Source organism: Hevea brasiliensis, chromosome 1 (genome assembly GCF_030052815.1).
Source record: "Hevea brasiliensis isolate MT/VB/25A 57/8 chromosome 1, ASM3005281v1, whole genome shotgun sequence".
Taxonomy (NCBI): Eukaryota; Viridiplantae; Streptophyta; class Magnoliopsida; order Malpighiales; family Euphorbiaceae; genus Hevea; species Hevea brasiliensis.
This window is the reverse complement of record NC_079493.1, coordinates 120221109-120293197: the sequence shown is the minus strand read 5'-3', so window position 1 is coordinate 120293197 and position 72089 is coordinate 120221109. Positions and strand designations below refer to the sequence as shown.

General features: G+C 36.9%; 1 protein-coding gene, 2 long non-coding RNA genes and 2 other non-coding genes across 11 annotated transcripts; 3 read left to right on the top strand and 2 right to left on the bottom strand.

The window, feature by feature from the left end:
• Positions 1-22230: 22230 nt before the first annotated feature.
• Positions 22231-22338, top strand: LOC131169640 (small nucleolar RNA R71). The gene has a single exon (XR_009140527.1). It is a non-coding gene; the product is annotated as a small nucleolar RNA R71 (small nucleolar RNA).
• A 5469-nt stretch (positions 22339-27807) lies between these two features.
• LOC131181451 (uncharacterized) lies at positions 27808-44981 on the bottom strand. The gene is made up of 3 exons (XR_009149951.1): positions 44835-44981; positions 28680-28743; positions 27808-28059 (listed from the first exon to the last, which is right to left on the bottom strand). It is a non-coding gene; the product is annotated as an uncharacterized LOC131181451 (long non-coding RNA).
• On the top strand, positions 42120-42226 carry LOC131169816 (small nucleolar RNA R71). Its single transcript, XR_009140729.1, has one exon. It is a non-coding gene; the product is annotated as a small nucleolar RNA R71 (small nucleolar RNA).
• A 12481-nt stretch (positions 44982-57462) lies between the features above and the next one.
• LOC110658355 (proline-rich receptor-like protein kinase PERK3) lies at positions 57463-62595 on the bottom strand. 7 transcript variants are annotated; one of them, XM_058149558.1, is made up of 10 exons: positions 62390-62595; positions 62182-62235; positions 61046-61369; positions 60855-60941; positions 60700-60770; positions 60425-60501; positions 60153-60300; positions 59557-59600; positions 57839-57940; positions 57463-57748 (listed from the first exon to the last, which is right to left on the bottom strand). In XM_058149558.1, the coding sequence occupies exons 1-8, from the start codon at positions 62457-62459 to the stop codon at positions 59562-59564; spliced, it is 870 nt and encodes a 289-aa protein (XP_058005541.1). In that variant the 5' UTR covers positions 62460-62595; the 3' UTR covers positions 57463-57748; positions 57839-57940; positions 59557-59561. The 7 variants fall into 7 exon arrangements, with proteins under 7 accessions (XP_058005541.1, XP_058005538.1, XP_058005530.1 ...); XM_058149555.1 differs by having other exon boundaries at positions 57463-57745; XM_058149547.1 differs by having other exon boundaries at positions 59557-59739; positions 62390-62584.
• Positions 62596-67283: 4688 nt separating this feature from the next.
• On the top strand, positions 67284-69620 carry LOC131181445 (uncharacterized). Its single transcript, XR_009149946.1, has 3 exons — positions 67284-67836; positions 68522-68578; positions 69145-69620. It is a non-coding gene; the product is annotated as an uncharacterized LOC131181445 (long non-coding RNA).
• Positions 69621-72089: the final 2469 nt, after the last annotated feature.

The window sequence follows — 72089 nt, the reverse complement described above, 5'->3', positions numbered from 1 at the left end:
GGGCCTCCGTTCCAGCTCGGGGGCGGATCATACCATCAAGGCGTGTTCGTCCCTCAGGGAGGGAGACTCTCCCTATAGACGAGCTACCGTCGATTCTTCGAGAATCCGATCTGCAATCGTTTAGCCAAGAATACAATATTTGTCCTGATTCATATGAGCTAATCAAGTGCCACGGCGATCTTCGTGTCGATCACTCCTTTGAAGAGAATGACATGGTTATGGTGTACGAGGAACAGTTAAAGGCCGGTCTTCGGTTCCCTCTAGATGATTTCTATAAGGAGGTCCTAAAACTCCCAGGCGTGCATTGTTCAAATTCATCCTAACTCTTGGCGGATCTTGGTAGCCTTAGAGGCCTATGCCGAGCTAAGGGAATCGGACCTACGGCTAAGGTGTTCACCGAATCGCCTGCAGCTAACTTCGCGAAAGGACGACGAGCACTGGTTCTTTCAGGTGAAGCCTCATTGCGGGCTCTTCACCGATCTGCCCTCCTCCCTTAAGAATTGGAAGAACCGTTTCTTCATTCTGAGGAGCAAAGATCCGAGCTGCTTTGAGGACTTCCCCCGTAGCTGGTGGTACCAGGGGCCTTTACTTCCGAGGCGCATTACCCTGAACCAGGAGGAAAGTTTAATAGTGATGGATCTGAAGAGTCAGGCCGCCACTCTAAAGTATTCCTGTCCAAATGCGGTGACTGCCGAGCTGCACCATTGGACCATGCAGCTGATCACCGGCCAAGATCGCGAACTCCCCTTTCTTCCGAATCTCATAATCCTCTTCCAAGGAGAAACTTTGAGGAAAACTTTCTCACCCACTGCATACTCAATATCCCTTCTTTTCAAATCAATATAGGACTTCTGACGGTCTGATGCAGCTTTAAATCGGTCTTTGATCACCCTAATTTTCTCTTCAGTCTGTTGAACAATTTCGGGTCCAATCATTTTTCTTTCACCCATGTCATCCCAACACAACGGGGTTCTACATTTCCTGCCATACAAAGCTTCATATGGAGGCATCCCAATGCTTGATTGGTAGCTGTTGTTGTAGGCAAACTCAATCAAAGGCAAGTGTGTATCCCAACTACCCTCAAACTCAATCACACAAGCCCGTAGCATGTCCTCCAAAATCTGAATTACCCTCTCGGTGGCCATGCATGCGTGGGTGGAATGCGATCTTGAAGTTCAATCTAGTTCCTAGGGCTCTCTGAAGACTACCCCAGAATCTAGAAGTGAACCTAGGATCTCTGTCTGATACGATGGATACTGGCACTCCATGCAGTTTCACAATCTCATCGATGTACAATCTGGCCAATCTGTCCAAACTGTAGTCCATTCGGACTGGCAGAAAATGAGCAGACTTAGTCAGTCTGTCGACAATGACCCACACTGCATCATGACTCTTCTGTTTCCTCGGAAGTCCCATTACAAAATTCATAGTTATTCTTTCCCATTTCCATTCCGGCACTGGTAGTGGATGTAACAACCCAGTGGGTACTTGATGCTCTGCCTTTACTTGCTGACAAGTTAGGCATTTGGACACAAACTCTGCCAAATCTCTCTTCATACCCATCCACCAGTAATGCTCCTTTAGCCCCCTATACATTTTTGTACCACCAGGGTGCATGGAAAAAGGAGACTCATGTGCTTCCTTCAAAATGATCTGCCTCAAATCGACATCATTAGGAACACACATTCTACCCTGGTGTAGCAGTAAACCATCATCTCTGATTTAGAACTCTGGTTTCTTGCCCTGTCCTGCCAGACTTCTTCCAACAGCTTCTGATACCTTTCATCATTCTGAGCAGCCATTCTGATATGATCAATCAACACTGGCTGTACATGCCATGCAACTGCTGCCTGCCCATCATCATTAATCTCTAAACTGGCATGTAATAACCTCAACTCATGTACCAAAGACAAAGGAGTAACCCGTAGACTTGCCATAGTCTTGCGACTTAGGGCGTCAGCCACAACATTAGCTTTCCCTGGCTGATAGTCTATCAGACAATCATAGTCTTTTATCAACTCTAACCATCTCCTCTGTCTCAAATTCAACTCTTTCTGGGTGCCCAAATACTTCAAACGCTTATGATCTGTGTAGATGTAGCACTTCTCCCCATACAAATAATGTCTCCAGATCTTAAGAGCAAACACAATGGCTGCAAGCTCCAAATCATGTGTTGGATAATTCCTCTCATGCGGTTTTAGCTGGCGTGATGCATAGGCAATGACATTTCGATCTTGCATCAACACACAACCTAACCCATTATGAGAAGCATCGCTGTAAACTGTATATTCTTTACCCGGTGTAGGTAAAGTCAGGACTGGAGCCTCTGTCAAACATCTTTTCAATTCATCAAAACTTTGCTGGCATTTGTCCGTCCACTGAAATTTCACATCCTTTCTAAGTAGCTTGGTCAATGGAGATGCCAACATGGAGAATCCCTTCACAAATCTACGGTAGTATCCAGCTAACCCCAGAAAACTGCGAATCTCCGTGACATTTCTGGGTGGCTTCCAATTAAGGATAGCTTCAATCTTGCTAGGATCTACCTTAATACCCTCTGCTGATAATTCCTCTCATGCAGTTTTAGCTGGCGTGATGCATAGGCAATGACATTTCGATCTTGCATCAACACACAACCTAACCCATTATGAGAAGCATCGCTGTAAACTGTATATTCTTTACCCGGTGTAGGTAAAGTCGGATCGAGCCTCTGTCAAACATCTTTTCAATTCATCAAAACTTTCTTTGGCATTTGTCCGTCACCGAAATTTCACATCCTTTCTAAGTAGCTTGGTCAATGGAGATGCCAACATGGAGAATCCCTTCACAAATCTACGGTAGTATCCATTAACTTGAAACTGCGAATCTCCGTGACATTTCTGGGTGGCTTCCAATTAAGGATAGCTTCAATCTTGCTAGGATCTACCTTAATACCCTCTGCTGATACTATGTGCCCTAAAAAGGATATCTCCTTCAGCCAAAATTCACATTTCGACAATTTGGCATATAGCTGTTTCTCCCTCAAAGTCTGCAGTACAATCCGCAGATGTCTATCATGCTCTTCTGCATTCCTCGAATAGACCAATATATCATCTATGAATACCACAACAAACTGGTCGAGGTATGGTCTGAAGATAGTGTTCATCAGATCCATAAAAGCGTAGGAGCATTAGTTAACCCGAATGGCATAACCAAAAACTCATAATGGCCATAGCGGGTTCTGAAGGCAGTTTTAGAAATACTCTGCTCTTGTACTTTCAGCTGATAATAACCTGATCTCAGGTCAATTTTGGAGAACACAGCTGCACCTCTCAACTGATCAAACAAATCATCAATACGGGGCAATGGATATATGTTCTTTATTGTCACCTTATTCAACTGCCGATAGTCAATGCATAACCGGAGAGTGCCATCCTTCTTCTTAACAAACAATACTGGCGCTCCCCAAGGTGACACACTAGGGCGAATAAAGCCCTTATCAAGCAGCTCTTGCAACTGCACTTTTAATTCTTTTAGCTCTGCAAGTGCCATTCTGTATGGTGTTATGGAAATTGGGTCCACACTGCATAACATCAATTTCAAAGCGCACTTCTCTTTACGGAGGTAATCACGGCAATTCTTCAGAAATACATCAGGAAAGTCACATCTGATAGGAATGTCCTCCAATCTTTGGACTCCCCACTTGGGTGTCTATCACATGTGCCAAATCGCCTCACACCCTTTCCTAATCATTTTTACGGCGGTCTGGTGAAATGATGTTTGAAGGTAATATGTCTCTCCCCATGTATTACTACATCACCATGCGAGGAGACCAAAAGTGGATCTTGATCTCTGATCCAATCATGGCATGATGCCTGGCTAACCAATCCATGCCCAAGATAATGTCATAATCTCTGAAGAGCATTTCAATTAAATCAGACAGAAAAAGTGTGTCCTTGGATCACCAAAGGACAATCTCTATATAGCCTATTAACCCTGACCTCCTGGCTTAATGGACTAGTTACTAACACATCATAGTCCATTGGTACACACTGAATAGCAGTAGAACACATCACACTAGCACTAACATACGAATGTGTGGAGCCAGGATCAAATAACACATACACATCTTGGTCAAGGATGGAGAAAATACCAGCTACAACATCTGATGTTTCAGCCTCTTCCCTCTGACGCATGGTATACACTCTGACTGGTGCGCCACTAGGTACTGGCTGGTTAACAGTGCTCTGACTTCCAGCAGTGTTACCAGGACCCCTACCTCTGCCTCTACCTCTAGCAGCTGACTGTGACCCTCTAGGTGCAGAGACTTGGGTTGATCCTTCAGATGTGGCAAAAGATCCAGACCGGCGCGGACTAGTGCAATCCTTAGCGAAATGTCCGCTTCCTCCATAGTTAAAGCATGCACCAGTAGCCTTGAAACAAACCCCACCATGAGTTTTATCGCACGTTTCACACTGCCGGACCGATAGAGCTTCTCGGGGTGCCTGCTGGGTCTGCTGACCAGACCGGGGTGGTCTTTGGCCAGAAAATCTGCCTCTGCCTCTACGGGAGCTAGATCCCCCAAACTGTTTCCTCTTCCCAGAACCACTTCCAGATGCTTGTTCAGTAGTCTTTTCAGTTTTCTCTTTCTCTTGTGAACCCTTCTTCACTGCCCCTTCGGATTCTATCCTTTCTAATTCCAAGGCTTGTGAGATCAATTCAGCAAAATTCTGATGTCTGAAACCCACAATTTGCATTCTCAGACTCTGCCTTAGCCCGAACTCAAACCTCTAGCATCTGTCTCTGGGGGTGGAGACTAAGCTTCCAGCATAGTGGCTTAGCCTTGAGAAGTCTCTCTCATACTCTGCTATGGTTCGGTTCCCTTGTTTCAAACTAAAAAATTCTTGCAACTTCATATCCACATATGCTTCGGGAACCCATTTCTGTCGGAACTCCCTCAAAAAGTCTGTCCATGTCAGCACAGGTGGCTCAACCAGGCTGTGGGGGATGGTCTTCCACCATTCAAACGCATCCCCTTGCAACAATGAAACAGAATACTCAAACTTGACTCTTCCAGTACCTGCAGCTTTCTAAAAACTCGTTCCATTCTTTCCAACCACTGTTCTGCCTCCAGTGGATCCACAGTGCCTTTAAACTCGGTGGCCCCAAATTTCATCAACTTTTCATACTGCCGAGCTGAGGGCTGTGGTTATGCTACAAGTACTGGTATCTGGGCTTGGGGTGGCACATTACCCGCCATTTGCTGGAAGAATGCAGCCATCTGCTGTACAAATTGAGTAGGGAACTGCGGTGCTGGAGCAGGAGCTGGAGTGGCTGACCCACTCACGTTGCAGGTCTTTGGGGCTTCCCCTTGAACCTCAGCCTCAACAGATTGTTCTTCGGAATGATCTCCTCCTTCCATTCCGTTTTTCACAATTTTCTACTTCCTAAGATCAAACACAAGGAGGTTGACCTCCATTAGTGCATATTCATGATGTAAATATGTCATATGTATCAATTAAAGACACTTGAGCAGTTGTACTTATCAAAGAAATATTCACATACATAGTCAAAATTTATTGCAAAACCATGCTCTGATACCACTAAAACATGTCACACCTTACCCCTCTGTAAGGCATAACATGTTCCCGTAGAATATTTAATGAACTACCGAACTTCACCTACCGATAACTCATTAAGTACCCTACAAGGGATTTTAAAACGATTTTCTTACATTTTGGAAGTGGTGAGCATTTTAGTGAGAATTAAAAACCATTTATTCAAAGCTTAAAGACTAGTAAAAATTTTTGTCCATTTAAATTTTGCCGCAAATTTTATAAAAATTTTGACAGAGTTCCCTCTGTATTTTGAGAAACCAGTTCTTCAAATACCTGTAAAAGGCACTCCCAAAAATGTTTCACATCTCCCAACCTCCAATAATTCACAATTCAACTCAAACCAATTCATTCCAAAACAGTTCCACAATCCAAATCAAATTTGTCAACTCAAAATATTTAATAATTTCATTCACAAAACATAAAGCAGGAAATTCATATATACAAATATTAAATTTATAGAAGAAAATCTAAAATAATATTATTACAATTTATTTACAACTGCTCGACTTTATATTGATACATACAACATTTCCATATTTACATCAAAATTTATCAACAAGGGCATAAAATAATACCCGTACAAAAGATCAATGTAATCCTCGATTTAATCGCAGCTCACTCTGCTGCTTTTTCTTTGCTCTTATCTGCGACAGCAAAATAAGCCATCGCTGAGTATAAAAATACTCAGTGGTGTACAATAAAAATTTAAAATGCAATAAATAAATCATTCATTGCCAAATACAATTCAAATGTTTCTCAATCACATTTCAATAATGATCAAAGTTCATAATAACACCATTTTGTCAAATAATCTATTAAACACAGTTTAGTCAAATAATTCCATAAACACAGTGTTGCCAAGTCATACACAACTTAAGCCATGACACAAAATTTCCGATCAATGCCGCGTTGTACACCACGACAAAGCAATCTACAACCCCATTAATCGAAATCAATGAGGGAGGTGGCTAGCTAGCTAATGAGTACTCATCCGATCTACAACCTCAACTGGCAAGCCAGAGAGGAAGGAAAATAAACGATCTCAACCCCATAAATGGAGGAGGAAATGTGATACTGTCATGCTAAGTGTGAACATAAAATCCATTTCAAACATTTCATTCAAATATTGCATACAAAAATAAAATCAATTTCCAAAGTTACAATTTGATCACAAGGTGGCAACACAAAAGTTCATAAATTCATACTGCATGCTAAATCAATTTTTCAAGGGTAAAATGCTTAAATAGGATTTATTGTGCATAAACCTGACTGGAGTCGCCTCTAGGCCTTGACTCAGTCTCTCCGAGCTTCCAAGTCTTTTTCAGCTAAAACACACAATTTCATAGTGTTTCAGTACCATAACATAACATAAGTCCACAAATAAATTTAACTTCATTTTAACTAGCTCTATTGCGTTAAATTCGACGTTCTCGAAGTTTTTGTGTTTTGGGTTACTATTCACTACACTATTCAAGTCAAATTGTTGACTTTTTAAGGCTTAATAGGTATGGGAACTCCAACTTCACCCACATACCACATTTTGGTCACCAAACTTATTGGTTTTGGTCATTTTTTCGAAGCGTAGGTCATTTTGGCAAAATTGCCAATTTTCGGTTTTAGTGCTCCGAAGTTGCACTGTTCTATTGGTCGATCTACTGTTGGAATTTGACAAAACTTCCTTCATAGAAAATGTTCCTTATTGTCTTAAGTGTATTCTCATTTTTGGATCACCTCAATCGGAGTTTTTTAGCTCAAGTTATGGCCAAAATAAGTTTACTGTTCACGTGCAATCGCTCATCTTGGTATCTTGGGTTACAGCGATTTTGATCCAACTTTGGTCAGTAATTTGATCAAGTTAAGTTCATAATTTGGTCTAACTTTCTTCATATGAAATGTTCTACTATACCTTAGGTTTCCATCGGTTCAAGAATCACCTAAATCTGAGTTTTCTAGAGAGAGTTATAGCCATCCAAACATTACTGCTCAAATGAAAATCTGCAGAGTTGCAGGTTTGATAACTCAACTTTGCTCAATAATTTGAATGGGTTAATGGCATAATTTGGGGTGATGTTCTTCATGAAAGTTTTAGATCTATATCTCCTCTAACCCCTGGCCAAATTTCAGGTCAATTTGACCTGTCTAACTCGAGTTATGACCAAATGAACAAATACTGTTCATTTGGTCAATTTGTGCAGTGGCAGCCTGCTCTTAACCAACTTTGGTTAATTGGTTCACTATGTTTTGGTCAGCTTTTGGGCATGGTTCCTTAATGAAATTTGTGTCATTTTATGTCTATTTTCATCCCCAATTGGTGCCATATCAATTGGACTTGTAAAATTTTCGTTTTGGTCCTTCAAAGTTGGCTGAAATTTACATCTTTGTTCTCATACATAATTTTCTCAATTTTTCATGTTATTCTATCCATTTCTACTCTAATTCAAACATTTTTACTAAAAAAAAGGTTGGATCAACTTACTTCAATTGAAGTTTTTCCAAAAGCTCCAATTCTTCTGATTTCTTCTTTCTTTTTGTTCTCAATAAGCTTGTCAAGATCCAACAATAAGATTTACATAAGAAATTTGTGGGATTTATGGGGTTGATTCAAGCTTTAAAAGCTTGATTTTTCATGGCTATGGAGGAACAAAGGAGAAAAGAGAGAGAGAGGGAATGTGGACGGGAAAGTGGGAAGATGCCCATTTTTTTTTTCTTTTCTTTTATTTTATAAACTTGGCTTATGGAAGACCACAAATCAATTTAATTAATTTAATCAATTTATTTATGGCATCATGCATGAGGTCATGCATGATGTTATCACCTTTTTACCTTTTTCATTTTTCTCTTTTTTTTTTATTTTTCTATTAGTTCTTTAATTTAATTTTCGATTCCAAATTTTCTTTTCTCGATTTTATTTGTGATTAGGTCGAGTCACTCTCGGTCAATTGACCAAATTGCCCCTTGGGTTCATCGATTTGCAAATAATCCAATATTTCTTTCGGCTCACGACCTAATTATTTGGTAGCTTAACAGTTCTTTTCGTAATTTTCTCTTTTCCACTGTGTTCATGAGAGTCCTAAGGACGCAAGGCGTCACATTTACGGTTGAAATTTGAGTTTAAAAGCGACTTCGCGATCGTTTACGAGAGGTCACCCATCATTTGTGACTCTCGGCTCGTTTAACTTCTTATGTTCTATTTTTCTTATTTATACTTAACTAATTGAACATTACTAATTATTTGTGTTTATGGCTTATCAAGTTGTCTTAGGTGTGGCCCTAATCCCAATAATTGTCCGGACCGACACCGGTCACCGGAACAGTGAAATATACCAGGCTATGCAAACGGGGTGTTACAATTCTCCCCCCCCCCCCCCCCTTGAATAAATTTCCTCTCGAAATTTTTACCTTGTATCAATCTCTGAACAACTGTGGGTGTTGTCTCCTCATGTCCTCCTCTTGTTCCCAAGTAGCTTCTTGGCCCGAATGATGGTTCCACAGCACTTTTACCAACGGTATCTGCTTATTCCATAGCTGCTTCACCTCATAAGCCAGAATCTTTATGGGTTCTTCTTCATATGTGAGGTCTGGATTCACTTCAATTTCTTCTACTGGTAGTACATGAGATGGGTCTGATCGATACCTCCTCAACATAGACACATGGAAGACATTATGTATCTTTTCCAACTCTGGAGGTAGTGCCAACCGATATGCCAAAGGACCCACTCTTTCCAATACCTCATATGGCCTGATAAAACGAGGACTTAGTTTCCCCTTTCTTCCGAATCTCATAATCCTCTTCCAAGGAGAAACTTTGAGGAAAACTTTCTCACCCACTGCATACTCAATATCCCTTCTTTTCAAATCAATATAGGACTTCTGACGGTCTGATGCAGCTTTAAATCGGTCTTTGATCACCCTAATTTTCTCTTCAGTCTGTTGAACAATTTCGGGTCCAATCATTTTTCTTTCACCCATGTCATCCCAACACAACGGGGTTCTACATTTCCTGCCATACAAAGCTTCATATGGAGGCATCCCAATGCTTGATTGGTAGCTGTTGTTGTAGGCAAACTCAATCAAAGGCAAGTGTGTATCCCAACTACCCTCAAACTCAATCACACAAGCCCGTAGCATGTCCTCCAAAATCTGAATTACCCTCTCAGACTGGCCATGCATGCGTGGGTGGAATGCGATCGAAGTTCAATCTAGTTCCTAGGGCTCTCAAGACTACCCAGAATCTAGAAGTGAACCTAGGATCTGCATCGATACGATGGATACGGCACTCCATGCGGTTTCACAATCTCATCGATGTACAATCGCCAATCTGTCCAAAGCGTAGTCCATTCGATTTGTGAGAAAATGAGCGAACTTAGTCGATGCCGACAATGACCCACACTGCATCATGACTCTTCTGTTTCCTCGGAAGTCCCATTACAAAATTCATAGTTATTCTTTCCCATTTCCATTCCAAACCTTGGTAGTGGATGTAACAACCAGTGGGTACTTGATGCTCGCCTTTACTTGCGACAAGTTAGGCATTTGGACACAAACTCGCCAAATCTCTCTTCATACCCATCCACCAAGAATGCTCCTTTAGCCCCTATACATTTTTGTACCACCAGGGTGCATGGAAAAAGGAGACTCATGTGCTTCCTTCAAAATGATCTGCCTCAAATCGACATCATTAGGAACACACATTCTACCCTGGTGTAGCAGTAAACCATCATCTCTGATTTAGAACTCGTTTCTTGCCCCTGTCTGCGGACTTCTTCCAACAAACGATACCTTTCATCATTCGAGACCATTACGATATGATCAATCAACACCGCTGTACATGCCATGCAACCGCTGCCCATCATCATTATTCTCTAAACTGGCATGTAATAACCTCAACTCATGTACCAAAGACAAAGGAGTAACCTGTAGACTTGCCATAGTCTTGCGACTTAGGGCGTCAGCCACAACATTAGCTTTCACTGGCTGATAGTCTATCAGATAATCATAGTCTTTATCAACTCTAACCATCTCCTCTGTCTCAAATTCAACTCTTTACGGGTGCCCAAATACTTCAAACGCTTATGATGCAGTGTAGATGTAGCACTTCTCCCCATACAAATAATGTCTCCAGATCTTAAGAGCAAACACAATGGCTCAAGCTCCAAATCATGTGTTGGATAATTCCTCTCATGCGATTTTAGTGGCGTGATGCATAGGCAATGACATTTCGATCTTGCATCAACACACAACCTAACCCATTATGAGAAGCATCATTGAATCGTATATTCTTTACCGGTGTAGGTAAAGTCGGATGGAGCCTCTGTCAAACATCTTTTCAATTCATCAAAACTTTCTTTGGCATTTGTCCGCCCACCTGAAATTTCACATCCTTTCTAAGTAGCTTGGTCAATGGAGATGCCAACATGGAGAATCCTTCACAAATCTACGGTAGTATCCATTAACCCTTGACTGCGAATCTCGTGACATTTCTGGTGGCTTCCAATTAAGGATAGCTTCAATCTTGCTAGGATCTACCTTAATACCCTCTCTGATACTATGTGCCCCAAAAGGATATCTCCTTCAGCCAAAATTCACATTTCGACAATTTGGCATATAGTCGTTTCTCCTCAAAGTCTGAGTACAATCATGGATGTCTATCATGCTCTTCGCATTCCTCGAATAGACCAATATATCATCTATGAATACCACAACAAAGCGGTCGAGGTATGGTCTCAAGATAGTGTTCATCGATCCATAAAAGCGTAATGGAGCATTAGTTAACCGAATGGCATAACCAAAAACTCATAATGGCCATAGCGGGTTACGAAGGCGATTTAGAAATACTCTGCTCTTGTACTTTCAGCTGATAATAACCTGATCTCAGGTCAATTTTGGAGAACACAGCTGCACCTCTCAACTGATCAAACAAATCATCAATACGGGGCAATGGATATATGTTCTTTATTGTCACCTTATTCAACTGCCGATAGTCAATGCATAACCGGAGAGTGCCATCCTTCTTCTTAACAAACAATACTGGCGCTCCCCAAGGTGACACACTAGGGCGAATAAAGCCCTTATCAAGCAGCTCTTGCAACTGCACTTTTAATTCTTTTAGCTCTGCAAGTGCCATTCTGTATGGTGTTATGGAAATTGGTTCCACACCAGGCATAACATCAATTTCAAACTGCACTTCTCTTTCTGGAGGTAATCCTGGCAATTCTTCAGGAAATACATCCGGAAAGTCACATACAGTAGGAATGTCCTCCAATGCTGGACTCCCCACTTGGGTGTCTATCACATGTGCCAAGTACGCCTCACACCCTTTCCTAATCATTTTTACGGCGGTCTGGTGAAATGATGTTTGAAGGTAATAATTGTCTCTCCCCATGTATTACTACATCACCATACTGAGGGAGACCAAAAGTGACTGTCTTGATCTCTGATCAATCATGGCATGATGCCTGGCTAACCAATCCATGCCCAAGATAATGTCATAATCTCTGAAGGGCATTTCAATTAAATCAGACAGAAAAAGTGTGTCCTTGGATCACCAAAGGACAATCTCTATATAGCCTATTAACCCTGACCTCCTGGCTTAATGGACTAGTTACTAACACATCATAGTCCATTGGTACACACTGAATAGCAGTAGAACACATCACACTAGCACTAACATACGAATGTGTGGAGCCAGGATCAAATAACACATACACATCTTGGTCAAGGATGGAGAAAATACCAGCTACAACATCTGATGTTTCAGCCTCTTCCCTCTGACGCATGGTATACACTCTGACTGGTGCGCCACTAGGTACTGGCTGGTTAACAGTGCTCTGACTTCCAGGGGTGTTACCAGGACCCCTACCTCTACCTCTAGCAACTGACGGTGACCCTCTAGGTGCAGAGACTTGGGTTGATCCTTCAGATGTGGCAAAAGATCCAGACCGGCACGGACTAGTGCAATCCTTAGTGAAATGTCCGCTTCCTCCACAGTTAAAGCATGCACCAGTAGCCTTGAAACAAACCCCACCATGAGTTCTACCGCACGTTTCACACTGCCGGACCGATAGAGCTCCTCGGGTGCTCATTGGTCTCACGACTGCATCGGGTGGTCTTTGGCCAGAAAATCTGCCTCTGCCTCTACAGGAGCTAGATCCCCCAAACTGTTTCCTCTTCCTAGAACCACTTCCAGATGCTTGTTCAGTAGTTTTTCAGTTTTCTCTTTCTCTTGTGAACCCTTCTTCACTGCCCCTTCGGATTCTATCCTTTCTAATTCCAAGGCTTGTGAGATCAATTCAGCAAAATTCTGATGTCTGAAACCCACAACTTGCATTCTCAAACTCTGCCTTAGCCCGGACTCAAACCTCTTGCATCTGTCTCTTGGGGTGGAGACTAAGCTTCCAGCATAGTGGCTTAGCCTTGAGAAGTCTCTCTCATACTCTGCTATGGTTCGGTTCCCTTGTTTCAAACTCAAAAATTCTTGCAACTTCATATCCACATATGCATCGGGAACCCATTTCTGTCGGAACTCCCTCAAAAAGTCTATCCATGTCAGCACAGGTGGCTCAACCAGGCTGTGGGGGATGGTCTTCCACCATTCAAACGCATCCCCTTGCAACAATGAAACAAAATACTCAAACTTCAGCTCTTCCGTACACTGTAGCTTTCTAAAAACTCGTTCCATTCTTTCCAACCACTGTTCTGCCTCCAGTGGATCCATAGTGCCTTTAAACTCAGTGGCCCCAAATTTCATCAACTTTTCATATTGCCGAGCTGAGGGCTGTGGTTATGCTACAGGTACTGGCATCTGGGCTTGGGGTGGCACATTACCCGCCATTTGCTGGAAGAATGCAGCCATCTGCTGTACAAATTGAGCAGGGAACTGCGGTGCTGGAGCAGGAGCTGGAGTGGCTGACCCACTCACGTTCTGGAGTGCTGGGGCTTCCCCTTGAACCTCAGCCTCAACAGATTGTTCTTCGGAATGATCTCCTCCTTCCATTCCGTTTTTCACAATTTTCTACTTCCTGAGATCAAACACAAGGAGGTTGACCTCCATTAGTGCATATTCATGATGTAAATATGTCATATGTATCAATTAAAGACACTTGAGCAGTTGTACTTATCAAAGAAATATTCACATACATAGTCAAAATTTATTGCAAAACCATGCTCTGATACCACTAAAACATGTCACACCTTACCCCTCTGTAAGGCATAACATGTTCCCGTAGAATATTTAATGAACTACCGAACTTCACCTACCGATAACTCATTAAGTACCCTACAAGGGATTTTAAAACGATTTTCTTACATTTTGGAAGTGGTGAGCATTTTAGTGAGAATTAAAAACCATTTATTCAAAGCTTAAAGACTAGCAAAAATTTTTATCCATTTAAATTTTGCCGCAAATTTTATAAAAATTTTGACAGAGTTCCCTCTGTATTTTGAGAAACCGGTTCTTCAAATACCTGTAAATAGCACTGCCAAAAATGTTTCACATCTCCCAACCTCCAATAATTCACAATTCAACTCAAACCAATTCATTCCAAAACAGTTTCACAATCCAAATCAAATTTGTCAACTCAGAATATTTAATAATTTCATTCACAAAACATAAAGTAGGAAATTCATATATACAAATATTAAATTTACAGAAGAAAATCTAAAATAATATTATTACAATTTATTTACAACTGCTCGACTTTATATTGATACATACAACATTTCCATATTTACATCAAAATTTATCAACAAGGGCATAAGATAATACCCGTACAAAAGATCAATGTAATCCTCGATTTAATCGCAGCTCACTCTGCTGCTTTTTCCTTGCTCTTATCTGCGACAGCAAACTAAGCCATCGCTGAGTATAAAAATACTCAGTGGTGCACAATAAAAATTTAAAATGCAATAAATAAATCATTCATTGCCAAATACAATTCAAATGTTTCTCAATCACATTTCAATAATGATCAAAGTTCATAATAACACCATTTTGTCAAATAATCTAATAAACACAGTTTAGTTCAATAATTCCATAAACACAGTGTTGCCAAGTCATACACAACTTAAGCCATGACACAAAATTTCCGATCAATGCCGCGTTGTACACCACGACAAAGCAATCTACAACCCCATTAATCGAAATCAATGAGGGAGGTGGCTAGCTAGCTAATGAGTACTCAACCGATCTACAACCTCAACTGGCAAGCCAGAGAGGGAGGAAAATAAACAATCTCAACCCCATAAATGGAGGAGGAAATGTGATACTTTCATGCTAAGTGTGAACATAAAATCCATTTCAAACATTTCATTCAAACATTGCATACAAAAATCAAATCAATTTCCAAAGTTACAATTTGATCACAAGGTGGCAACACAAAAGTTCATAAATTCATACTGCATGCTAAATCAATTTTTCAAGGGTAAAATGCTTAAATAGGATTTATTGTGCACAAACCTGACTGGAGTCGCCTCTAGGCCTTGACTCAGTCTCTCCGAGCTTCCAAGTCTTTTTCAGCTGAAACACACAATTTTATAGTGTTTCAGTATCATAACTTAACATAAGTCCACAAATAAATTTAACTTCATTTTAACTAGCTCTATTGCGTTAAATTTGACGTTCTCGAAGTTTTTATGTTTCGGATTACTATTCACTATACTATTCAAGTCAAATTGTTGACTTTTTAAGGCTTAATAGGTATGGAAACTCCAACTTCATCCACATACCACATTTTGGTCACTAAACTTGTTGGTTTTGGTCATTTTTTCGAAGCGTAGGTCATTTTGGCAAAATTGCCAATTTTCGGTTTTAGTGCTCCGAAGTTGCACTGTTCCATTGGTCATTTTGGAATTTGACAAAACTTCCTTCATAGAAAATGTTCCTTATTGTCTTAAGTGTATTCTCATTTTTGGATCACCTCAATCGGAGTTTTGTAGCTCAAGTTATGGCCAAAATAAGTTTACTGTTTACGTGCACTGTTCATACTGGTATCTTGGGTTCTGGCAGATTTTGATCCAACTTTGGTCAGTAATTTGATCAAGTTAAGTTCATAATTTGGTCTAACTTTCTTCATATGAAATGTTCTACTATGCCTTAGGTTTCCAACAGTTCAAGAATCGCCTAAATCCGAGTTTTCTAGAGAGAGTTATAGCCATCCAAACATTACTGCTCAAATGAAAATCTGCAGAGTTGCAGGTTTGATAACTCAACTTTGCTCAATAATTTGAATGGGTTAATGGCATAATTTGGGGTGATGTTCTTCATGAAAGTTTTAGATCTATATCTCCTCTAACCCCTGGCCAAATTTCAGGTCAATTTGACCTGTCTAACTCGAGTTATGACCAAATGAACAAACACTATTCATTTGGTCAATTTGTGCAGTGGCAGCCTGCTCTTAACTAACTTTGGTTAATTGGTTCACTATGTTTTGGTCAGCTTTTGGGCATGGTTCCTTAATGAAATTTGTGTCATTTTATGTCTATTTTCATCCCCAATTGGTGCCATATCAATTGGACTTGTAAAATTTCCGTTTTGGTCCTTCAAAGTTGGCTGAAATTTACATCTTTGTTCTCATACATAATTTTCTCAATTTTTCATGTTATTCTATCCATTTCTACTCTAATTCAAACATTTTTACTAAAAAAAAGGTTGGATCAACTTACTTCAATTGAAGTTTTTCCAAAAGCTCCAATTCTTCTGATTTCTTCTTTCTTTTTGTTCTCAATAAGCTTGTCAAGATCCAACAATAAGATTTACATAAGAAATTTGTGGGATTTATGGGGTTGATTCAAGCTTTAAAAGCTTGATTTTTCATGGCTATGGAGGAACAAAGGAGAAAAGAGAGAGAGAGGGAATGTGGACGGGAAAGTGGGAAGATGCCCATTTTTTTTTTCTTTTCTTTTATTTTATAAACTTGGCTTATGGAAGACCACAAATCAATTTAATTAATTTAATCAATTTATTTATGGCATCATGCATGAGGTCATGCATGATGTTATCACCTTTTTACCTTTTTCATTTTTCTCTTTTTTTTTTATTTTTCTATTAGTTCTTTAATTTAATTTTCGATTCCGAAATTTTCTTTTCTCCGATTTTATTTGTGATTAGGTCGAGTCGACTCTGGTCAATTGACCAAATTGCCCCTTGCCGGTTCATCCCGATTTGCAAATAATCTAATATTTCTTCCGGCTCCCTGACCTAATTATTTGACTGGCTTAACAGTTCTTTTTCGTAATTTTCTCTTTTCCACTGTGTTCATGAGAGTCCTAAGGACCGCGGCGTCACATTTTACGGTTCGAAATTTGAGTTTAAAACGACTTCGCAGTCGTTTCTGAGGAGGTCACCCATCGCTGTGACTCTCGGCTCGTTTAACTTCTTATGTTCTATTTTTCTTATTTATACTTAACTAATTGAACATTACTAATTATTTGTGTTTATGGCTTCTCAAGTTGTCTTAGGTATGGCCCTAATCCCAATAATTGTCCGGACTGACACCGGTCATCGGAACGGTGAAATATACCAGGCTATGCAAACGGGGTGTTACATCCTACACAGAAAGCAATGAAAATAAATCAATCTTGGAAGAGTTAATAGATAAAATATCAGATTAAGAGTAACTCCCCAACAGTGCAATAACCTACATCCCTTTGAAATACATCTATAAAAGACAAAATTCAAAAATGTCAAAAATTGAATTTGGGGAGATTTAAGACAAAAATAGAAGTAATGCAAATAAAAGTAAATCAACAAAAGCAAAATAAAGAAACTTAGGGTGCCTCCCAAGAGCGCTAATTTATAGTCCTTAGCTTGACTCTTTATGCATTTCGCTAAAAAGAAGGTGTGAGATTAGAGAGCTTGTAACAGTTTGCTCTCTCTATTGGTTCTCTAGTTATGTAATGCTTCAATCTATGCCCATTGACCTTAAAATTCCCAGATTTTTCACTCCAAATTTCAATTGCTCCATAAGGGAAAGCTTTAGAAACTCTACATGGGCCAGTCCATCTTGATTTAATTTTCCCTGGAAACAATTTCAATCTTGAGTTGAACAATAAAACTAAATCACCTTCTTTAAATTCCTTTTTCCTAAGATGCTTATCATGCCAAGCTTTAGTTTTTTCTTTATAAATGCGGGCATTTTCTTAGGTATCCATCCTCAATTCTTCAAGTTCATTGAGTTGCAATAGCCTCTTCTCACCAGCTTGTTTGAGATTAAAATTCAAGGTCTGAATGGCCCAATATGCTCTATGCTCTATCTCCACAGGTAAATGACAAGACTTGCCATACACCAATCTAAAAGGAGTAGTTCCTATAGGGGTTTTGTAAGCAGTCCTATATGCCCATATAGCATCATCTAGTTTGATAGACCAATCTTTCCTAGAATTATTCACTATTTTCTCCAAGATATGTTTGAGTTCCCTGTTAGAGATTTTAACTTGTCCAGAAGTTTGAGGCTGGTACGGGGTAGCTATCTTGTGTACTACACCATACTTCCTCATTAAGCTCTCAAATTGCTTATTACAAAAATTATAGCCCTTGGAGTTCCAAATCTGAGCAAGACAAATTTCTTCAAGAATTTCACTACCACCTTAGCATTATTAGTTGGAGTTGCAACAGCTTCTATCCACCTTGACACATAGTCAACCCCAACTAGAATGTACTTATTGTCATAAGAGGGAGGAAATGGGCCCATAAAATCTATTCCCCATACATCAAATAATTTCACCTCATGAATACCATTTTGGGGCATTTCATCTCTTTTTGACAAATTTCCACTCCTTTGACATTTGTCACATCCTAACACAAATTTCCTCACATCCTTGAAAAGGTTTGGCCAAAAGAAACCAGCTTGTAGAATTTTACTAGCTATTTTAGAGATTCCAAAGTGTCCTCCATAATCAAAAGCATGACAATGATGCATAACACTCTCTATCTCCTCATCAGGAATACATCTCCTCATCAAACCATCACAACATCTCTTAAAGAGTAAAGGATTATCCCATCTATAAAATTTTGCCTCGTGTAAAAAACTTTTTTTTTTGTTGCCATGTCATTCCTAGAGGTAAAACTCCACAATATAGATAATTCATCAAGTCTGCATACCAAGGCAATTTAGCAACAAGAGAGAAAAGTTGTTCATCCAAGAAGAATTCATCAATAAGGATTGCATCCATTTCTTTATCATCCAATTTCAACCTACTAAGATTATCTGTAACTACATTTTCAGCTCCCTTCTTATCTCTAATTTCTAAATCAAACTTTTGTAGCATCAAATCCACCTAATGAGCCTAGGTTTAGCCTCCTTTTTACAGAGTAAATACCTAATGGCAGCATAATCTGAAAATACAACCACCTTTGAATCAATAATGTAAGGTTTGAACTTTTCCAATGCAAAGACAATTGCTAAGAATTCATTTTCAGTTATTGCATAATTGGTCTAAGCCTCATCAAGTGTTCTACTAGCATAATAAATAGCATAAGCCCTTTTATCTTTCCTTTGACCAAGAACAGCTCCAATTGCATAGTTGCTAGCATCACACATAATTTCAAAAAGAAGACTCCAATCAGGCAGTTGCATGATTGGTGCAGTGATAAGAGCTTGCTTCAACCTAAAAAAGGCATCCAAATACTCTTGGTCAAATACAAATGGTGTGTCATGACTTAATAAATTAGACAAAGGTTTAGCTATTTTAGAAAAATCCTTAATAAAGCATCTATAGAGCCCAGCATGCCATAAAGAACTTCGAATTCCTTTGACATTGGCGGGAGGGGCCATCTTTTCTATCACTTCAACCTTGGCTTTATCAACCTCTATTCCCCTGTTAGACACCAAATGTCTAAGCACTATCCCTTCCTGAACCATGAAATGACACTTTTCCCAGTTTAACACAAGGTCAGTGTCTGCACATCGCTGCAAAACTTTAGAAAGATTAGCTAAACATATGTCAAATGAAGATCCATAAATAGAAAAGTCATCTATAAAAACCTCCATTATATCTTCAATAAAATCTAAGAAGATTGCCATCATGCACCTTTGAAAAGTGGCTGGTGCATTATACAACCCAAATGGCATCCTCTTATAGGCAAATGTTCCATATGGACAAGTAAAAGTGATTTTTTCTTTATCATTTGGATGGATAAGGATTTGGAAAAATCCCAAATAGCCATCTAAATAGCAAAAATAAAAGTACTTAGCCAGTCTTTCTAACATTTGATCAATGAAGGGAAGTGGAAAGTGATGTTTTCTAGTGGCATTATTTAATTTTCTGTAATATATGCACATTCGCCAACTAGTCAATATTTTAGTGGGAATTAATTCATTATTTTCATTTTTAACCACTGTCATTCTACCTTTTTTAAAGACAATATGTACTGGACTCACCCAAGTATTGTCTGAGATAGGATATATTATTCCTGCATCAAGCAAATTTAAAATTTCCTTTTTAACAACTTCTTTCATATTTGGGTTCAACCTCCTCTGATGCTCAATAAATGGTTTGCAATTTTCTTCCAAAATAATTCTATGTATGCAAAAGTGAGGACTTATTCCTTGATGTCATCTATGGTGTATCCTAAAACCTTCCTATATTGCCTCAACACTCTTAACAACTTATCAACCTCTAAAGTGCTCAAATTCGCATTTACAATTATTGGATAAGTGTCATTGGGGCCAAGAAATTCATACTTGTGCTGAGAAGGAAGTTGCTTAAGTTCTACCTTAGGTGCATCTTCTTCCTTGAATGATGATTGCTTAGATTTAACTTTTTCCTTCTGTGTGAGTTGAAAAACTAGAGTAGAAATGAATGGTGGACTACCCTCCAAATGTCGACCATATACAGCCACATGAGGATTGTCATTGTCTATGCTTCCTCCATGAACTAAACAAATTTCAAGTGGATCATTCGGATATCTCTTTCTGAAATGTTCTTCAATAAGCTCATCAATGATATCAATTCTCAAACAAGTATCAGCTTCAGAATGATGCTTCTTCATGGTGTTATTAATATTAAAAACCAGCTGATCTTCACCAACTCTAAGAGTCAATTTTTCTCCCTTAACATCAATTAATGCTCCTACTGTAGCTAGAAAGGGCCTTCCTAAAATAATTGGAATATTAGAATCCTCTTCCATGTCCAAGATACAAAGTCAATAGGTATATAGAACTTCCCAAACTTCAGAGGCACATTCTCTAAAATCACTTCCGGATATTTAATTGATTTGTCAGCTAGCTGAAGAGAAATGTGGGTTGGCTTAAGATCTCCCATATTGAGCTTCTCATAAATGGAGAGGGGCATAAGGCTAACACTAGCTCCTAAATCACATAAAGCTTTTGTAGAGCTTAATTCTCCAATATGGCATGGAATTGAAAAACTTTCGGGGTCTTTGAGCTTAGGAGGAAGTTTCCTTTGGAGTATGTCACTACACTCTTCTGTCAAAACAACAGTTTCAAGATCGTTAAGTCTCCTCTTGTTTGAGAGAATTTCTTTTAAGAATTTTGCATAAGAGGGCATTTGTGAAAGGGCATCAATGAAAGGCACATTTATGTATAGCTTCTTCAAAACCTCTAAGAACTTCCCAAATTGCTTGTCAAGTTTAGCTTTTTGAAATCTTTGTGGACAAGAAAGTTGTGGCTTATAGGGCTCTAAAGATATATACTTCTCTTCTTTCTCTTCAACTTTCTCTTTACCTTTTTCTGCACTTTCTTTCTCACTTTCTTGTTTTTCCCTCTCATCAATTTTTTTCTCATTTTCTCTCTTTTCACTTTTTTCACTCGTCTCATTGTTTACAACCTTCCCACTTCTTAAAGTGATAGCTTGACACTGCTCTTTTGGGTTTTTTGACTGACTTGGAAGTTTTCCAAAAGACTTGAGACCTGAGGAAGATGCTTATTGTGCAATCTGGTTTTCCAGCATTCTGTTATCTGTTTGCATATGTTCTAGCCTTGCTTTCATTTCTTTCATCTCTTCATCATGCTTAGCTTGGTTGGCAAGAATCTGTTGTAACAAAGTTTCTATGGTAGAACCTTGCTCTTGCTGTTTTGGTGGAGGATTCATGTTTCTCTGCTGAAAATTAGGCAATGGTTGCCTATTTTGCTGATATGGAATTCCTTGTTGCTACTGTGGTTGAAAATTCTGATTTGGGACTTGGTTTTGCTGATTTCCCCATGAAAAGTTGGGGTGATTCCTCCATGCTAGATTATACGTTTGAGAGTAAGGATTCTCCATCTGTTTGTTTCTATAATTACCAACATAAGGAGCCTGTTCTCCATATTTTACTCCACAACTCATTGTTCCTTTTGCACAGGCAATCTATTGTGAACTTCTAGATGATGATGATGAACTGACCAACATACTTAAATCTTTTATCTTCTTTGCCAAAACATTTGTAAGTGCATCAAACTTTGCATTAATCATGTTGAATGGATCAAGGTCATACATTCTAGCAACTTGCCTCTTTTGAGATGGACCTGGTCCTCTTGGACTACTCCAAAGATGAGTATTCTTTGCAATTTTCTCCAACAGCTCATAAGCTTCATCTTCTTGCTTTATAATAAATTCTCCTCCTATTTGAGCATCAATAATCCCTCTAATTGCAGGAGTAACATTGGTGTAAAAATTCTAGTTTATCATCCATTTTGGAATGGCATGATGTGGGCATTGTCTCTTTAACTCCTTCCATCTCATTCATGATTCATAAAGAGTTTCATCTTCTCTTGGTCTGAAAGCTGTCATTTGATTCCTTAATTCTTGAGTTTTTCCAGGTGAAAAATATTGTGCAAGGAATGCATCAATGAGTTGCTCCCAATTTATAATAGAATTGTGAGGTAAAGAATCAAGTCAATCTAATGTTTTATCCTTCAAAGAGAATGGGAATAGCTTCAATCTTGCTACATCATCAGATACTCTAGGTTGTTTTTGCATATCACAAATCATAGCAAACTTCTTAAGATGTGTGTGTAGATTTTCTTAAGGATGTCCCCCCAAATTAGAAATTTTGAATCATTTGAAGTATCCCAAAATCCATCTTATAGCTATTTGCATCAATTCTTGGTCTTGCTATACTCTCTCTCAAATCATCAAAATGAGGGAATGCATGATCCATCATACTTCCCCTAGGCACATTAGCATTTACAACTTCTTCACAATGAGCTGCATTTTCATTGTTTCGATCATTTCCAGCATTACCACCACCAATTCTAACTCTCTCCTCAGCCATTTCTGCTTCAATTTTAGTTGCTGTCAAGGCTTCCTTCTTTTTTCTGGTTTCTTTCTTGTTGGCTCTACAAAATTTCTCAATTTTCGGATTAAACAATGAGGATATATCACTTGTGCTTCTAGCTCATCTCATAAAAGATCAAGAGTACCTAAAAAGAACAAACAAACACAAAATGAAAAGATAACAAAGATAAAAACTATAAACAACTAAAATAATCAAGAATTCAATATTAAACAAACAACTCCCCGGCAACGACGTCAAAAACTTGATGTGACCCAACCGCAAGTGCACGGGTCGTACAAGTAATATAAAAAAGATATTGTTCCCTCGAAGAGTTGAGTTAATGATTGAATTTTTTATATTAAAATTAACTAATTCAAGCTAATTTTGAAATTCAAGTGATAGATTGATAGAAATTGAGGTATTAAATCTATATATGCAAAATTAATAATCTAATTATCAATATGAAGATTCAACTAAATTTGTGGTAAATTAAAATGAGCTAATTGAAATATGGCAAGAATTAAAATGATAAGCAATTAAACTCGATTAAAATTAAAAATGGTAAAAGGGCGATTCCGGAGTTTGGAAATTCATATTCAAGCTATTTTGGAATTTTTAAAATTGGTTATCCAATCTTATAGAAATTATGGGTTTTAAGGAGATTAATTCTTAAATCCTTTGAATACCATTTCAAGTGAGACAAATAGTGCCTTAATTAACTTAATTATATTTTTGTAGAGTTAAAATTAATCAAGACCCATTAATTTTCTTAATTAATCTATAAATCCTTTTAATCCTTAATCTATTTCTAGGTCTACGTTAATCAAGTCCAATTTTTTTATTATCTATCACAGGGTTTTCTCCTTTCGGTGCTTCAACTATGGATTAAGAACAATACTTAATGGGATCCTACACTAAGCATGTCATTAAGCACACAAAAAATGGATAAAATCTCATAAAAACCACAAAATATGAATTACCCAATCAAAATCCATAAAACATCTTAAATATTACATCCCAACTCCAGAATCTATGAAAAACTACTCACTATCCATAATTACTACAAGAGATTCTGAGAAAATATGGAAATAGAACTTGAAAATATACTAAGAACTAAGAAACCCAATACGAGAAAGGTAGAAAATGGTTAAGAAAAGAAGAAAACTCCAAATCTGGTTTAGAAATAGAGAGTGACGCCTTTGCTCTATTTTCTTATGTTTCCTCTGCTTCTGCTCTTTCTTCCTTCCTTTCTTCTTATGGCCAAAATGAGATAAGGACACTATTTATATTCTTCTAGCAAGTAACCCTAAAATGGTGTGTTTGAGGTGAAGTTCACGTGTGAAAATCTGTGACACCCCTTACCCGTGTACAGTATACCCGAGTAAGTATGCCACACGGTGTACCGGCACACTCTAATATTCCTCAATTAATTTATACAATGCTTTTGCATATAATTTACGAAATACAATTTATTTAAACCCTTTATCAAAAGTATCATTTATTTAAGGTTCCGAAAATTTTTAAAGAAAATCCGGCGGAGTACCGGCTAAAAATGGAGAAAACCGTTCTTCGAAACCTGTTAAAAACACTTCCAATATTTTTATTTCATCATCTCAAACTCCAATATCCAAAATCTCAACAATATTTCTCAAACATCCATTATCAACACCAAACTCAATATCAAGATTTCCACATTTCAATTTCCATTTTCATTCATCATTCACATGTGATGTTCGCATATAAATCACAAGTAAACATTTACTATTCCATTAACAAATACAATTTTCATAATTTACATATACATCAATATACATTACACAAGTTTAATTACATATGAAGAAAAATCTGCTACAAAATATCAAAATGACAAAATGACACCTAGTGCCCTACCAATGCACTGCAGGTAATGAGGTGACACGGACACGGTGCGTAATCGCCGGATGGACTCACCCGATCGAGGTCTCACGGGCTCACGATCAGGATCTCCAGTACCTACGCGTGGCAAAAGCAACGCGCTAAGCAATAATGCTTAGTGGTGCAATAATAAAATAAAAGAAAATAGCAGATATAAATATGTATTGCATGTGCATGTTTTGTTTGTCATGTATTTGTATATTCATTCCTTTATTTCTTCTACATTGCTCATTTTCATTCATTTGGTTGCCCAAGTAACCTACACTAGACGATGGATCGATAACAGGTAACCGCCTTTGGGTACCTAGTACCTCGGCCGTCACACCATCGGTCACATATGCATCTCCGGTGTGCAGCATGAGCGGCTAACAAGCTGAAAATAATATCAGGCACAAGGCCAAGTCTCAATGCAAAGTCAGAATGGCTAAAAGCCATGAAATCACAGAATGGCATTTTTGCCATGTGCAGTACTGCTAACTGAACCCTATTGGCATGCCAAACTATCCAAACCAATCTTGTTAGGTATACTAGGGCATTTGAAACTCTTAAATTTGTCAATTTGTGAATTTCAACTTTTTTGGTGTCACTATTCATCATTGGTCAACAAAAATGTTGACTTTTAGAATAAAAAGGTGTACATTGACTTTGGCACTCCCAACATACCACATTTGGTGTTTAAAACTTGTTGGCATTAAGTGTTTTTACCATTTCTAAGCATTAAACCAAAGGAGCAGATTTTTCAGATTTTGTACCATAACTTCACTGTTCCATTGGACACTGTTACTGTTGGAATTTGAAGAAATGTAAAACATGAAAGTTGTTCCTTATTTTGTCTAGTTGAATTTCCTTTTTTGAATCACTCCATTTGGAGTTTTGTAGCTCCAGATATGGCTCAAAAACCCAAGCTGTCCGGATATGCAGTCTGCAGAAATTTACCATATCTACAGTGCATGAACAGTGACTTGAGTCACTTGGTTGAATGGGTTCTGGCCATAATTTGGGGTAGGTTCCTTCATGAAAGTTGTTTGTCTATGTCTTAACTTGTTGCTGTAAAAATTTCAGACCAATTGACCAAATCTACAGTGACTTATGGCCAAATGAACAGTTACTGTTCATTTGGTCAAATTCTTGAGAGGCAGTTTCAGGGTTCCGGATTGTGGCTGAGTTTTGACCCTTTTGCTTTGGTCTTTTGGGCATGGTTTCTTCAGCAAAAATGTGCCATTATAAGCCTAGTTTCATGTCCAATTGGCCAAACATCAATTGGACAAGCACAGCCCAAGTTATGGCAGTGCAAAGGGACTGAAATTTCAGTCCCTATGCTGCTGTCCATAGGGCAGCCTGCAACCTCACCTTGCCATAGTGTTTTTCAGTCCCATTTATGGTCAACACATCTAAAATGGTCACTAATTGACCATTACAATGTGCCCTAACAATTTCCTAAGCCAATTCACACTTTCACCTTTCCAAACCCTAATTTCCATATGAATTTTTCACAACATGCTTTAATTAACTATCTCACTCAATAATCACATGCATACATGGTTTAATCTTGATATCTAGTCCACTTTAAGTCCATCAAAACACTCATACCTTTTCATTCAATAGGGCTGCCGAAACTTAGGGCATGGATAGACATAGATTTCATTCATTTTAGTGACAAATTCCTACTTATTCCAAGTCTCTAACATAGAATTTAAAAAGCTTTAGATGTATATATGCACTAACCTTGTTTGGGCAGAATTTCCAAAGCCCTAAACCTCACTTTTCTTCCTTTCCTTGGCTGCCAAAAGACTATGCAAGGTACTAGAACAAATTTTAGTGAAAGGAAACTAGGGTTTTAGGGTGAAATGAAGGAGAAATTGAAGTTTTGGAGTGAACATCAATGGAGGGTGTTGAAGAGGGATTTCGGCTGCACTAAGGGGAGGAGGATAGCTGCTGGTTTCTTTGTTGAATTTGGTCTTCATTTGTCTTTTTAATTGTTAGTCAAAGGATGGCTTAAGTGTGATTGGTCCAAATTTTTAAATGATGTCATTTTTGCCTTATTTTTGCATTTTCTTTTCTTTTCTTTCACTACTCATTTCAATTTTCATTTCTAGTAATATTTCTTCATATTTGATGTCATATTAATTATTTACTCAACTGGGCAAGTCGGCCAAAAATCACCTCAGAAGGCGAAATGACCAAAATGCCCTCCGTTTGGCTTAACGGGTCAAAATTGGCTGTACCGATTGAGATATTTTTCTAGGTATTTTCTTGGCATTCTAATGCCATAGGAACCTCAATAACCCTTCTCTGGAGTCCCAAAAATTATTTTATAATTTTTCCCCCGGGTCTAGGGCTCCTCGTTGCGAGAACCGCAACTTCCCTCCGGTGACCCATCGCTTGGGCACCTACTGCTTGACTTCAGTTGTATTTTATTTCTAAAATTTTTACTAAATTTTTCTTATTAATATTTGAGTTAATTAGGGTTCCTGACTTTAGTTTAAATATTTTTCCGGACGTTCTAGCTGTCCGGACCAACACCGGTCACCGGAACAGTAGAATGTACGGAGTGGTTACCGAGAGGGTGTTACAACTCTTCCCCTCTAATTTAAATTTCGTCCTCGAAATTTACCTGATGCAAACAGTTGAGGGAACTGTTGCCTCATCGTCTCTTCACTTTCCCAAGTTGCCTCCTCGGTGTTGTTGTCACACCTTACCCCTCCGTAAGGCATAGCATGCTCCCATAGAATACTTAATGAACTACCGAACTTCACCTACCGATAACTCATTAAGTACCCTACAAGGGATTTTAAAACAATTTTCTTACATTTTGGAAGTGGTGAGCATTTTGGTAAGAATTAAAAACCATTTATTCAAAGTTTAAATACTAGTAAAAATTTTTGTCCATTCAAATTTTGTCGCAAATTTTATAAAAATTTTGACAGAGTTCCCTCTGTATTTTGAGAAACCAGTTCTTCAAATACCTGTAAAAAGCACTTCCAAAACTATTTTACAACTCCCAACCTCCAATAATTCACAATTCAACTCAAGTCAATCCATTTCAAAACAGTTTCACAATCCAAGTCAAATTTGTCAACTCAGTAGGTTCAATAATTCCATTCACAAAACATAAGGCAGAAAATCCATATGTACAAATATTAAATTTACAGAAGAAAATCTAAAATAATATTATTATAGTTTATTTACAACTGCTCAATTTACATTGATACTTATGACATTACAGTATTTACATCAAAATAACCATAAGGGTATAAAATAATACCCGTACAAAAAGGGATCAAAAAGATCTTGTCAATTCCGCAGCTCACTCTGCTGCTTTCTCCTTGCTTTTATCTCGCGATAAGAATTAAACTATCACGAGTATAAACATACTCAAGTGGTGCACAATAAAGATTTAAAATGTGATACATAAATCATTTATTGATGAAACATAATTTGAATACTTCACAATCACATTTCACAAATATCAAGCTCATAACAACTCATTTGTCAAATAATATATTAAACAACAGTTTAGTCAAACAATTGCATAAACACAGTGTTGCCAAAGTCGTACACAACTTAAGCCATGACACAAAATTTCCGATCAATGCCGTGTTGTACACCACGACAAAGCAATCTCAACCCCATTAATCGAAACCAATGAGGGAGGTGGCTAGCTAGCTAATGAGTACTCATCCGATCTACAACCTCAACTGGCAAGCCAGAGAGGGAGGAAAATAAACGATCTCAACCCCATAAATGGAGGAGGAATAATAAGTAACTGTCATGCTAAGTGTGAATCAAAAATTCATTTCAAACATTTCATTCAAATATTGCATACAAAAATCAATCCATTTCCAAAGTTACAATTTGATCGCAAGGTGGCAACACAAAAGTTCATAAATTCATAATGCGTAATAAATCAATTTTTCAAGGATAAAATGCTTAAATAGGGTTTATTGTGCACAAACCTCAAGCGAGTCGTCCCTTAGCCTCGACTCGTTTCCTCGGGTTCCTTCCCGATATTCTTTTCAACTGAAACACAAAATTTGACAATGTTTCAGTACTAGAACTTAGCATAAATCTCAAAATGAATTTTAACTTCGCATTTACCTATTTCTAACGTGTTAAATTCGACGTTCTCGAAATTTTGTGTTTCGCGTTACTATTCACTGCACTATTTAAGTCAAATAATTGACTTTCTAAGGATTAATAGGTATGGGAACTCCAACTTCACCCACATACCACATTTTGGTCACCAAACTTGTTGGTTTTGGTCATTTGTTTAAAGCTTAGGTCATTTTGGCAAAATTGCCAATTTTCGGTTTTGGTTCTCCGAAGTTGCACTGTTCCATTGGTCGATCTACTGTTGGAATTTGACAAAACTTCCTTCATAGAAAATGTTTCTTATTGTCTTAAGTGTATTCTCATTTTTGGATCATCTCAATCGGAGTTTTGTAGCTCAAGTTATGGCCAAAATAAGTTTACTGTTCACGTGTACAGTTCATACTGAGATTTTGGTGCTGGCAGATTTTTGGTCCAACTTTGGTTAATAATTTGATCAAGTTAAGTTCATAATTTGGTCTCACTTTCTTCATATGAAATGTTGTACTATGTCTTACGTTTCCATCGGTTCAAGAATCGCCTAAATCCAAGTTTTCTAGAGGGAGTTATAGCTATCCAAACATTGCTGCTCAACTGAAAATCTGCAGAGTTGCAGTACAGTAATTTAATTTTGCTCAATGATTTTGAAAGGGTTAATGGCCTAATTTGGGTTGGTGTTCTTCATGAAAGTTTTAGGTCTATATCATATCTAATTGATGGTAAAATTTCAGGTCAATTTGACCTACCTAGCTCGAGTTATGACCAAATGAACAGTTACTGTTCATTTGGTCAGTTTGGTGCAGGGCAGCCTGCTATCAACTCACTTTGGTCAATTGTTTCACCAACTTTTGGTCAGTTTTTGGTCATGGTTCCTTAATGAAAGTTGTGCTCTTTTATGTCTATTTTCATCTCCAATTGGTGGCATATCCATTAGGCTTGTAAAATTTGAGTTTTGGTCCTTCAAAGTAGGTTTGGTCATGCTGCCAGCAGCATGACCATTGACCTACGAATTTAGCTAAATTTTCCACCATTCCCACACAACTTATTTGGTCATAATTGACCACTAATTCATGTCACAATAGGTTAAACATGCCATTTATGCATTTCTTCAAATTTTAGTTCACTAACTGATGCGTCCCAACCGCAAGTGCACGGGTCGTACAAGTAGTATAGAAAAATATCGATCCCACGAGGAGTTATGTTAATGATTGAATTTTCGATATAAAAGTTGACTAAATTGAAGTATTTATGAGATTAAAATGATGAATTAATGGGTAATGGAGTATGAAATCTAAATGTGCAAAATTAATATTCTATTCAACAATGTAGTAATTAAACTAAAATTGCATCAAATAGAAATAAGCAAGTTCAAATATGGCAATATTTAAATTGGCAAATGATTAAATTCGATTAGAAATTAACAATGGTAAAAAGCTGATTCCGGAGTTCGGGATTTCATATTCGAGCTATTTTGGGATTTTAAATTGGTTGTCCAATCTTATGAAACTTATGAGTTTTAAGGAGATTAATTCTTAAATCCTTTGAATTCCCTTTCGGGTGAGACAAAGAGTGCCTTAATCAAACTAATCCTACTTTCGTGGAGTTAGAATTAATTAAGACCCATTAAGTTCCTTAATTAATCTGTGAATCCTCTTAATCCTTAGCCTATTTCTAGGTCTAAGTTAATTAAGTCCAATTTCCTGATTATCTATCACAAGGCCTTCTCCTTTCGGTGCTTCAACCATGGATTAAGAACATTACTCAATGGGATCCTACATTAAGCATGTCATTAAGCTTACAAGAAATGAATAAAACTCATTAAGGCCACAAAATATGGATTATCCAATCAAAATCCACAAATATCTCAAATATTACAACCCTTACTCCAGAATCAAAAGTAAACTACTCACTATCAATAATGCTTACAAGATATGATGAGTTTAAATGGAAATAAAGCTTTAATCTAAGCTAAGAAGTAAGGAATTAAACACTAGAAATGTAGAAAAGTGTAAAGAAAGAAAGAAATCTGCAAATCTTAGTTGAAAATGGTGTGGAAGGTGGAAATGACTCTTCAAATTCTGCTTAGCCTCCTCCTTTCTTTTTTTGCTCCTTGCCTCCTCCTTCCTTTCTTGAGAAAATGGGACTATATATAGCATTTTTCTGACATGGAGCCCTAAAATAGTATGTTCTAGGAGGAATACATTAAGGGAATCTTCTGCCAGCTCATTAATGATCTCTTTATGGGACTGCATAAGTTATGCAGTCCCTTATGCAGTTTTCGGCTGGTTCTGGGTCACTTATGCGAAGCTGCATGACTTGGTGCATAGGTTATGCACAATTTCGTGAATCTGCATAAGGGAGGTGAGAATGTGCATAAGCTATGCAGTCTCCTTATGCACATTTCGGCTGGTTCTGGAACAGTGTTCTTCCTCCTTATGCGTAATCGCATAGCTTATGCGCAAGTTATGCACGATTTGGTCTATGCATATTTCAGCTTGAAAACTTGTTTTTGGCATCTTTTTTGCTGTAGAAGACACTCCTCAATGGCAAAATTCTCTTTAGTCCTTCAAAAACACCATTTTTCCTACAAAACAAAGTAAAAATTACAAATTAATCCAAAATCGACAATTATGAAAAACTAACTAATTAACTAATAAAATTAGCTAAAAATGACTAATAATCAAATAAAAATGGTTATGAAATTAAACCTAAATGATTATGCAAAATGTATGCATCAAATACCTCCAAACTCAAGCTTTTGCTTGTCCTCAAGCAAACTTTAAAATGTGGTGCAAAGTTTTTAAGGGTGCCTTATCCAAAGAGTTATGAAAATCACTCATTAAGGTAACTTAACACACCTTTAGCCATACCAACAATCCATATACCCATCCTTCAAAATGCAAAGAATTTAATGCTTATCCAAGCTTTCACCGCTTAGCCATCAAGTCAATTATCATTCAAATCCCCAAACCAACTAATCAAAAGAGAGAGTCATGCTCAAAAGGAATTCTAGGACAATTGATAACCAAAGTATCTCAACATGGAATGATAGAATTGAATGAATAGATGAATAGTTTTCCAATCCCATAGGCAAATTCCCTACTCCTATCTCCACTAATGTAGCAAGTACTATCAAGAGATCAAAGGTCTTTTTAGGGATGTAATGAGGCCATGGGGTTTAAAATGAGGCTAAGAAGAAAGATGGGTAAAAAGTATTCAAAGCATGAGAATATTTTCAATTTTTAAACATAAGGTACACTTTATTATATATATATATGTATTTTTTTATATATATGGGAGAGAAGAATACACAATGAGAATTGTCAAGTGCTAGCATAGTTTACAAAACACATAAAAATGGAGGGACATTTTGATACTTTAACTTGTATTTTGTATTTTCTTTTGATGATTGTCCCTAAAATTGCCACCCCCAAACTCATTTCTTTTGATACTTTGGGTGGATTTCTTTCATTTTGAATGGCAATAGTGAAAAGCACATATACTAGCACTTTTACAAGGTGACAAGTATTTCTTCTCCCTTTTATTGTATTTTTTTTTTTATGTACCTAATATTATGAATAATTATTCTCATGAAAAGGGTTGGAGTGTTTGGTTCATTGGCTAGGTAGTAATAAGGGTTTCAAGAAAAATTAGGGACAAAAAGGCTCAAAGGGGTTTGCAAGGATAAATTTTAGTTGGGAAAAAGGGCCAAAGGTTTAAAATGAGAAGGTTTAAATCAAAGAATGCCTAATCATCTCTCTTTTCAAGTACAAGCTGGTATTTCGCCTTGAAAGGTTTAGAAAATTTGTTCTAGGATTGGTGAGACATCATTTGACTACCTTATATCCAATAATTCCCTCTAAACACTTCCATCTCCAAATGACTAGTTGGGTGGCTTTTTGGCTAAGAAGATATAGGCAAGGGATAGACACTTCAAAACCTTGCACCTTTTAGGAAACTTTCAATCCACAAACCCAACTAAAAGGTGAGTCAAATCACTTTCATAGGCACATTTTCAATACTCAAGGGATTTGGCAAAAGATTTTAATGCATGGTGTATGATTCCTAAAATGAGTAATACATGAACTAAATGGAGGAAGCCTATTTGTATGCAATTTGTACAATTTCTAAGTGATGTATAATGTGTGTGTAAATGTGTAATGAATATGTATGTATGGATGTATATGTAAAATATTTACAATATATGTAAATGAAATGGGATGAGATGCTCTTATACTCTTAATGTGAAAAATAAAGCTAAAAATCAAAATGTGCACCCCCAAACTCAAAATTAGACATTGTCCTCAATGTCTCAAACAGTAGATATCCAAAACTCAAAGCAAATAATATTGACCAGGAATTGTAAAAATAAGAACAAAAAGATAGAGTTACCTGGTATGAGAATTCAAGTTAAAGGGATGCATAAGAGGCTGCACAGGTTATGCAGAGTTAAGTGCTGTCCAGAACATGTGCATAGGTAAGGTGCATAAGCCATGCGGTGCTGCATAAGAGGCAATAGATGTTGCATAGGCTATGCAGGACAGTTGCATAAGGGAAATACAACTGTGATTCTGCAAGTAGCGTAAAGAGTTGCACAAAGCTATGCAAAGGTTATGCATGAGGAAATTCATAGTCATGCAGTGTATACAAAACTGCAGGGAATTGGCAAGGGGAAATGTACAACCAGCAAGAAAAGTATGGAAATATAGGCAGTATGGGCAAATATGTACAAAAAGGCAATAAGTGCAATAAAAATCAAAGAGGACTAATGTAATAGCTATTCAATAAAACTTCAAAAGAAACAGAATTTAAAAGAAACTAATTCAGAACAAAGCAACAAAATCCAAAACAAAGTATAAATGTTTGAACATATTTACAAAGAAAAGGTCCTACAAGATTGAACAAAAGTAAACTAAACACTAATCTATGTCTATTGTTTTTCCTTTGTCCAAGGATGTTGCTAAGTAAGTGGTCACTGTTGTCGTCGAAATGATGGTGCAGGAGGAGGTGATGGAGGTGGGGGTGGCATGCCCAGAAACATCATGAGTTGCTTCACCATCTCCTTCAGTTCTTTCTGTTTGTCCCTGGTTTCCATGACAAGGTCAAATAGTTGATCATGACGATCCTTTAGTGTATCAAGACCACTGTCAAGCTTCCTATCCACAAAGTAGATATCATCACTAAGCCTGTCGAGGTAGGTGAATAAGGCTTTAGTGTTGAATGGAGGAGGTGCTGTGGATGAGGTAGGTTCAGCTGTAGGAGGAATGGGCTGAGCAGAGGTAGCTGGAGTGTCCTGAGTAGGCTGAGGGGGTGGGGTAGGGTAGTAGGGTCTTGTGGGACCGGTGTGAAAGGTTGGGTTTCGGTTGTGCAATAGGCTCTGGCCACTGCAGGTGGCGATATCATCAAAATATGATAAATGAAACCCTGTTTTGGTTAAGTGTGCAGTATCAAAATAGGAAGTGTCCTCAAGTGCTGGGATTGAGTGCTCTGCAGGATTAAAGCCAAAATGCTTGGCTATGACAGTAATGAGCCCACCCAAAACAATGTCACCAATGGATTTGGTGGCAATATGCAGCACATGTTCGCAAAAGAAGTAACCTGGAGACACCTTAACTTTGTGAAATGCACACCATAACATAAATAGTTCAGATTTGCCCACAGCACCAGAACTAGTCCCTCTGCCCAATATGGTGCTAGCCATCAGCCTATGAATAAACCTAAGTGCAGGGTCAAGGATTTGGGATGTTTTGGACCTACCAGCAGAGAAGGTTTGAGGTTGGTTTGTTATGATTCTCCAAAATTGGGCAGGATTCCAGATGCCCTTATTGGCTACCTCTACTCCAGTATGTGGCACTCTAAAGAACCCATCAATTGCAAAACCAAAATGCTATGAAATTGATCCAATGACAGCTCTCTATTTTGCCCCAAGCATCTAAATGTCATAATTGGCTTATGGTCTACATCATGCAAGTTGAGGGTAGCAGAGAATGAAGAAATAAACTCCAAAACTAGAATTGGATAAACTACCTCTTGCTTATGCACAAATTACATCCAACCCATACCGTCAAGAAATGCAACTACATTATCAAATAAACCCATAGATTGTAGAGCATCAACAGATATATACCTAGTAGGTTGTACCCTTCTATCTTTGAGTCTTTTGAAAGCGGCTTTTGAATTGTATCGTGAGAGGCTGGTAGCTTTGAGACAAATGGGGTTCTGAAATTGTCTTTTCTTTGGAAGAAGGTGTAGAGGCTGGAGCTTTTGGCTTTTTAGGAGGTGGCTCCGAAAATGGGGTGGGTGGGTCTTTGCGTTTGGACAGAGGAGGAGCAGAGGACATGGGTCGCACGGATTTGGATCGGATTTTGCGTTTGTATGTTGTTGATGGAGGTGGTGGTGGTGTCGTTTGTGGTGGAGGATTGGAAGGGGGATGTATCGAAGACAATGGAGAGACTTCAAGAGGAGAGGCGGGGCGGGAATGTGGAGGGGAATCCATGGTCGATTGGAGAAGAGATAGGGGAAATGAAAATGTAGGGGGATTTAGGGTTTCGTGATGAGAGCGCTGATGGAGAAGATGGGAGAGAGACGGCGAGAATGCCGGAAAGAATGAAGGTTGAAGGGCGGTCGTGGGGTTCAAGAGTCGGGAAGTGGAGGTGGTGGGAATGGTCTTTGCTGAAAATGAATTTGAATCGGGTTGTAGGAGACTGCATAAGGGGAAAATGATTTATGCATAACCTGTGCGTGTTTCAAAAGGATTTATATTTCAGAAAAGTGCTTATGCACAAGTGCATAGGTTATGCACTGTCCTTATGCATGTTTCGGTGACCCTGAAATGGTGAGGAGCGAAGTCATGCGGGAGTGCATAAGTTATGCACTCCCCTTATGCATCTCTCGGCAAGAATGGTTTTTCAGAAACTTGGGTCATGCAGATGTGCATAAGCTATGCACTCTGCTTATGCACTCTGCGGCAATTTTTTTGAATTTTGGTTGGTGGTCATGCAGAAGTGCATAAGCTATGCACTCTGCTTATGCACTCTGCGGTAGGTTTTGAAATTCAGAATTTTGGTTATGCAGAAGTGCATAGGCTATGCACATTGCTTATGCAGGTCTCGGCAACTTTTGGGATTTTCTGATTTCTGGTTATGCAGTAGTGCATAGGCTATGCACTCTGCTTATGCACTCTTCGGCTAAATTGATTTTTTGGAGATCTTGGTTATGCAGAGGTGCATAACTTATGCACCTTCCTTATGCATCCTCGAAGAATGATTTTTTCTGGTTTACGGTCATGCGTAGTTCATATGTTATGCACTCTGCTTATGCAACCTTCGGCAGAATTGGAGCTTTGGATTTTTGGTTATGCAGAAGTGCATAGCTTATGCACCTTCCTTATGCAAACTTCGGCAGAGAGAGAAAATGAAGGATTTGAAGTTATGCAAATGTGCATAAGTCATGCACTCACCTTATGCAAGTTTTGACAGATATGAAATTTGACAAAATGAGGTTATGCAGAGTTGCATAAGCTATGCACTCTGCTTATGCACTTGCAATAAAGGTGAAAAATGGCAAGAATTTTGGTCATGCAGGATTGCATAAGCTATGCAGTTGCTTATGCACAAATTCAACAAGATCAAGAATGCAATAGAACATGGATTGCAAGTGTGAAAGATACCGAATGATGAAATATAATTCTATGAAGCACAAACCATGAGAAATTTTCATCAAAAACACATCAATATATTCAAAGTTCATAAAAAGTGCATCACACAAGCATGTAAAAATGGATCCTACATAAAAGACCTTTGAGAGCTATGCCATTTTGACTCAAATTCTGCAAATCAACATTTAGCACATAAAACTCCATAAAATTTGCATGAAGTTGCATCTAACCACAAATGAGAAATGAAATCTCCAAGATTTGTCAAGAAAATGCAACATTTCTACCTTGTATCCTATAACCCCAAAGAAGTTCAAAACTGCAAAAATGACCAACTTACCACCATAATATCATTATAAGCACAAATATTAGAAAATTACCCACCCAACCTCACCAAAAACACAAGTGATCTGCTGCAGATTCTATTTTTCTATTCTACAGAAGATACTTTTCCTCTGCAATAACCAGATTGCAGCTTTCAGCAGTTCACTAACCTTCCTCCATTTAAATACATCCAACCTCATCAAAAACATGAGCCATTTGCTGCAGACACCCTTTTTTTACTGCAGATTTTATTTTTCCTCTGCATGAACTAGATTGCAGCTCCTGCACAGATTATGCAGCAAAAGCTTATCAGTTCTTTTGAAGGACAAAATTTTCCAAGTTAAGAATTACTTCCCCAACAGTTCACCAGCCTTTCTTCATTGAATTACATCTACAAGGGACAAGATTTAACAATGTCAAAATTTTAATTTGGGGAGATTTAAGATAAAAACAAAATTAATGAAAATGAAAGTAAATCAACAAAAGCAAAATAAAAGGACTTGGGATGCCTCCCAAGAGGGCTAATTTATAGTCCTTAGCTGGACTTTTCATGAATTTCGCTGAAAAGAGGTGAGGGATTGGAGAGCTTGTAACAGCTTGCTCCTAGTATTGGGTCTCCAGTTATGTAATGCTTCAATCTATGCCCATTGACCTTAAAATTCCCAGATTTTTCACTCCAAATTTCTATTGCTCCATAAGGGAAAACCTTAGAAACTCTATATGGACCAGTCCACCTTGACTTGAGTTTTCCAGGGAACAATTTCAATCTTGAGTTGAACAACAAAACTGAATCACCTTCTTTGAATTCCTTTTTCCTCAGATGCTTATCATGCCAAACTTTAGTTCTTTCTTTGTAAATACGGGCACTTTCATAAGCATCAATCCTCAATTCCTCAAGCTCATTAAGTTGTAACAACCTTTTCTCACCAGCTTGCTTAAGATCAAAATTCAAGGTCTGAATGGCCCAATATGCTCTATGTTCTAGCTCCACAGGTAAATGACAAGAATTACCATACACCAACCTAAAGGGAGTATTTCCTATATGGGTTTTGTAGGCGATCCTATATGCCCATAAAGCATCATCTAGTTTGATAGACAAATCTTTACTAGAATTGTACACATTTTTCTCCAAAATATGCTTGAGATCTCTGTTAGAAATTTCAACTTGTCCTGAAGTTTGAGGATGGTATGGGGTAGCTATCTTGTGCACTACACCATACTTCCTCATTAAGCTCTCAAATTGCTTATTACAAAAATGGGAACCCCCATCACTAATTATAGCCCTAGGAGCTCCAAATCTTTCAAGACAAATTTTTCAAAATTTTACTACCACTCTAGCATCATTAGTTGGAGTTGCAATAGCTTCCACCCACTTTGACACATAGTCAACCCCAACTAAGATGTATCTATTACCATATGAAGGAGGGAATGGCCCCATAAAATCTATTCCCCAAACATCAAATAATTCCACTTCAAGAATATTATTTAGGGGCATTTGATCTCCTTTTGACAAATTTCCACTCCTTTGACATTTATCACAATCCAACACAAATTTCCTCACATCCTTAAAAAGATTTGGCCAAAAGAAACCAGCTTGCAAAATTTTACTAGCTGTCTTAGAGATGCCAAAATGTCCTCCATAATCAGAAGCATGGCAATGATGCAAAATACTCTGGATTTCCTCTTCAGGAATACATCTTCTAATTAGACCATCACAACATCTCCTAAAGAGTAAAGGATCATCCCATCTATAAAACTTCACTTCATGCAGAAACTTTTTCTTTTGTTGCCATGTTATACCTAGAGGTAAAACTCCACAAGATAAATAATTCACAAAGTCTGCATACCAAGGTAGTTTAGCAACAAGAGAGAAAAGTTGTTCATCCAAGAAAAACTCATCAATAGGGATTTCATCCAATTCTTCACCATCCAATTTCAACCTACTAAGATTATCAGCAACTACATTTTCAGCTCCTTTCTTATCTCTAATCTCCAAATCAAATTCTTGTAGCATCAGAATCCACCTAATGAGCCTCGGTTTGGCCTCCTTTTTACGGAGCAAATACCTGATGGCTGCATGATCTGAAAATATAACCACCTTTGAGTCAATAATGTAAGGTCTGAACTTTTCCAATGCAAAGACAATTGCCAAAAATTCCTTTTCAGTTGTTGCATAATTTGTTTGAGCGTCATCCAGTGTTCTACTAGCATAATAAATAGCATAAGCCTTTTTGTCCTTTCTTTGACCAAGAACAGCCCCAATTGCATAGTTGCTAGCATCACACATAATTTCAAAAGGTAGGCTCCAATCGGTGGTTGCATGATTGGTGCATGATGAGAGCTTGCTTCAACTGCAAAAGGCATCCAAACACTCTTGGTCAAATTCAAATGGTGTGTCATTACTTAACAAATTAGACAAAGGTTTAGCTATTTTAGAAAAATCCTTAATAAAGCGTCAGAGAACCCGGCATGTCCTAGGAAACTTGAATTCCTTGACATTGGTAGGAGGAGCCATCTTCTCTATCACTTCAACTTTGGCTTTATCAACCTCTATTCCTCTGTTAGACACCAAATGTCCAAGCACTATCCCTTCTGAACCATGAAATGACACTTTTCCCGATTTAACACAAGGTCGATTCGCACATCATGCAAAATTTTAGAAAGTTTAGATAAGAATATATCAAAAGAAGATCCATAAATGTAAAAATCGTCCATAAAAACCTCCATTATGTCTTCAATGAAATCGAGAAGATTGCCATCATGCACCTTTGAAAAGTGGCTGGTGCATTACACAACCCAAATGGCATCCTTCTATAAGCAAAGGTTCCATATGGACAAGTAAAAGTGGTTTTCTCTTGATCATTTGGATGGATAGGGATTTGAAAAAAACCTGAATATCCATCTAAATAGCAAAAGTAAGAATGCCTAGCTAGTCTTTCCAACATTTGATCAATGAAGGGAAGTGGAAAGTGATCTTTTCTAGTGGCAACATTTAATTTTCTGTAATCTATGCACATTCGCCAACTAGTCACCGTTCTAGTGGGAATTAATTCATTATTTTCATTTTTGACAACTGTCATTCCACCCTTTTTTGGAACAACATGTACTGGGCTCACCCAAGTACTGTCTGAGATGGGATATATGATCCCTGCATCAAGCAACTTCAAAATTTCCTTTTTAACAACTTCTTTCATATTTGGGTTCAACCTCCTTTGATGTTCAATAGATGGTTTACAATTTTCTTCCAAGCGATTCTATGCATGCAAAAATGTGGGCTTATTCCTTAATGTCATCTATGGTGTATCCCAAAACTTTCCTAAATTTTCTCAACACTCTTAACAACTTATCACCTCTAAAGTACTCAAATTTGCATTTACAATTACTGGATAAGTGTTATTAGTGCCAAGAAATTCATACCTGAGCTGAGAAGGAAGTTGCTTAAGTTCTACCTTAGGTGCATCTTCTTCCTTGAATGATGGTTGCTTAAATTCTGCTTTTTCCTTTTGTGTGAGTTGAAAAACTGGAGCAGAAATGAATGGTGGACTTCCCTCTAAGTGTTGAGTATATGCAGCTACATGAGGGTTGTCATAGTCTATGCCTCCTCCATGAACCAAACAATTTTCAAGTGGATCTTACGGATATTTCTTTCAAGTGTTCTTCAACTCATCAATAATATCAACTCTCAAGCAAGTATCGACTTGAATGATGCTTCTTCATAGAGTTATTAATATTGAAAATTAATTGCTCTTCACCAACCCTAAGAGTAAGCTTTTCTCCTTTCACATCAATCAATGCTCCTACTGTAGCTAGAAAGGGTCTCCCCAAGATAATTGGAATATTAGAATCTTCCTCCATGTCCAAGATGACAAAGTCAACAGGTATATAGAACTTTCCAACCTTGGGGCACATTCTCCAAAATCCCTTGAGGATACTTGATTGTTACGTCAATCAAGAGAAATATGGGTTGGCTTTAGATCTCCCATGTTGAGCTTCTCATAGATAGAAAGGGGCATAAGGCTAACACTGGCCCCTAAATCACATAGAGCTTTTGTAGAACAAGACTCTCCAATGTGGCATGGAATTGAAAAACTCCCTGGATCCTTAAGCTTTGGAGGAAGTTTCCTTTGGAGGATAGCACTACATTCTTCTGTCAAAGCTACAGTTTCATCATCTTCAAGTTTTCTCTTGTTTGAGAGAATTTCTTTCAAGAATTTTGCATAAGAGGGCATTTGTGAAAGAGCATCAACAAAGGCACATTTATGTAAAGTTTCTTCAAAACCTCTAAGAACTTTCCAAATTGCCTATCAAGCTTGGCTTTGTGAAATCTTTGTGGAAAGGGAAGTTGTGGCTTGTAGGGCTCAGGAGGTATATACTTCTCTTCTTTTTCTTCAAATTTCTCCTTACATTTTTCTGCACTCTCTTGTTTTTCACTCTCATCAGTTCCTTTTTCATTTTCTCTCTTCTCACTGTTTTCACTCTTCTCATCATTTATAACTTTACCACTTCTTAAAGTAATAGCTTGACAATGCTCTCTTGGATTTTCTGGTTGACTTGGAAGCTTTCCAAAAGATTTGGCACTTGAGGAAGATGCTTGTTGTGCAATCTGGTTTTCCAAAGATTCATTGTGTGTTTGCATTTGTTCCACCTTGCTTTCACCTCTCTCATCTCCTCATCATGCTTATTTTGGTTGGCAAGAATCTGTTGCAATAAAGCTTGATGGTGGAATTTCGTTCTTCTTTGTTTTGGTGGAGGGTTCATATTTTTCTGCTGAAAATTGGGCAATGGTTGCCTATTTTCGATATGGAACTTGACTCTTTGTTGTGGTTGAAAATTCGATTTTGAACTTGACCTTGCTGATTGCCCCATGAAAAGTTGGGATGATTCCTCCAATTTGGATTGTAAGTTTGAGAATAAGGATTCCCCATTTGCTTGTTTCCATAATTACCAACATATCTTGCTTGTTCTCCATAATCTACTCCAGTGGTTGATTCCTCTGCATAAGCCACTTGTTGTGAACTTCCGGTGATGATGATGAACTAACCAACATACTCAAATCTTCCATTTTCTTAGCAAGGACATTTGTAAGTGCATCAAACTTTGCATTAATCATGTTGAATGGATCAAGATCATACATTCCAGACTTGCCTTTTTCGAGTTGGGTGGTCCTCTTGGACTACTCCAAAGATGAGTATTCTTTGCAATTTTCTCTAATAACTCATAAGCTTCATCTTCATGCTTTATAATAAATTCTCCTCTGTTTGAGCATCAATAATTCCTCGATTGCGGGAGTGACATTTGTGTAGAAATTCGATTTATCATCCATTTTGGAATGGCATGATGTGGGCATAATCTCTCTAATTCCTTCCATCTCATCCATGATTCACAGAGAGTTTCATCTTCTCTTGGTCCGAAGTCGTCATTTGATTCCTCGGCTCTTGAGTTTTCAGTGGAAAATATTGTGCAAGAAATGCATCAGTTAGTTGCTCCCAATTTGTAATGGAGTTGTGAGGTAAAGAATCAAGCCAATCCAATGCTCTATCTTTCAAAGAGAATGGGAATAGCTTCAATCTTGCTGCATCATCAGATACTCCAGGTTGTTTTTGCATGTCGCAAATCATAGCAAACTTCTTCAGGTGTGTGTGTGGATTTTCAGAAGGATGTCCTCCAAATTGAGAGTTTTGGATCATTTGAAGAACTCCAAAATCCATCTTGTAACTATTTGCATCAATTCTTGGTCTTGCTATGCTCTCTCTCAAGTCATCAAAACGAGGAAAAGCATGATCCATCATACTTCCCCTAGGCACATTTGCATTAACAACTTCTTCACCTTGGGCTTCATTTTCATTGTTTTGACCATTTCCAGCATTACCAACACCAATTCTAACTCTTTCATCAGCCATGTTTGCTTCTAATTCAGTCTCTCTCGAAACTTCCTTCCTTCTTCTGGTTTCTTTCTTGTTGGCCTTACAAAATTTCTCAATTTGAGTTAAGCGATGAGGTTGTGTCACTTGAGCTTCTAGCTCTTCTCATAAAAGATTAAAGGTACCTGAAAAAGAACAAACAAACACAAAATGAAAAGATAACAAAGATAAAACTAAAAACAACTAAAATAATCAAGAATTCAATCTTAAACAAACAACTCCCCGGCAACGGCGCCAAAAACTTGATGCGTCCCAACCGCAAGTGCAGTGCAGATCGTACAAGTAGTATAGAAAAATATCGATCCCACGAGGAGTTGTGTTAATGATTGAATTTTCGATATAAAAGTTGACTAAATTGAAGTATTTATGAGATTAAAATGATGAATTAATGGGTAATGGAGTATGAAATCTAAATGTGCAAAATTAATATTCTATTCAACAATGTATTAATTAAACTAAAATTGCATCAAATAGAAATAAGCAAGTTCAAATATGGCAATATTTAAATTGGCAAATGATTAAATTCGATTAGAAATTAACAATGGTAAAAAGTGATTAGGAGTTAGGATTTCATATTCGAGCTATTTTGGGATTTTAAATTGGTTGTCCAAACTTATGAAACTTATGAGTTTTAAGGAGATTAATTCTTAAATCCTTTGAATTCCCTTTCTGGTGAGACAAAGAGTGCCTTAATCAAACTAATCCTACTTTCGTGGAGTTAGAATTAATTAAGACACATTAAGTTCCTTAATTAATCATGAATCCTCTTAATCCTTAGCCTATTTCTAGGTCTAAGTTAATTAAGTCCAATTTCCTGATTATCTATCACAAGGCCTTCTCCTTTCGGTGCTTCAACCATGGATTAAGAACATTACTCAATGGGATCCTACATTAAGCATGTCATTAAGCTTACAAGAAATGAATAAAACTCATTAAGGCCACAAAATATGGATTACCCAATCAAAATCCACAAATATCTCAAATATTACAACCCTTACTCCAGAATCAAAAGTAAACTACTCACTATCCATAATGCTTACAAGATATGATGAGTTTAAATGGAAATAAAGCTTTAATCTAAGCTAAGAAGTAAGGAATTAAACACTAGAAATGTAGAAAAGTGTAAAGAAAGAAAGAAATCTGCAAATCTTAGTTGAAAATGGTGTGGAAGGTGGAAATGACTCTTCAAATTCTGCTTAGCCTCCTCCTTTCTTTTTTTGCTCCTTGCCTCCTCCTTCCTTTCTTGAGAAAATGGGACTATATATAGCATTTTTCTGACATGGAGCCCTAAAATAGTATGTTCTAGGAGGAATACATTAAGGGAATCTTCTGCCAGCTCATTAATGAACTCTTTATGGGACTGCATAAGTTATGCAGTCCCTTATGCAGTTTTCGGCTGGTTCTGGGTCACTTATGCGAAGCTGCATGACTTGGTGCATAGGTTATGCACAATTTCGTGAATCTGCATAAGGGAGGTGAGAATGTGCATAAGCTATGCAGTCTCCTTATGCACATTTCGGCTGGTTCTGGAACAGTGTTCTTCCTCCTTATGCAGAACTGCATAGCTTATGCGGCAAGTTATGCACAGTTTGGTCTATGCATATTTTAGCTTGAAAACTTGCTTTTGGCATCTTTTTGCTGTAGAAGACACTCCTCAATGGCAAAATTCTCTTTAGTCCTTCAAAAACACCATTTTTCCTACAAAACAAAGTAAAAATTACAAATTAATCCAAAATCGACAATTATGAAAAACTAACTAATTAACTAATAAAATTAGCTAAAAATGACTAATAATCAAATAAAAATGGTTATGAAATTAAACCTAAATGATTATGCAAAATGTATGCATCACTAACCCTAACATTCAAACCCTAATCTCACTAATTCATTGTGTTTAACTACTTTCAAAGCCTTAAACCATAATAACTCAACTACTTAAGGTTCATATACTCATACACACCTTTAAGTCCATCAAATTCATACACACACATCAAAACCCTAGCTGGATGAATTTTTCTTTAATCCTCCCACCATTAATTTCTTTTCATTTTAAGTATATTCCTAGGTTAATTAAGCTATAAACATAACTAAATCAACTAACAATTCAAGTTTAGTTTACTAACCTTGTGTGCAGAATTTCTTCTCCCTTTTCTTCAAATTTTTCTTCTTTCTTTTCTTTGAATCCTCTTTCCTAGTTGTCCAAACAACATCTAGTTATGGTAGGACAATTGGCCATGGTTGGATTTTGGTTCTTCAAGCTCAAAAATGAGCTTTCATAGTGGTTTTGGTGTGAGAGAGAGAGACGTTTTTTTGAAGAAGAAGATTTGTGTTTTAATTTTTTTTTTCTTTTCTTTTCTTTATCTTATGGAAGACCACAATTCCCGATTTAATAATTTACTAAATTAATTTGTTTATGACATCATTCATGATGTCATCAACTTTGACTTTTCCATCTTCTTCCTCTTTTTTTTTATTTATTTTTTTTCTATTAGTTCTTTAATTTAATTCTCTATTCCGAAATTTTCTTTTCTTTGATTTTATTTGACAGTTAGGTCAGGAGTCAGCTCTCGGGGTCAATTGACCAAATCGCCCCTCACCGATTCATCCTGGTTTGCAAATAATCCAATATTTCTTCCGGCTCCCTGACCTAATTATTTGACTGGCTTAACAGTTCTTTTTCGTGATTTTCTCTTTTCCACTGTGTTCATAAGGGTCCTAAGGACCGCAGCGTCACTTTTTACGGTTCGAAATTTGAGTTTAAAATGACTTCGCAGTCGTTCCCGAGGAGGTCACTCATCGCTGTGACTCTCGGCTCGTTTAACCTCTTATGTTCTGTTTTTCTTATTTATAGTTAACTAATTAAACATTACTAATTATTTGTGTTTATGGCTTCTCAAGTTGTCCTAAGTGTGGCCCTAATCCCATTAATTGTCCGGACCGACACCGGTCACCGGAACAGTGAAATATACCAGGCTATGCAAACGGGGGTGTTACAGTTGTGGTGCCTCCAAAGCACTTTCACCAATGGAATTTGCTTGTTCCTCAACTCTTTTACTTCCCGAGCCAGGATCCGTAGAGGTTCTTCTTCATATGTCAAATCCGGCTGTATTTCAATTTCTTCTCTGGAGATGACATGTGAAGGGTCTGAGCGGTATCTTCTGAGCATGGACACATGGAACACATTGTGGATCTTGTCCAGCTCTGGTGGTAAAGCTAGCCTGTAGGCTACTGGTCCCACACGTTCAATAACTTCATATGGGCCAATAAACCTAGGGCTCAACTTACCTTTTCTTCCAAACCTCAACACTTTCTTCCACGGTGACACCTTGAGGAACACTTTGTCGCCAACCACATATTCTATTTCTTTTCTCTTCAGGTCGGCATAAGATTTCTGTCTGTCCGAGGCAACCTTCAGATTAGCTTTGATCAATTTTACTTTGTCCTCAGTCTGTTTCACCGTGCAGCCCTACCGCTTGTCTTCGCCAGATTCGATCCAGACACTGAGTTCTACATTTTCTCCCATACAAGCTTCATATGGGGCCATTTGGATACTAGCTTGGTAGCTATTGTTGTATGCAAATTCTGCCAGTGGGAGGTATCTATCCCAACTTCCCTCAAACTCAATGACACAACTCCTCAGCATATCCTCAAGGACCTGACAAGTATTTCACGTTATTGTTATCATTTCAATTCAATATTTGTATCAATTTCATGGGTTTCAATTGTTTACCTGGATTACTCTTTCTGATTGCCCATCCGTCTGAGGATGGAAAGCTGTGCTAAAATGGAGTTGTGTACCCAAGGATTCATGCAACTTCTTCCAGAATCTCGATGTAAACCTTGGGTCTCGATCAGATATGATGGAAAGTGGAATTCCATGCGCTAACTATCTCAGCGATATACACTCGCTAACTTCTCCAGTGAGTAGTCAGTCCTAACTGGCAGAAAGTGTGCTGACTTCGTCAATCTATCAACTATCACCCATGCTGCATCATGTTTCTTCTGGGTGAGAGGTAGACCACTTACAAAATCCATGGTGACCCGATCCCACTTCCATTCAGGTATGCGTATAGGCTGTAGCAAACCCGATGGAACTTGATGTTCTGCCTTGACTTGCTGACATGTCAAGCATTTAGTCACATAGTCAGCTATGTCTTTCTTCATACTGTGCCACCAATATCAAGCTTGTGTCATGATACATCTTTGTACTTCCTGGGTGCATAGCATATACACTGGTGTGTGCCTCTTTTAGAATACTAGCCTTCAATTCCCCATCATCTGGTACACACAGTCTTCCTTTGTAATACAGACACCCATCTGCTTTCACCCCATAGTCAGTTGCTTTTCCCTCTGAGATCTTGCTCATAATAGCCATTAACTTTTCATCTGTCTTTTGCCCATCTAGTATTTGCTGTAGCAGGTTTGGCCTCACTTGCAACTCAGCCAAAATAGCTCCATCTCGAACCAAGGATAGACGGGCATTCAAAGATCTCAGAGCTGTCATGGATTTTCTACTCAAAGCATCAGCAACTACATTTGCCTTCCCAGGATGGTAATCAATTACACAGTCATAATCCTTCAGGAACTCAATCCATCACCTCTGTCTAAGGTTGAGCTCCTTCTGGGTTGGCAAATATTTCAGGCTTTTGTGGTCTGTGTAAATGTAGCACTTTTCCCCATACAAGTAGTGCCTCCATATCTTCAGTGCAAAGATAATTGCTGCAAGCTCTAAATCATGGGTAGGGTAGTTCTGCTCGTGTGGCCTTAGCTGTCTGGAAGCATAGGCGATCACTTTCCCCCCTTGCATCAATACACACCCTAGCCCATTATGAGAGGCATCACTGTAGACCACAAAGTCCTTCCCTGACACTGGCTGTGTTAACACCGTGCCTCTGTCAACATAGCCTTCAACTTCTCAAACTGGTGCGACACTTGTCATTCCAGTCAAATCGACATTCTTGTGTAACAGTTTAGTCATTGGAGCTATTAGGGAAAATCCTTCACAAATCTCTGTAATACCCAAATAGCCCCAAGAAACTTCGACCTCGGTTGTATTTCGGGAGGCTTCCATTCCATCATCGCTTTTATTTTCTTGGGATCCACCCTAATCCCATCAGCTGACACTATGTGTCCAAGGAATGCAATCTCATCCAACCAGAAGTCACACTTGGACAACTTAGCATACAGCTTCTTTTCTTGCAGGGTTTGCAGAACAATCCTCAAATGCTCATCATGTTCTTCCCTGGTCTTGGAATACACCAAAATGTCATCAATAAAGACCACTACGAACCGATCTAAGTGTGGATGAAAGATACGGTTCATAAGGTCTATGAATGCCGCTGGTGCATTTGTTAAGCCAAAGGGCATCACCAGAAACTCATAATGCCCATACCGGGTCCTGAATGCAGTTTTGGGCACATCTACATCCTTTACCCTCAGCTGATGATACCCTAATCTGAGATCAATCTTAGAAAATACTCCTGCTCCCTTCAACTGATCAAACAGATCATCAATTCTAGGCAACGGATATTTGTTCTTCACAGTCACTTTATTCAACTGCCGGTAATCAATACAAAGCCTCAAAGTCCCATCCTTCTTTTTCACAAACAGCACTGGAGCTCCCCATGGTGATACACTGGGGCGTATGAACCCCTTATCCAGCAACTCTTGCAACTGAGTTTTCAACTCTCTCAATTCAGTGGGTGCCATCCTATAAGGAGCAATGGAAATGGGTGCTGTACCCGGCAGTGTCTCAATAGCAAATTTGACTTCCCTTTCTGGTGGCAAACCAGGCAATCCTTCAGGAAACACATCTAGGAAGTCTTTTACTGTGGGTATGTCACTCAGATTTGGCTTAGTCTGCCTAGTATCCACCACATGTGCTAGGTAGGCTTCACAGCCTTTTCTCATCATTCTTCTTGCAACAGTGGCTGAGATGACATTGGACAGGAAATCTGTCCTTTCACCCACAACTGTGATCTCATTACCCTCAGGGGTTTTCAAAGAAATTCTCTTCAATTTGCAGTCAACCATTGCCTGATGATGTGACAACCAGTCCATTCCCAAGATCACGTCAAATTCATGGAAGGGTAACTCAATCAGGTCTGCCAAGAATTCATACCCCTGAATCCTTAAAGGGCAACCCTTGTATACTTTGTTCACTACCACACTGTGACCCAATGGATTAGTGACCAGAATGTCTTGGTCACTCTCCCCTACCAGTATCCCCCTTTCTACGGGTAGATTGATGCAGATGTATGAGTGAGTGGATCCTGGATCCACCAATGCATGCACAGGTGTAGTGTAGAGGAAGAACGTACCCCTTATGACATCCGGGGCATCTTGCTCCTCCTGAGCTCTAATAGCATAGGCCTTTGCTGGTGGTCTACTGTCAGGCCTCTCTGCTGGCTCAGATACAGGCCTCTGTGATGGTCCTATAGCCTCAGACTTGCCAGATTTTCTACCTCTCTGTGGTGCAGGAGCAGTGCATGCTGCTTGTGTTGGAGCATTGTAGTAGTTCTGCGTGATTTCTCAACTGATGCTCTGTTGACCCACACCTCAAGCAGGCACCAGTCACTCTCCAACACTCCCCCTTATGCCATCTTTGACAGTGTGGACATGCAGAAGATGTTGGGGCTGGTCCCCTGAACCCCATCCCTGGAGAGCTGCCCACTGATGGTGTGGACTGACCTCTCCTAGGGGTGAATCGTGGCCCAGGCCCCGAGATCGACTCGCCCCGTGGCTGAGCCGAACTCTGTGCGGGAGGACCCTTGAACTTCTTCCCCGATGCAGAGCTGAACTCGACCGACCCGGTCCCTCTTCTTGTCTCTCTCTTCTAGTCCACTCACTAATTCTCACTTTTTCAACCTTTATGGCAGCTTCCACTAACTTGGTAAATTCGGTGATTCCCAAGGCAGTGAGCTGGATCTTGATGTTATCATTTAGTCCCTCTTCAAATCTCTTGCATCTTTCAGCTTCATTTGGGACTATCTCCCTTCCGTAGCGGCTTAATCGGATGAATTCTTTCTCATACTCAGCCACTGACAACTGTCTCTGCCTCAGGTTAATGAATTCTCTTCTTCTCTCTTCCAGGTATACAGTACCCACATACTTCTTCTTGAATTCAGAGAGAAAGAAATCCCAAGTTACAGCTTCTGGCTGCACTTCACTAGACACGGTGTCCCACCACTCATAGGCATCGTCTTGCAAAGAAAGAGATGGCGACTTCGTGTTTTGCTCTGGAGTGCAGTGGAGTTGTTTTAGTACTCTACCCGTTCTGTTCAACCAATTCTCGGCTGCAACAGAGTCATCTTCTCTCTTGCCATAAAAATCCACTGCCCCAAATTTTCTTACCCTCTCTAAGTGTGATTTCTGCTGTGGAGCTGGTGGTGGTGGTGGTGGTGCTGGCATTACTCCGGCCATTTGTCTAAAGAAATCGGCCATTTGTTGAAACATGGCCTGTGGAGGCTGAGCAGGTTCTGCTTGAGCTGGCGGAGCAGATTCTCTCATGCCCCCAGTCTCAGCTGCTGTAGGTGGAGCATGACTCTCCACTTCCTCCTCGACGGCTCTCTGAGATGACGGGTCCATATCCTATTCAAAATAAGAAAGATAAACAGATCTGCGTTAGTGTCACCTCGACTCTTACAAATGCAATGCATGGTATGGACTCAATCTAGGCCCAGAAACGCCTAAACCGTGCTCTGATACCACTAAATGTGACACCCCTTACCCGTGTACAGTATACCCGAGTAAGTATGCCACACGGTGTACCGGCACACTCTAATATTCCTCAATTAATTTATACAATGCTTTTGCATATAATTTACGAAATACAATTTATTTAAACCCTTTATCAAAAGTATCATTTATTTAAGGTTCCGAAAATTTTTAAAGAAAATCCGGCGGAGTACCGGCTAAAAATGGAGAAAACCGTTCTTCGAAACCTGTTAAAAACACTTCCAATATTTTTATTTCATCATCTCAAACTCCAATATCCAAAATCTCAACAATATTTCTCAAACATCCATTATCAACACCAAACTCAATATCAAGATTTCCACATTTCAATTTCCATTTTCATTCATCATTCACATGTGATGTTCGCATATAAATCACAAGTAAACATTTACTATTCCATTAACAAATACAATTTTCATAATTTACATATACATCAATATACATTACACAAGTTTAATTACATATGAAGAAAAATCTGCTACAAAATATCAAAATGACAAAATGACACCTAGTGCCCTACCAATGCACTGCAGGTAGTGAGGTGACACGGACACGGTGCAGAAGCGCGGATGGACTCACCCGATCACGAGGTCTCGGGCTCACGATCAGGATCTCCGGTACCTCTGGCGTGGCAAAAGCAACGCGCTAAGCAATAATGCTTAGTGGTGCAATAATAAAATAAAAGAAAATAGCATATATAAATATGTATTGCATGTGCATGTTTTGTTTGTCATGTTTTTGTATATTCATTCCTTTATTTCTTCTACATTGCTCATTTTCATTCATTTGGTTGCCCAAGTAACCTACACTAGACGACTGGACTGGATAACGGGTAAACTGGCACTGGGTACCTAGTACCTCGGGCCGTCACACCATCGGTCACATATGCATCTCCCGGTGTGCAACAGAACAGCTAACAAGCTGAAAATAATATCAGGAAAAAGGACAATACTCAATACAAACTCAGAATGGATAAAAGCCATGAAATCACATAATGGCATTTTTGCCATGTGCGATCGCTAATCAACCCTATTGGCATGCCAAACTATCCAAACCAATCTTGTTAGGTATACTAGGGCATTTGAAACTCTTAAATTTGTCAATTTGTGAATTTCAACTTTTTTGGTGTCACTATTCATCATTGGTCAACAAAAATGTTGACTTTTAGAATAAAAAGGTGTACATTGACTTTGGCACTCCCAACATACCACATTTGGTGTTTAAAACTTGTTGGCATTAAGTGTTTTTACCATTTCTAAGCATTAAACCAAAGGAGCAGATTTTTCAGATTTTGTACCATAACTTCACTGTTCCATTGGACACTGTTACTGTTGGAATTTGAAGAAATGTAAAACATGAAAGTTGTTCCTTATTTTGTCTAGTTGAATTTCCTTTTTTGAATCACTCCATTTGGAGTTTTGTAGCTCCAGATATGGCTCAAAAACCCAAGCTGTCCGGATATGCAGTCTGCAGAAATTTACCATATCTACAGTGCATGAACAGTGACTTGAGTCACTTGGTTGAATGGGTTCTGGCCATAATTTGGGATAGGTTCCTTCATGAAAGTTGTTTTTCTATGTCTTAGCTTGTTGCTGTAAAAATTTCAGACCAATTGACCAAATCTACAGTGACTTATGGCCAAATGAACAGTTACTGTTCATTTGGTCAAATTCTGCAGAGGCAGTTTCAGGGTTCCGGATTGTGGCTGAGTTTTGACCCTTTTGCTTTGGTCTTTTGGGCATGGTTTCTTCAGCAAAAATGTGCCATTATAAGCCTAGTTTCATGTCCAATTGGCCAAACATCAATTGGACAAGCACAGCCCAAGTTATGGCAGTGCAAAGGGACTGAAATTTCAGTCCCTATGCTGCTGTCCATAGGGCAGCCTGCAACCTCACCTTGCCATAGTGTTTTTCAGTCCCATTTATGGTCAACACATCTAAAATGGTCACTAATTGACCATTACAATGTGCCCTAACAATTTCCTAAGCCAATTCACACTTTCACCTTTCCAAACCCTAATTTCCATATGAATTTTTCACAACATGCTTTAATTAACTATCTCACTCAATAATCACATGCATACATGGTTTAATCTTGATATCTAGTCCACTTTAAGTCCATCAAAACACTCATACCTTTTCATTCAATAGGGCTGCCGAAACTTAGGGCATGGATAGACATAGATTTCATTCATTTTAGTGACAAATTCCTACTTATTCCAAGTCTCTAACATAGAATTTAAAAAGCTTTAGATGTATACATGCACTAACCTTGTTTGGGCAGAATTTCCAAAGCCCTAAACCTCACTTTTCTTCCTTTCCTTGGCTGCCAAAAGACTATGCAAGGTACTAGAACAAATTTTAGTGAAAGGAAACTAGGGTTTTAGGGTGAAATGAAGGAGAAATTGAAGTTTTGGAGTGAACATCAATGGAGGGTGTTGAAGAGGGATTTCGGCTGCACTAAGGGGAGGAGGATAGCTGCTGGTTTCTTTGTTGAATTTGGTCTTCATTTGTCTTTTTAATTGTTAGTCAAAGGATGGCTTAAGTGTGATTGGTCCAAATTTTTAAATGATGTCATTTTTGCCTTATTTTTGCATTTTTCTTTTCTTTTCTTTCACTACTCATTTCAATTTTCATTTCTAATAATATTTCTTCATATTTGATGTCATATTAATTATTTACGCAATTGGGCAAGTCGGCCAAAAATCACCTCAGAAGGCGAAATGACCAAAATGCCCTCCGTTTGGCTTAACGGGTCAAAATTGGCTGTACCGATTGAGATATTTTTCTAGGTATTTTCTTGGCATTCTAATGCCATAGAAACCTCAATAACCCTTCTCTGGAGTCCCAAAAATTATTTTATAATTTTTCCCCCGGGTCTAGGGCTCCTCGTTGCGAGAACCGCAACTTCCCTCCGTTGACCCATCGCTTGGGCACCGGCTCGTTTGACTCAGTTGTATTTTATTTCTAAAATTTTTACTAAATTTTTCTTATTAATATTTGAGTTAATTAGGGTTCCTGACTTTAGTTTAAATATTTTTCCGAACGTTCTAGCTGTCAGGACCGACACCGGTCATCGGAACAGTAGAATGTACGGAGTGGTTACCGGGAGGGTGTTACAAAATCTTTCTACCAGCTCATTATGAAGAGTTGCACAAGTTGTGCAAGCTTCTTATGCAGATTCTATGCATTTTTTTTGTGGTTCCAGGTACCTCCCATGATGTTGCATAAGTTATGCAGGCTGGTTGTGTAGATTTTTCACTCTTTGGAGTCCTCTGTGAAACTGCATAAGTTATGCAGCTAGTTATGCAAGTTTCGGCAGGTCTGGTGCTCTTTCCGTGATGCTGCATAAGTGAGGAGTGGAACTGCATAAGTTATGCGGCAAGTTATGCAAGTTTCCTTGAAACTGCATAAGCAAGGAGCGAATCTGCATAAGTCATGCAATAACTTATGCAGGTTTCGGCAGGTTTTAAAAGTTTGCTTCTTCTCTCTGTGCAGCACTGCACAACTTATGCAAGTTTCAGCAATTTTGCATTCTTCAACCTTTAAGCTTTATTTTTGATATTTTTGGTTATGGGAATCACTCCTCACTAGTACAATTTCTTTTTAGTTCCTCAAAAACACCATTTTACCTATAAAATAAAGCAAAATTATAAATTAACCCAAAAATTAATAATTATGAAAAACTATCTAAATAACTAATAAAATTATCTAAAAGTGATTAACAAATAAATAAAATGGTCATGAAATTTAACCTAAATGACTATGCAAAATGCATGTATCAAACCATCTACTTATGAAGAGGCATCCAAGAAAATGAGTAGAGATTAGCCATGGAAGAAGAAATTCAAGCTCTGGAGAAAAATGAAACTTGGGAACTTATGCCGAAACCTAAGAATGTGCAACCCGTATCTTGTAAATGGGTGTACGTAGTGAAAACTAGATTAGACGGATCAATTGAGAGGTACAAAGCAAGTTTTGTAGTCCATGGATTCTCACAATAGTATGGGTTAGACTATGATGAAACATTTAGCCCAGTGGTAAATATCACCACAATTCATGTGTTGCTATCACTTGCAGCAAGCAAAGCTTGGAGGCTTTGGCAAATGGATGTAAAAATTGCATTCTTACATGGTGAGCTGGATTGAGATATCTACATGGAGCAACCAAAAGGTTTTATAAATAAGTCTCATGTAGAGTATGTTTACAAATTGAAAAAGGCTTTACACAGGCTAAAACAAGCACCACAAGCATAGTATGACAAGATTGCTAAATTTCTAGTATATAGTGGGTATATTGTATCTCCAATAGGTTCAAATTTGTTCATAAAAGCTAAAATGGACAAATGATAGTTGTACTCGTATATGTTGATGATCTCATTATCACTGGAGATGACTTAGAAGAAATCCAATAAGTAAGAAGAAATTTGGGTGTGCGGTTTCAAATGAAAGAACTTGGAGATTTAAAGCATTTTCTTAGTTTAGAAGTGGAATGATCAAGAGATGGAGTATTATTATGTTTGCATAAGTATGCAAAGAATTTGCTGCAAAAATTTGGGTTACTTGATTGCAAGCCCATCTTAACCCTTATGGAGATCAATGCCAAGCTATGTTCAACTGAAGGCAAAGACCTGGAAGATGCAATAATGTACATACAGTTAGTTGGCAGTTTGATCTACCTGACTATAACACAACTGGATATTTCATATGCTGTAAGTGTTATTAGTAGGTTTATTCAAAAGCTCACTTGGACGCTACTAGGCAGATATTGCAATATATTAAAGGAACTGCTAATTATGGTGTCTTCTACAAGAAAGGAAGCACATGTGAATTATAAGGGTATTGTGATGCAGATTATGCTAGCGATTTTCATACCCGTAGATTAACAACTAGATATGTGTTTAATGTTGGCTCAGAAGCAATTTCTTAGTGCAGTAAAAGGCAACCAACAATGTTATTATCAAGCACACAAGCAAAATATAGAGCAGCAGCTATGCAGCACAGGAATGCGCTTGGTTGATACAGTTATTAAAGGATTTCTGGCAACCAATAGATTATGCAGTATAATTATACTGTGATAATCTATCAGCAATATGTCTAGCTGAGAATCCAATATTTCATGCTAGAACAAAGCATGTAGAGGTGCATTATCACTATTTGGGGGAGAAAGTTTTATAAGACTAGGTTCAAATGATGCCAATAAAGATCAGCGGCCAAGTAGCATACATTTTTACAAAAGGTCGCAATGATGTGAAGACAGAAAAGTTTCAAAAGCTACTTGGCATGGTTTCAAGGAAAGAGATAATTAGTGTTGAGGGGGAGTGTTGAAGTCAACACTAATTTAATTTTAAGATTTCATCACATGGTTAAAATCTACCAATATCTTTGAATTAGATTTTTTTTTTAGACTTTCTTGGATTTTCATTAAATGCAATGGGACATTTATGTGCCTATAAATAGGCAAGCTCCTTCAAGGTTTTGGCCATGGATAGTGAAGTGAGATGACATATAGAATTCCCATACAAAAGAGAGTAGAGAAAATAGTAGAGTGTGAGAGTGATGTAATTAAGGCATTAGTATAATTCAAAATATGCTTTGTACTTGCCACATTGATTGATCTTGTACATCAGAAATGATTATACTTCTGCTATTATCTTGTTAAAATTAATAAAAATTTATTTAGACTGTGTATTTTTTTATCCCAAAAATCTGCCTAAATTTCCTAACAAGAATGACTACTAAATATGTAAACAGATATTGTACATAGTACTTTTATCGAGCCAAAAGATAGAATTTATGCACTTAAATGGAGGCATCAGGTAATTAAATGGTCTATATGATAGGAAGTAAATGGACAACAATTTAAATCGACAAATTCTTCCTACTTGTGTGAACCTATGAAGAATAACAATTAAGTATATAATGTTACGCTCATCCCACATCTGTCAAATAAGAGGGATTCCTGGGACATATAAGCGAGTGTGTTGCACACCCCATCAGGTGCATCTTTTGGGGAGAGGGTAATGACTCCGTGACAAGTGGTATAAGAGCCAACCTCGTAATGATCCGACCTCACGCCAAGCTCCTCAACAAGACCGAGGTAGACAGGGTGGGCCAGTCATGATGAGGGCGTCACGAGCTTGAGTGGGGGAGAATGTTACACTCGTCCCACATGGGTCAAATAAGAGGGTTTCCTGGGACATTTAAGCGAGTGTGTTATACACCCTATCAGGTGCATCTTTTGGGGAGAGGGTAATGACCCCATGACAATAATAAGTTGCTCAAAAGATGCACAAATCAATCACACAAGAACAAGTCAATTTTTGCATGGAAAACTCCTTCAAAGTGAAGGATAAAAACCATGGGACCTCTCTTGGTCCAATTAAAACAGCTCCATTATCACAACAAAGATTTATAGCAATTATAAACACCATAAACAATTCTCAACCAAAAAAAATCTCAAGCAATTCAAATAAATTAACAAGAGATTACAAAGTTTTGGAGAAAATTCACCAAAACACAGCTGCTACCCATCCAAATTGACCAACTTCTAGTTGTCAAAACCCGATCTGCACCGTCAAAATTAAAGAACAATATGTCCCCACAGTGTCCACCAAAATTCAGCTCAATCAGATCACAAATGACCTTCTGATGGCCATAAATGATGAAACTAGTCTGTGCAAAGAATCAATAAAAATGGCAACTGTTCAAGTAACCAAAAGCAGTAGAACTAGAGCTCCAAACAAGATCTCTACTATTCACAATGAAGAATCAGATGTGAAGATGCTACAAACCAAATTTAAGCTTTATCCAACAGTAAACAAGCTCAAAAATCTTAGAAATGTAAATTATCCGCCATGAAAATTTCTACAGAAAATTCTACAGAATACTTTTTTTGTTTCTTTCCACCTTTCTAATGTCTTTGGACAATCAAAAGTGAAAATAGTGCTACTGTAAAAATGTGTAACAAAAAGCAAACATATATATATATATATATATATATATATATGCCCTAATGGGCCAAAATGATTGTGGACTTCAACAAAATGGGCTTTCCACATAGGAGGGACCCAAGCCCATCACTATAGTCTTAAAATCCCTCTTAAAGATCAAATACAACTACAAAGCAAACTGCGATGGACTAAATAGCATCAAAAGTGAATAACCATCAAACAATGCTCTCTTAAAAATTTGTCCCAACACATAATTGTCGACTGAATCTGTAACAGGATATCTGAATTCTGCCGGCAATAGCCCTCTAGCCTTAAGCAGATGTTGCTTCTCCCTTCTTCCTCGGTGCTGCTTGAGTGCGTGAACAAGAAGCCCAAAATTGAGTCGAAACAATATAGCAATACGAGAGAACAACTAAAATGAAAGAGAGGCATCATTTACCTTCTCTAAAACCACTCTTGAACCTGCGAGGCACATGGCGCAGGTACCTCATTATTTCGGTTCCAGTTGTCTTTCTTCTAATGGCCTTCACACGCCAGTTATCTGAAAACCACATTGAAAAAAATACATAATCTTGTCTACGAGCAAAGTGATATACCCACTCAGTATATTGCACACTTTATTGCACAAGCCAATCAAGACTCCTACATCTTTCTCATTTTTTTTTTTTAAATTTTTATGGTCTTTCCTTTGATATATAGATGTATCTCCACCATGGCAGGTACTTTCCTTGCGCCAGTGTCAGAAAGCGAAATTAATTTCTTCCCAAGCAAAATTCCTTTTTGTTGATTTGATTTCTGTTGTAATTTTAAATTAATATATTATAATTTTTAAAAACAATTTTCATATTATTAAATTAAAATTCATTAATAAAATTTATTATATTTAACGCTTACTTGTAAAATAATCTCAATTTATCACTGAATTAAGACATTAATTTAAGTTTAAGAATATTGAGAGAGTGCACAATCAGAAATCAAATGTGTCCAAATTAATCAACTAATGAATGTTAAAAGCAAGGTTTTCTTCCAACATCACTTATAAGGTTATAAATATTTATTAGCATATTGGAGAATTATATAATATATTGATATCGATAAGCAAACTAGAAGCCAAAGTTATTATGCCTATAATACTGCTAACTCAATTACGCTGATTACTGTCAATGAGATCCTGCTATAACGGTAAAATTGACGACTTGAAATAAAGAAGTCTCAAGTTTAATTTGCATGTTTGTTTATTATTAATTATTTATATGATTTATTCATTTGTTAAATATATTTATCCATTTATTAATTCTATTTTATATCTGTAAATATATTTTAACTTATATTAAGTATGTTCTAATTATATATAATCTTATCGTAATGATATATCTTACAACTCCCATCTATTTATTCATTAAAAAAAAAATCACATCTTCATAAAGATATCTTCCAGGTAAATATTAAGCGTATACTAATGTTTTTCTTTTTGATAATCAGAGAAATTTTATTAATTAACTGAAAAATCAGGAAAAAAACTAACATAAATAAAGCCATTTAAAACCAAGCCATCTCCATACGTTCAATCTAGATAATATTATGCTAAGTGAAAAAACACCTGGTTAGAGAACAAAATGCAGAGTTTGACAGCAAAGGAAAAAAAGAGAACAACTAGGAGAGAACCAAAAAGGAGCTGCAAAGTAGGCCCTCAGTTAGCAGTTTAAGAGAAACATCAGCAGATAGGGATGCAAATAACCAAAATGGAGAAACATTTGCAAACTGAATAAAATTCCAAGGAACAGTACAACAAACTCAATTAACGAATACCAATTTATATGTAATACCACAAACTAAATATGCAACAAACTTGTACTAAATAGGGATGCAAATACTAGCTCACAAAAATAAACTAGAGTAAAAAACAAGCATTTTCTTAGAAGAGGTTAATTGACAACTTGGTGAATTGGGTAGAATTAACTGTTAAGACTTAGAGAGTCCTCTATGGCCTCCTCGGGTAGTTAAGCATATGTAGGTACTGGGTGTCATTTTCGAGCCATATATTCTTGGGTTCTTTGTCTTCTTTTAGTACTTCAACTACCTATATCACAAAACAAGCAATCACTGATACTGATTAATTAGCATATAAATTTATCATATATGATATTGTGTACTTACCTCACTTATTTTAGGACGTGATTCTGGAGGTTTATATACACAAGCTGCAGCACAACAAATCATTCGATTCATTTGTGTTATATCATAATTTTTTTGCAATTTGGAATCAACAAGATTATTATAATTTTCTGAATCCAAATCTAGTATGTCTGTGTCCAAAACTTGTTTGAGTCGAGGAACTACCTGAAATTTAAAAGACATAAATAAATAAAGTGAATGAGAATCTGAATGGATGCATAAAGGTTACTTGAGTATTTCATTAGGTATAAAAAAAAAATAATTTCTATTTTTTAAAATTATATTTTTTGAAACATTAAGATGGCAATATTATTTTTTACTTACTATGATTGCAAGAGGGCAATTTCAGGCTTTAATTGAATATTCTTTTATTTTTTTCACCGTAACAACAGATGCAATGATTTGAATAAAGGAACCAAAATGTTAAGAAAATCAAATAATATTATGAAAACAATCCACCGATTAGTAATTAAGATCAAGGAGAAAAAATAACTTACCTAAATCAAATTTTAGCGAGCAAACCAATAATATAGGCAACACCCATGTGCAGTGCATTGTGATTGAGAATAAGTACTTACCCAATTAACTAAGTAAACATTGTTTCCAAGATGGGCAAATTTCCCAGTAATTAATTCCAAAAGAACAACACCAAAGGAAAAGACATCAGACTTGGCAGTTAGCTTCCTTCTTTCTGGACCAACTTTGTAATACTCAGGAGGTTCATAACTGTAGTTAGAGAGAAATTGTCATAAGAAAAACCTATCTAATTATCTTATGAATGTTCTTTGAGAATGTGAAAATAAAGGGAGGTAATTGTACATGCTTATGCAACAAACAGAATGAATCTTACAAATAAGATGCCCTTGGCTCAGAATAAGTGTGAGAATCAGAAATCAAAAATTCTTTGGCAATTCCAAAATCTGCAATCTGATAAGAAAGACTAGAAGTTAAATAAATAATTTACATAATTTTCTGTTCCAAACTGAAAATGATAACACATTATTGTTTTTAAAATTGTAACTTTACCATTTGCAAGGCAAGATTTCAATGTGATAACTATTTAAGGGCCTTTTTTGATTTGGTGGCCGCCGAGCAATTAATGGCTAATTAATAATAACGTATTACCTTTGGTACAAATTTATCATCAAGAAGAATATTAGCACTCTTAATATCCCGATGGCTAACTTTGGGCTTACCTAAAAACATAAATAAATATCATAAAAGAAGTATGAAATGAAATTCAAGATACCAATGAAATTCAACAAACGCTAAATGCTCACATTGGTCATGTAAATGTGCTAATCCTTCTGCAATGCCTAAAGCAATATTCCATCTGTTTGACCAATTAAGTGTCGGCTTTTCATTTCCTGCAATGTTATTTTCCATGTATGAGGAAACAATATAACATTCTGCCATCTTAATTATGGTGTATGAATTTGTATATATGATTAAACCAGGAAAAAAGACCGACCATGCAAATGAGAAAGCAATGAGTTGTTGGGAAGAAACTCATAAACAAGCAATCTATTGGCATCATGACTGCAATATCCTAGCACCTTGACAATATTTTTGTGAGGATCGATGCCACTGAGGATTTCAGCCTCCTTCTTAAATTGACTTCTTGCAAATTCCTCTTCCTCCTTTTTATTCTGAGATCTAAGCTTCTTAATCGCAACGGTTTCATTCTCAAGTTTTCCTTTGAAAACTTCACCAAAAGTACCAGTGCCAATGCGATTGTTGATGGAGAAATAATCAGTGGCAATTGCTAGTTCTTCAAAAGAAAACGTCCGAACACCTGGGTTTATTGTTTTATTAATCAACTATAAACATATAATTTATTAATATTATTAACTAATTTTTTTTGTTAGTTATATCTTTCAATAATTTTTTTTTTCTCACAAATTTCTCTCACTGCTGCTCTTGCATATTTCTCCCTCTTTCCCTCTTTTTATGCGGCTGTTGTGATTTGGGATTATTAACAAACTTAACCCTTTTTTGTGTTCATAGCTGCCTCAATTAGAATAGCACTTTCTTCAATGTTCTCTAAAAAAAAATAGAAAAAAAAATCAAGAACTTATATGTATAAATTTTATAAATAAAAATATCTTATGTATAAAAAAAATCCATATATTTTGTTTAAATACAAATATTTGCAAAACAAAATTTCATACAATATTTTTAAATACCTTTTTCTGTGTTAACAGCAGCCTCAATTAGAATAGTATTTTTCTCTGTGTTCTCTAATTTATAAAAAAAATAATATACATAAAAAAATTATTATAAATAAAATTATCATATGTATAAAAAAAAAATTCATACATATATATGCAAGATGGAATTTCATAATTAAGATATGTTTGTTTAAAATATCTTTTTCTGAGCTATCAGTTGCCTCAATTGGAATAACACTTTCCTCTTTGTTCTCTAGTCGAAAAAAAAAAGAACCTATTTGTATAAAAAAAATCTATTATAAATAAAATGATCAGTATAAAAAAAAAAAAAGATTTCATAGATTTGTTTCCGACACATATATATATAAATTTCATACATTTTTTTCATACAAATATATGCAAGATGAAATTTCATTAGATATGTTTATTTAAGTACCTTTTTCTGTGCTGACAGCTGCCTCAATTGGAGTAGCATTTTCTTCTATGTTCTCTAATTGAAAATAAAATAGAGAAAAATCAAGAACTTGCTGATTTTTTTTTCCCCTAAATGAAGCAAGTAAGAAGAAGTGCACGTTTTGTTCTGCGTAAGAAGCAGCAATATTTGGATTCATTTTACAATATAGGCCAAAAAACAAAAAAGATACCTGCAGTGGGGTGGCGATTAGCGTCTTTCCTCCTATTCCACAACCCACAGCAGCAAGAGTCAGGCGCCATGGCTGCCCGCGAGGTTTCTTGCAGGTGTGCTGTTACACTTGCGACGAGTGTGTGGAGGTGTGTGAAAGGTGAGAAATGAGAAGCAAGGTACTCGATTTAATTAATAATATAGACACACTAGATTGGTGCAGCCCACAATAAAGACAGATTTTATTTATATTTATAAATTAATCAATTTTATAAAATCAACAGATCTTTATTTATAGATCATATAATACTTTATACAATATCATATATTTCCATTGCTTTATTTATATATATATATTAGGATTGTCAAGAACAAAGAAATAATGGGACACAACGTTTTTCTTTTCTTAATGATACAGTCCTCTTAACAATAAAATAAAATAATATAGGATGTATCTATCGACCAGGTTAATTTGAACTGCGTTTACTAATTTTTTTTTTAATTTTTATTTAATAAAATTTGCTTATTAAAAAAATAAAATAATACATGTTAAATTGATAGATCAATTCCAGAGATACCCCTCCACCATATACAACTGCACCAAGTCATCGCCATGTATCAATGATGATGACTCATTACCATAGATATATTATTGCCAATGAATAAAAAATTTAGTGATAGTTGAGTGTGACATATCTCTTGAATCCAGCTAATGGATAGATGATCATATTTTAAAAAAAAATACTATTTAATTCTAAATTCTAACAAAATTAACTATTTAATTTTTATATTCTAAAAAATACATTATTTATTTATTTATTATATTTTACTTTTATTAAATTATTTAATTATTTTATTAATTTTTTCTCTAAATATCAATCAAATTACTCTATAGTTATTTGATTAGAGTGAAATTAATTAGTTATTCCTTATATTTCAAAAAATATATTAGTTAATCTTATAATGTAGTTATCTTAATAGTTTAATCTCATAATTATTTTTTATAGGTAAACGACTTGAATTCTCTTTCATTTATTTTTCTTTATTTCTCTATTTTCGTGCTTTATTATACTCTAAGCACACCTTTCTCCCTCGAATTTTATCTTTATTTTTCATCTTTTGATAAAAAATGATACAAGAAAATATAAAAATAATATCTAAAAAATTAAATGAAAATACTTAAATATTTTAAAAAATATAAATTCAAATTTAGCCCCATATAGTAATTTTTATTTTTATTTAAGAATATATTTTTTAAAATATTATATTTTTTAAAATATATAAACTAGTTACTTAATTTTATTAAAATAAAAAGACTAAATAATAATAACTTTTAAAATATAATAATTAATTAATTAATTTTTTTTAAAAAAATTAAATAATAGTTTATTGATATTGATTAATGAAAAATTTAATGAAAAAGTTAAAAAATTTAATGATAAAATAGTTAATTTTGTTAAAATATAAGATTAAATAATAATTTTTAAAAAATTTATTATTTTATTTATTTTTTTAATAATTCATTACATTGAAAAATATGAAATAATTTGTTATGATCAATGAGCTCTTGGTCTTGGTCTATAAATTATAAAATGTCCAATTGAATAGCTCATACGTTTGGTGTGACGTTAGATGGGAATAAATTAATATTTTTTTCACATGAATCCACCTAATGGAAAGATGATTAAAAAAAAAAAAGCTTTATCGTCTTTATAATTTTTTTTATTATTTTAATTATTTTTTAAATAATTTATTATAATAAAAAATTAAGTAATTTATTATGGTCCATGTGCTCTTTGTCTATTTATCATAAAATGTACAAAACTCTTATCCGACATGTGAATGTGAATAAAATATTTAATAAAAATTAGGCGTGGCATTAGGTGGGAATATATAGAATAATATGCAATGATGAACTCTACAGTTGTGTTGACTTGACTATAAATAGCAAAATACAAGATAAGGTTTGGTAAAGGGATGAGCACATCTGCTACAATAGCTCAGTGCTACTGTTACATGTCTAAGTTTTAATATTATAAGGATTTATCTCTATCATAATAAAGTGTTTTATTAATAGTTTTGTTATTATTATTTGAAGTTTAATGACATTTATATAAAAACATGACATTGAATTCAGAAGTTGGGATTTTTATGCTCCGATATTAATAGGGATCGGCACTATTTAGTTTGAATTTAATAAACTAAATTAAATTACTTTAATTTAGTAATTTGATTTAATTTTTAAAATAATTCAATTTGATTCGGTTCGATTTTATATTTTAAGAATTTCGATTATTTCAATTTGATTAGATTTTAGAAAAAAAAAATTAGTTGCATCGAACCCAATCAAATTACTTTATTAATTTTTAAATTAATTTATTTTTATAGGAAATTTATAAATTATATATAATTATATATATATATAAATTGTTTAATTTCATTGATTAATAGTTATTGAGTTTAAACAAATGTCAAAATCAGACCAACTAACTTGAAAATTAAGTCTAAATTAAAAAAATTCATCCAAACTCAAAAATAATCAGTTCAAATCGAACCGAATTAAAATAGAGAAATTCAGTTTGATTTTTCATTCACTTCAGTTCGGTTCGATTTCTAAAATATAATAATTTGATTACTTCAGTTTTAATGATTCGATTCGATTTAAACTAAATACTCAGCCCCTAGATACCAATTGGAGGATGAAAAGGTTAAATTTAAATGAAACATTTATTGGAGAGACTGATTTGTAATTTTACAACTTAAGAGAGCACTCACTTGTCGTACACTTTTATTTTCTCTCACTCGTGCCATTACTCTAACATACACGAGACTTTCCGCTCTTTTCAGTCGCACCGTCGCGTGAATGCACAAGCACTCACTTTCTCATTTTCACAAATTCACTCTCACTCACTTGGACACTCACACTCTCACACCTAATTGTTTCTCACCTTCTTCATTCTTGTACACATACGCCTGCACGCACAAAACATATATTGATAGTGGTTCAATGGCGGTGACTAAAGCAATACAGCCCATAAGTTGGTATGAAGACCATTGACACTTCTTGAACGGCGGCTTTCCTCTCCAGGGTTGATGGTACCATTAATTTAATGTTATTTCTAGAGCTGGTAGAGAACTCTACAGGAAGCAATTTTAGAATATGAAAGACTGTTAAAAAAATATATTCTAGAATATGAAAGGCGATGTTGAATTCTTCAATACTCTTCCTTGATATAGACTTTTTAAAATTTCATTTTTCTTGTCTTACTTTGAAACTTTAAAATTTTTCAGTTGAATTAGGTAAAAAATTAAAAATAGTAAAATTAAACATTTTCAATAAATATTCGGACTAAATTAAATATTTTGCCAATTATCTTCTGCTCTTATATATTGCGATATGCCTTTGTATTTTTTTTCATCGACCAGTATTTTGAAATATTTTTTCATGTCTTCCATATCTCATATGTTTACCTTTATTTGACTCCTCAAGAATGCCCATTGATTTTAGTTTGTCTTTCTAACATGGACTTTCTTTTTCTTCTTTTATTATTACTGCTTTTTCCACTTTGGCATGCACTTGCCTTTGTTTCATAACTCCATCTCTAATTTCTTCTTTACTTAAAGACCATAAAAGCTCTCTAACGAATTTTGAACTGTATTGTTCTTCTTGCATTTTCTCCTCAAATATTTCTTTCAATGCTTCGTTCTGTTTTGCGTGATCAAAATCCTCAATTGATGTCAATGCAAAAGTAAATTCCTTATCTTCTTTCATAAACCGACTTAGAGCTACCTCATCAATACTTGGACTTGAATTCAGTTGATGAATTCTTCCTTCATCAAAGTTAATTTCTTATTCCAAAGGAATTTCTTCAAAGAAGTTTGCTATTGTCACGCTCCATTCTTCTTCACTTTCAACTTTGGTTGTAGTGAGGGATGCTATATTATCCCATTATTCCTTGCTCCCATATTGCACTTCATAACTTACTGAAGTAACCATATTTCCTTGCACCTCCTACAATTCCACATTACTAAATTTTATAGTCTCTTCTAGCTGAGTAGACTCGTCAACACCATTTGGCTCTGAATTGTATAAGTAGCTTGAAAATCCCATTCTTCTTCAATTTCAACTTGAGGCCGTGTGGATGTCGCAATGTTCCCTTTTGCTCTTCTATGCCAACAAGCACGAGCAAAGTGGCCTCTTTTACCACACACATGCCACTAATTATTATTGCGGCATTTGTTTTGTCCTCCGATTGATTGTGGTTGTGTTGGTGGTGAGCTGCTTCTTGTTGCCAACTCCTTCCTGGTTGACGTCTCTACCATGCATCCTTCTTAATTTGATCTTCCCCCAGTTATTGATCTCGCAACTTTCCAGTCCTTATCTTTACTTCTCTTGTTATTGAAGAGAGCTTTCTTCATCCTTTTTTACTAATACTTTACATATTTGATTGTCTAGAGCCTCCTATTTAGCAAATATATTTTTTTAACTCATTCAAATTTGGCTCTTTAGCCCATCCATGGGTTGCTGCAACAAGAGTATTGAACTCCGGGTGCAATCCATGGATTACGATTCTCCTCATACTAGTCTCGGTAATTTGATTTTGAATATCTAATTTTGAAATTTCTTGACATAAAGATTTAATTTTAGTAAAATATTGACTCACATTCATGTCTTGTTGAGAGATTGACAACAACTCATTCTCGAGTTGTTGTAGCTTCGCATCATTCTTCCGAGTGAATAATTCAGCAAGAGTATCCTGTAACAACCACAAAAAAAAAAAAAAAAAAAAAAGTGAAAGTGACTTTGGCGTGTGACAGTGGGTTTCCACTGTCACTGCCAACCTTTTAGGAAAAAAAAAAAAAAAATGGGACTCAAAAATCGGGAGGAGGACTCCCTCCCCCCCCCCCCCCCATTTTCTCTTCTCTCCTCTTCTCCCCTCTCTTCTTCTTCTTCCTTCTCCGGTGATCGGACAGCGACCTCCCAAGCGGCTCCCCACCCTGCCGGCGACCCTCCGGCGACGGCCAAAACCACCAGAAACGGCGGCAAGGGAGGGAGAAGAGAGAGAAAACGCGCGCATAGTGGGCAGCGACTTTCTGGCGTGATTCCGGCTTCATCCGACGTCCGATCGAGGCGATTCAGGTGGCGTTGGAAAGCTTGTTCCGAGAGCTTTCTTTTGATACCAATTTTGCAGCAAATGGAGGTCGGATGAGTGAGATATGGAGGATAGAAGTTTCGGGTTTTTCAAGCTTTTTCGTCAGATCTATGACGATCCGACCGTTGGATCGACGATCCGAGACCACCTATGGACTGAGAAAGAGGAGAGGAACATAGTGGTATGATCAGATCCGGCAAATGTCGCCGGCGGCCGGCCACCGTGCGCGGTGGTTCCGGTGGGCTATGGAGATAATTCAACTTCCAGAGGCTTCCTCATAAATTTTTAGAATTTTTGAGACACAGATAAACTTCGGGTACAGGAAAAATTGGAGAAAAATTCTAAGAAAAATATATGATGAAAGTAAAATTATTTGGAGATATTCTATGGTGTTTGTTGAATTTTTGAGTGATTGTAGAATATTTTTGAAAAATATAGATAGATTTTAGTTAGATTTTTAGCATATGGGCATATAAGATTATTTGAAATTAAGATAATTAAATTTTATATAATTGGTTAAAGCTTGAGGATAGAGGTTTAAACATGTGAATATTTAAATGGGTTGAATTAAGAATATGTTAGATGTTGGAAACTTATGGAATCGAGTAAAATTCTTCAATAAAATATTCATGGGTGATTAGAAAATTACAATTCATTTTGCAATAGCCTTATAATATTATTAAGGACCGCGGAGCAAAATTTTAGAATTTTTAGAGCTTGTTTGAGTGGATTTTTGAAAAATGTCAATTATAGGGACTAAAACGTAATTTTTAAGATTTTGAGTATTGTCTGATTTGGAGGGCCCAGGAGGGGCCATGTGATATTGATGAGATGTGATTATGGAAATTGAGAATTTAGAAGTGTTATTTGAGCCATTTTGCAGGTTGGGTAGGTCCTGTATAGGAAAACTCACTGGATTTCCGGCATAAATTAGGCTGTCTATTGCCTCTTTAGAGTTTTATCTTAACTTAGTACTAATAAATTTATAATTTAATTATTAGGTGATCGAGGTCAACTATTTTTCTGCATCCAGCAGCCACAATAGTCATCGGTGTACTGTGAGTAAAATATTAATTTTAATTGTAATTTCACTATTATTATATGTTCAAGCATGCCCATGCATCACTTATATGCATATATTTATGTAGTCTAGGCACGATTTATGTTGCATTCATAACTGTTAAAGTGCCATGGATGTTGTTGTGGTAACTTGGAGCAGTGTGCGTGCGTTGGCGTGCGTGTGATGTGGTGTGGACTATGGATAGGACGGGTAGTCACGGCTTGAGTTCTTCGCTGTGACCCGATCCTTCGGGGTCAAGGCTTGAGTTCTTCGCTGGGAGCCCCGATTTGGTTTATTAAGCGAAAGTCCGGCTTGAGTTCTTCGCTGGCACCAGGTTGGATTTAAGAGAGCTGTTTAGGGGATCAGCTCCCATATATTATGATTGATATTACTGGGTGTGTGAGTGCTCCAAATTACCTTTTTGCTGTTATGATGTGAAATTATTGTTGATATTGCATTTCACTCTACAGGGTGCATTACCTTTAGATAGTTATAGAGATTATGGTTAAAATTGATATTTTACTCTCTGAGTCGAACGCTCACTCCTGTTCAATATTTTTCCAGGCCACAGGAGGATTTATTTTACAGAGCAACCTGTTTTCTTCCTCGCAGGTTTAACGTCGATTATTTAATTATTTTACTATCTTTTCTAAATTTAAAATCTAGAACTCCGCATGTGTTAGTAATAGTGTGGACCTTGTTAGAAATTGTGTTAATTTAAATTTTTGAGATTAATAAATGAAGATTTTTATGGTATTTAACAGTTTGTAAATGAGGTAACAGGAATGAGCTGGGCTCCCCCTGATTTTAGTTTCTGAAAATTTCTGGGCTAAGTTGGCCCGAAATGAAATTATAACAGTTTAATTTAAATTATTTTATATGCATATTGGGCCTAAATTGTGGGCCTGGTTATGGATTTGAGGAATAGTTAGGCTTACTACGGGCCTCGGGGGCTTTAAGCTGGCCCAAGTCCTAGTGTCGGTCCGGCCCATAGGTTGGGTAGTGACAAAGTTGGTATCAGAGCTTAGGCTCTAGATTCATGGGAAAGAATATACTGTAAAAAGGAGTCTTGTTAGGATGTTACATGCGGAGTATAGGATTCTGTTTTGTCTTTTCTGTAATTCTTTGTTTCTAGATTCTACGTTATACCTCGAGAAATATAAAAGTGCCTCAATTAGTGTCTTGATTTTCGTGGAGTACACAGAAATGTGAAATAGAGTTAGTAGACATGTGAGGTCTATCATGATGATACGTACTCCAAGAAATGCTATGTTTCTGTCTGTATGGATTTAAATGGTGTGCCCATTTCGTGCAAGGCACGAGTACATAAAGGTGAGTCTTGAAAGTACAGTTGCCCTAGATAAGGATGAGGATACCATCGCCGCAACATCGCTGGATGACCCAATGTAATAAGTTTATGATAACAGAAGATTCAAGAGAGATAAGAAATTGGGAGACCTAGTCGGTCAGGACGTATCGTAGTAACTATACAATGTTCTCGATGTCTGCTCTGTAAGCTGCAGATTACAGTACCGATATGAGATTATTGTGTAGAGCTGCGTGCATCCCCGTGGTGCTCCATAATGAGGGTGTTTGAGATGGCTTCTGTTTTGGTACAGTTATGCCAGAACAGAGTTCTATATTTGCAGAGGAGTTGGGAACTCCTGGTTAGGGATTTAGAGCTAGAATATCGAAGGTCACAGTTGGGTGGTAACTAGAGTCAGTGACTCAGTTACCCTAACATAAGCTACAGTTACATCAAGAGTTGCCATCAGACCAGAGGTTTCGGACTAGTTGCAAAGTAAGGTGACACCTATAGAGTGAGACCATCTAGTCTTCGGTATGGAATTTTGGATGGTTTTTGCAAAACGACAGATTTTTTGCTTAGAGCTTAGTGAGAATAGAATACCTTGTGTGTATTATCAAGGTGTAAAGTACAACCCTACTACCTAGGGAAGGTCGAAACTATGAATTGATGATTCACAGGGTTATGATATGATAGGAGAGTTATTAATTTGACATGGTTTGGGCAAGGTGGTAAATGTAGTACCTTTGTTACAGTAAGTTAGGGTATAGTCCTATCTTTTCAGAAGGGATCGAAGGTTATTACTAATAATGGTGACCAACAAAATAGTGCCCCATATGGGACTGTAGAGTGTGGTAGAGAGTAGTTGGCTCGGTTATCCTGCAGAGGTATAAGTTCCATTATAAGAATCATATATAATTAGATCATGATGGATGTAAATCCTTTGAATTGGATGACAGGTTTGGGTGCCCGGAATCTTAAGTTTTAGCGAATTGAGTAAACATAGAAAAAAAATAAATAAATAAATATAATAATAATAATAATAATAATAATAATAATAATAAATAAAATTTCTGCAGAATCAGTTCTCGAGGTAGTAAGGGTATTATGTATGCTAAAGGATAAGAATATAGATCATACAATAAAAGTATGACTGTAATTTCCTGAGTTCCTTTCTAACTTCATATTGTTCAAAACAATAGTATAATCTAATTATAATAGTGTTAAGAGAAATAAATTAGCGAAGATAAGTTATAGAAGGCCAATGGATAGAGAAAGTGCAGAATGAAGGTTTGGACAATTGATTACAAATGCAATATAATCTAAATGCCAGTGGAAGTACTAGCTAGAGTGGTCAAAGGACCAAATCTGAGTGGCACAGATATGTGATAACGCGGTAGAGACTCTGGAAGATATAGTTAGTAGGTACAACTGTCATGTTAGGAAGAAGAACAGAACCGGGGATAGAATAGTCAAGTTCTATTTTGGATAAGAAAAAGGAAATAAATGAAAGGACAATCTGAAAGGCGCATAATAAAAGGAACAAAGTTAAGATATAGGGTAAGCTAAGTGTTATTCTTGGCAGGGTGAATGACAAGGATGGAGAACCCGAAATGGGACCATATTAGTGAAAATAGTGATGGAGGTATGGAATCTAGTAATGTAATACTCAAAGCATGATGTAGTTGAGATTGTGACAGGGGCTAAAATATAGAGCTTGGAGTTATATGATTGGATCATACTTTATCTATTCCCTATTCTAAAGTGAAATGAATAGCAATGGGACAAGATTCTTTTAACTTGTTAACAGTATCAAGAAGATTAGGCGAGGAATACAATAATAATGAGCAAAAGCTAGAAGGTGTGCGATGGTATTGCGGACTATTTAATTAGGCAGAGAAAAAGAAGTTAGTAAGTAGTAAGTTGAATAAAAGTTAATCTAAGGGATCAATAGGTATGATGAGTGGAAAGAATTATAGATAATGACACATAGGCTTTAGGTTAGACTTTTGAGATAGTGAGAAGGTAGTTAGAGGTTCGTTATGAATATCAGGCAAACATTTTTAGTGTGACCAACAGAATCACTTTGCAGTGAAGCAATAACGACAGAATAACAGTAGGGGTAGAACGAGAAGTGACAAGTATGGGTGGTTATAAATCGCTAGAAAGTTCAAGGATCAAATTAATGACCATAGATAAGGGT

Excerpts from the sequence above, each read along its gene's own strand:
- LOC110658355 (XM_058149535.1), bottom strand. The coding sequence starts at position 62,459 with ATGGCGCCTGACTCTTGCTGCTGTGGGTTGTGGAATAGGAGGAAAGAC. Across the intron at positions 60,301-60,424 it reads GAGCCAAGGGCATCTTATTT|TTATGAACCTCCTGAGTATT; the intron begins GTAAGATTCATT and ends CTCTAACTACAG. Across the intron at positions 59,480-59,556 it reads CACGTCCTAAAATAAGTGAG|GTAGTTGAAGTACTAAAAGA; the intron begins GTAAGTACACAA and ends TTTGTGATATAG.